Source organism: Argopecten irradians, chromosome 8 (genome assembly GCF_041381155.1).
Source record: "Argopecten irradians isolate NY chromosome 8, Ai_NY, whole genome shotgun sequence".
In the NCBI taxonomy this organism is placed as follows: Eukaryota; Metazoa; Mollusca; class Bivalvia; order Pectinida; family Pectinidae; genus Argopecten; species Argopecten irradians.
The window spans coordinates 16,221,095-16,293,183 of NC_091141.1; the positions used below are offsets into that span (position 1 = coordinate 16,221,095).

The 72,089-nt window shown below is 33.7% G+C and overlaps 2 protein-coding genes across 4 annotated transcripts in view; both read left to right on the forward strand.

Annotated features, from left to right (window-relative positions):
- Window positions 1-16,768: 16,768 nt before the first annotated feature.
- Window positions 16,769-50,994, forward strand: LOC138329496 (uncharacterized). 3 transcript variants are annotated; one of them, XM_069276519.1, is made up of 4 exons: window positions 16,769-16,927; window positions 45,363-45,615; window positions 46,785-46,823; window positions 50,157-50,994. In XM_069276519.1, exons 2-4 carry the CDS (start codon window positions 45,381-45,383, stop codon window positions 50,294-50,296), a joined length of 414 nt encoding a protein of 137 aa, XP_069132620.1. In that variant the 5' UTR covers window positions 16,769-16,927; window positions 45,363-45,380; the 3' UTR covers window positions 50,297-50,994. The 3 variants fall into 3 exon arrangements, with proteins under 3 accessions (XP_069132620.1, XP_069132621.1, XP_069132622.1); XM_069276520.1 differs by lacking the exon at window positions 16,769-16,927 and adding an exon at window positions 34,111-34,347; XM_069276521.1 differs by lacking the exon at window positions 16,769-16,927 and adding an exon at window positions 40,170-40,304.
- Window positions 50,995-70,604: 19,610 nt separating this feature from the next.
- The window catches only part of LOC138328801 (regucalcin-like), a 3,873-nt gene continuing 2,388 nt past the window's right edge, over window positions 70,605-72,089 (forward strand). The window contains exons 1-3 of the mRNA XM_069275537.1: window positions 70,605-70,741; window positions 71,082-71,256; window positions 71,633-71,821. Of these exons, the coding sequence (XP_069131638.1) occupies window positions 71,088-71,256; window positions 71,633-71,821 (358 nt within the window). The 5' untranslated portion in view covers window positions 70,605-70,741; window positions 71,082-71,087. The remainder of the gene's footprint in view (window positions 70,742-71,081; window positions 71,257-71,632; window positions 71,822-72,089) is intronic.

The following is a 72,089-nucleotide window of genomic DNA, read 5'->3' on the forward strand; positions in this document are numbered from 1 at the left end:
TCTACAATAATAACACTTAGTAGTCATTCTACAATAATAACACTTAGTAGTCATTCTACAATAATAACACTTAGTAGTCATTCTACAATAATAACACTTAGTAGTCATTATACAATAATAACACTTAGTAGTCATTCTATAATAAATAACACTTAGTAGTCATTCTACAATAATAACACTTAGTAGTCATTCTACAATAATAACACTTAGTAGTCATTCTACAATAATAACACTTAGTAGTCATTCTACAATAATAACACTTAGTAGTCATTCTACAATAATAACACTTAGTAGTCATTCTACAATAATAACACTTAGTAGTCATTCTACAATAATAACACTTAGTAGTCATTCTACAATAATAACACTTAGTAGTCATTCTACAATAATAACACTTAGTAGTCATTCTACAATAATAACACTTAGTAGTCATTCTACAATAATAACACTTAGTAGTCATTCTACAATAATAACACTTAGTAGTCATTCTACAATAATAACACTTAGTAGTCATTCTACAATAATAACACTTAGTAGTCATTCTACAATAATAACACTTAGTAGTCATTCTACAATAATAACACTTAGTAGTCATTCTACAATAATAACACTTAGTAGTCATTCTACAATAATAACACTTAGTAGTCATTCTACAATAATAACACTTAGTAGTCATTCTACAATAATAACACTTAGTAGTCATTCTACAATAATAACACTTAGTAGTCATTCTACAATAATAACACTTAGTAGTCATTCTACAATAATAACACTTAGTAGTCATTCTACAATAATAACACTTAGTAGTCATTCTACAATAATAACACTTAGTAGTCATTCTACAATAATAACACTTAGTAGTCATTCTACAATAATAACACTTAGTAGTCATTCTACAATAATAACACTTAGTAGTCATTCTACAATAATAACACTTAGTAGTCATTCTACAATAAAAAAACACTTAGTAGTCATTCTACAATAATAACACTTAGTAGTCATTCTACAATAATAACACTTAGTAGTCATTCTACAATAATAAAACTTAGTAGTCATTCTACAATAATAACACTTAGTAGTCATTCTACAATAATAACACTTAGTAGTCATTCTACAATAATAACACTTAGTAGTCATTCTACAATAATAACACTTAGTAGTCATTCTACAATAATAACACTTAGTAGTCATTCTACAATAATAACACTTAGTAGTCATTCTACAATAATAACACTTAGTAGTCATTCTACAACAATAACACTTAGTAGTCATTCTACAATAAAAAAACTTAGTAGTCATTCTACAATAATAACACTTAGTAGTCATTCTACAATAATAACACTTAGTAGTCATTCTACAATAATAACACTTAGTAGTCATTCTACAATAATAACACTTAGTAGTCATTCTACAATAATAACACTTAGTAGTCATTCTACAATAATAACACTTAGTAGTCATTCTACAATAATAACACTTAGTAGTCATTCTACAATAATAACACTTAGTAGTCATTCTACAATAATAACACTTAGTAGTCATTCTACAATAATAACACTTAGTAGTCATTCTACAATAATAACACTTAGTAGTCATTCTACAATAATAACACTTAGTAGTCATTCTACAATAATAATAACACTTAGTAGTCATTCTACAATAAAAAAAACTTAGTAGTCATTCTACAATAATAACACTTAGTAGTCATTCTACAATAATAACACTTAGTAGTCATTCTACAATAATAACACTTAGTAGTCATTCTACAATAATAACACTTAGTAGTCATTCTACAATAATAACACTTAGTAGTCATTCTACAATAATAACACTTAGTAGTAGTCATTCTACAATAATAACACTTAGTAGTCATTCTACAATAATAACACTTAGTAGTCATTCTACAATAATAACACTTAGTAGTCATTCTACAATAATAACACTTAGTAGTCATTCTACAATAATAACACTTAGTAGTCATTCTACAATAATAACACTTAGTAGTCATTCTACAATAATAACACTTAGTAGTCATTCTACAATAATAACACTTAGTAGTCATTCTACAATAATAACACTTAGTAGTCATTCTACAATAATAACACTTAGTAGTCATTCTACAATAATAACACTTAGTAGTCATTCTACAATAATAACACTTAGTAGTCATTCTACAATAATAACACTTAGTAGTCATTCTACAATAATAACACTTAGTAGTCATTCTACAATAATAACACTTAGTAGTCATTCTACAATAATAACACTTAGTAGTCATTCTACAATAAAAAAACACTTAGTAGTCATTCTACAATAATAACACTTAGTAGTCATTCTACAATAATAACACTTAGTAGTCATTCTACAATAATAACACTTAGTAGTCATTCTACAATAATAACACTTAGTAGTCATTCTACAATAATAACACTTAGTAGTCATTCTACAATAATAACACTTAGTAGTCATTCTACAATAATAACACTTAGTAGTCATTCTACAATAATAACACTTAGTAGTCATTCTACAATAATAACACTTAGTAGTCATTCTACAATAATAACACTTAGTAGTCATTCTACAATAATAACACTTAGTAGTCATTCTACAATAATAACACTTAGTAGTCATTCTACAATAATAACACTTAGTAGTCATTCTACAATAATAACACTTAGTAGTCATTCTACAATAATAACACTTAGTAGTCATTCTACAATAATAACACTTAGTAGTCATTCTACAATAATAACACTTAGTAGTCATTCTACAATAATAACACTTAGTAGTCATTCTACAATAATAACACTTAGTAGTCATTCTACAATAATAACACTTAGTAGTCATTCTACAATAATAACACTTAGTAGTCATTCTACAATAATAACACTTAGTAGTCATTCTACAATAATAACACTTAGTAGTCATTCTACAATAATAACACTTAGTAGTCATTCTACAATAATAACACTTAGTAGTCATTCTACAATAATAACACTTAGTAGTCATTCTACAATAATAACACTTAGTAGTCATTCTACAATAATAACACTTAGTAGTCATTCTACAATAATAACACTTAGTAGTCATTCTACAATAAAAAAAACTTAGTAGTCATTCTACAATAATAACACTTAGTAGTCATTCTACAATAATAACACTTAGTAGTCATTCTACAATAATAACACTTAGTAGTCATTCTACAATAATAACACTTAGTAGTCATTCTACAATAAAAAACACTTAGTAGTCATTCTACAATAATAACACTTAGTAGTCATTCTACAATAATAACACTTAGTAGTCATTCTACAATAATAACACTTAGTAGTCATTCTACAATAATAACACTTAGTAGTCATTCTACAATAATAACACTTAGTAGTCATTCTACAATAATAACACTTAGTAGTCATTCTACAATAATAACACTTAGTAGTCATTCTACAATAATAACACTTAGTAGTCATTCTACAATAATAACACTTAGTAGTCATTCTACAATAATAACACTTAGTAGTCATTCTACAATAATAACACTTAGTAGTCATTCTACAATAAAAAAACACTTAGTAGTCATTCTACAATAATAACACTTAGTAGTCATTCTACAATAATAACACTTAGTAGTCATTCTACAATAATAATAACACTTAGTAGTCATTCTACAATAATAACACTTAGTAGTCATTCTACAATAATAACACTTAGTAGTCATTCTACAATAATAACACTTAGTAGTCATTCTACAATAATAACACTTAGTAGTCATTCTACAATAATAACACTTAGTAGTCATTCTACAATAATAACACTTAGTAGTCATTCTACAATAATAACACTTAGTAGTCATTCTACAATAATAACACTTAGTAGTCATTCTACAATAATAACACTTAGTAGTCATTCTACAATAATAACACTTAGTAGTCATTCTACAATAATAACACTTAGTAGTCATTCTACAATAATAACACTTAGTAGTCATTCTACAATAATAACACTTAGTAGTCATTCTACAATAATAACACTTAGTAGTCATTCTACAATAATAACACTTAGTAGTCATTCTACAATAATAACACTTAGTAGTCATTCTACAATAATAACACTTAGTAGTCATTCTACAATAATAACACTTAGTAGTCATTCTACAATAATAACACTTAGTAGTCATTCTACAATAATAACACTTAGTAGTCATTCTACAATAATAACACTTAGTAGTCATTCTACAATAATAACACTTAGTAGTCATTCTACAATAATAACACTTAGTAGTCATTCTACAATAATAACACTTAGTAGTCATTCTACAATAATAACACTTAGTAGTCATTCTACAATAATAACACTTAGTAGTCATTCTACAATAATAACACTTAGTAGTCATTCTACAATAATAACACTTAGTAGTCATTCTACAATAATAACACTTAGTAGTCATTCTACAATAATAACACTTAGTAGTCATTCTACAATAATAACACTTAGTAGTCATTCTACAATAATAACACTTAGTAGTCATTCTACAATAATAACACTTAGTAGTCATTCTACAATAATAACACTTAGTAGTCATTCTACAATAATAACACTTAGTAGTCATTCTACAATAATAACACTTAGTAGTCATTCTACAATAATAACACTTAGTAGTCATTCTACAATAATAATACTTAGTAGTCATTCTACAATAATAACACTTAGTAGTCATTCTATAATAAATAACACTTAGTAGTCATTCTACAATAATAACACTTAGTAGTCATTCTACAATAATAACACTTAGTAGTCATTCTACAATAAATAACACTTAGTAGTCATTCTACAATAATAACACTTAGTAGTCATTCTACAATAATAACACTTAGTAGTCATTCTACAATAATAACACTTAGTAGTCATTCTACAACAATAACACTTAGTAGTCATTCTACAATAATAACACTTAGTAGTCATTCTACAATAATAACACTTAGTAGTCATTCTACAATAATAACACTTAGTAGTCATTCTACAATAATAACACTTAGTAGTCATTCTACAATAATAACACTTAGTAGTCATTCTACAATAATAACACTTAGTAGTCATTTCTACAATAATAACACTTAGTAGTCATTCTACAATAATAACACTTAGTAGTCATTCTACAATAATAACACTTAGTAGTCATTCTACAATAATAACACTTAGTAGTCATTCTACAATAATAAACACTTAGTAGTCATATTACAATAATAACACTTAGTAGTCTTTCTACAATAATAACATGGTCGTATGATGTTACCCCTATGTCTTACCTAGAGACCCAGAGATAAATAGCAATACATTAATCATGTTAGATTGGTAACCTCGGCGTTAATACGTAGTTGGCATTATGTCAAAAATCTAATAAAATCTATTATGCTGGTAAGTTTTACCAAATTCTACACTATAATAGTAGAGTTATAAAAAAAATAATCAACTGAACACTGGTGATTATGTAATAAAACAAATATTCCATGGTTGCTGTGCTCTAGTTCATAATATTTAACCCGAGGTGATGGTAATCAACAAATGTTATATTGCACGAGGCCAAAAATAGCTAATATCATATGATTCATTAGACTAACTTGATTTTTCGATATACCTACGTGAAATATAGAGCTTCCATTTCATAATCATGATGTTTTATTTTAACGAACCTTCACGAGCATAATTTAATTTCATAAAACCCTTGAACACATATTTGAAATACTTTCTTTACAAATCTACATGATTCTAAATTGCTGTTGTGAAAGCAATCAACAGCTGCAAGTTCGTCCTGACGTCACAATAGATTTTCTGCCCTACAAATCCAATCAAAAGCACTCATCACACTTGTGACATATGTAAAATTACAGAATGCAAGCTGGATGAGCATCTTATGTGATTACTGAAAGTAGGGATATGTATATGAAATCAGATATGAGATTTTAATTTTTATTTTGTATTTTCGGTTTAGTTTCGTATTGCTTAAAATATCATCACTAGTTAAGGTATGTTATTCTATATTGAGGATGGCCTGGCCTTTAAGAGTATTACATAATATTACGATTGTTTCAAAGACTTCGGAAGAAAGGTGCATCATTTTGACCTTGTGGTAAGTTTAATCTGTTTGATTTCGTCTTCATACATTGCAGAGTCATCTGCTCTTCCTGATAGTTGTCGATTGTGACATCATTGTTCTGGGTGCACATATTTAAATATATGACGTTACGCTGACAAATACATAACATCACAATCAACACCTACCCGCCAGAGCAGATTACCATTATGGAATTTAGACTTAGCTTTGATGCATTTCATGTATTGAATATTAATGAATAACAGTATTATACTCCCATCTTTGTTTCTTAATGGTCTTTGCAATATTAGAGAGTGCTTGTGAAAGCAAGGATTTTCCTTATGTCAGTGTTAACATGTTTCAACTTTGCACTGCCTCCTCACACACACGCTATGACCACATGCACCCATTATGTCCAAGGCCAAAGTCACGCACACACACAAAGGATGTACTCTCTTTTGTTACAGGCTGGTAGTCATGTGTAATGTATAAAGACCCCTCACCTCTTCATATACTGATAATCATGGATTAAACTATGACAAGACAAAGTACACAGCAATATAATATGTATATTAGATTGATAATATCATTTCCTTATTATTGATACAACTAAAATTGTATGGTATGGCTGTTGGCCGTTCTAGCAGTGCCCACATACTGCTATGTTCATTGTCTTGATGAGAGACAGCAGTATTAGTTATTGCTGCCTAAGCGAAAACCAATGTATCATATCACGCTTTCACACAACGCCATTTATAAACATTTTTATTACATTTTTCGCGGTGAAATATAAGGTTTTACGGCGAACATAAAAGCCATATACTTCCCTCCAGTGAAAATATCAATCTTGATATTTTTATCTTGATATTTTCACACGTATTTGACCAATCGGAATGCAGCATTGACAGTGAGAAATATCATTTTGATTGTTATGTCATTAGTTTGTGCGCGAAAATGAAGTCATATTGATGTGAAGAAATATGACGTTATGATCACAAAAATACGATAATATAATCGCAAGGGCAAATATGTCTGCAAAATACAATACAGGAATAACCTTTGGCGGAACTAGTAGGGATGGTCTTCTGTAAATGGAAACGAGAAAAGAAATGTAATAATTAGATTATTCCTTATTTCTTAATGATACCAGTAATATTACATCTCGTGAAGTGGAAGCTTTGATATTTTTCACTTGTGCTTCGCACTCGTGAAAATATCAAAGTTTCCACCTCACTCGATGACATAATACTAGAATTCATCAAGAAAAAAGGAATATTCTCTAAGAAATTCGCAATGGCATTTTGATGTATTATAAAATATCATAGACAGAACGCATTACAGCTGCCTAAAATAAGCGTGAAAACAGCCTAAAAAGCATAAACTCTGCCAATAGTACTTATGACAACTGCCCATAGAACGTATGATAAATGCCGATATTACGTATGAGTTGACAACTGTCAATAAAATGCATGACAAATGCCCGAAAACGCACAACTGTCCGTAGAATGCATTATAACTTCCATATTTTGCATGGCAAATGCCATAGAAGGTATAACAACTGCCCAAAGACATAATAATAACTGCCCATAAAACGTATGATAACTGCCCATAGAACGCATGATAACTTCTCAATCATACATGTACATATGTAAATCATATCTCACCTTTTTCATATTGTTTACTGAAACCACAGTATGACATTAGAAAAACACAACTAAACATGGAAACTTCGAAGTGTGTACCGACAGTTAAGAAATATGTAGCATTATATCATACTCAAGGCCACTTCATCATTGAAATAAGAAAACATTGTTTATGAAATAAAAATGGATGCCCTTTAACGTACGAAAATAACTAGTAAAACTCTTTGTTGTCTTAAGTGAATGAGCTATTCAGGTAACCTCCAAATATGGAACGGTGAAAATAGTATATATAGTATGGACAGTATCTAATTTCATAAGAAGCTTACATGTCGGGGGTAGCAAAACCTTCGGAGAGGTTTATTGCCTCAAGCACGATCTAGGTTTATATAAAGGTATAGCAGAGTAATAAAAAAACTACAAAGAAATGATACATAGGTATCTAGCCATAAATCACGAACCAGCACATTTTAGACTAACAGCCACTTTTATCAATAAATACGATTTTCGTGTTTTTGCATTTCCTAGGGAAATTATCCGAGCCATAAGTCGTTATAATAATAAACATTGTCACATCCTTATCCTTGATCATTTTAAAGTATGTTCAATGTGTCCACATAAACATACAAACATTCATAAAACCATTCGTGGGGAAAGTAGGATTTTATACTATTTATTAATGACTATTATTTAACTTGTGCTCAGTTTCCCTTAAAATTACCAAAATTGATTCTTTTGGCGAAATTTTGACAAAATATCTATCTAAAAGTATAGCAAAGCATTCCGTATCAAATAACAATGATTATATAAAAATTCACGGACGAATTAAAAACGACTGAACCACTTGGCCAAGATTAGATGAACTCCATGTCCCACACTACTATAAAACTCCAGTATAATAAATCAAAACCTTTGAGTGGTGCTGGCACGTGTTGATAACGTGTATTCTGAGGAAAAAATATATTGCAGTTCTGCATTTGCATAGACTAGACATTTTTTGTGACATGTTGTCCTTCTTGCTATTTTTGGCCTCTTTAGAATCAATTGCTACTAAATATGGACTTGATAAAGACAATTAGATTTGATTCAGCTGTCACTCATCGTCGCTGGTCCCGGAAGGGTTGCTGAATTACTACTATCTGAACCGAGTCCGGCAGCGATGCCTTTATCGCCCCCATGCTATCATTGAACACAGCACTTGTTAGATTTCTAGATGTTTATTAATACTCTAGTTTAACTAAATCAGAAAAGCACCTGTCGGCCTTGACTATAAAGATGTTTGTTTTAGTAACTCCCTTAATACTGAAAATTTTGACAAATATGTAATTGATGTTGTAATGGCAATCAAATATGCTATTAAACGAAAGATAGATGTCATGGTCATAGACCGATCGTCAATGCCTTCAGGACGCATTTCTAAAGTATAGCCAACTTTTCCCTTTGTTGTCGATACACAACTGATTGAGTTTTGACTGCATAAATCTAATTAGTTTAAACATTAACTATAAACGTTTTCAGATCTGTTTCCAAGCGGAGGTGTCTAAACGGAAGTACAATGGATACGGATCACGATCCGATCATGTACTACCAACTTAGTTATTCGATACAATATGTTACATGATAGTGCTATGTGGATTGTGATGGTGAATGTATAAAGAACTTTTCTGTACACCAATTTAAATATTGTTCTATATTAATATTAGGCAGCTGTGAAATATAGGTTTCCGTTTTCTCGTATCGTGTTTATACATCAGAGTCGATCAACTAATACAATAAAATCATACGATCAAGACTTTCTTCCATGGTCACAATACCGAAATATCCCTACCGGAATTGCATCATGTTAGTCGGAAGTTTGAAATTCGTCATGACTCTGGAATACAAACGGAGATTGGTACACAGTAGTACCGTGACAACCATTTGAAAGACCTTCTTTGTGATGTGCTTCTCAAACTACCTAACGCACCAAGTCATTTTAACTGTTTAGAGGTTGACGACACGATATGCTGAATTAATCGGATATAAGCCTTTTACTTACAACAAACGTTTACATTCAGGTGACGTGAACACCAGTACAAAATGATAAATTAGCTAACGGTAGAGTACATATATAACTGTTGCTCAAATAATGCTCAGCTTAAATTGGTTTCCATAAACCCAGGACCTAAGGTAATGAAATACGTCTAAATTTACCATATTTGTCAGCACTGCAGAATATCTCTTACAGTCTATGTACTTTAAAACAATCAGTTACTTAGTAATGCTTTAAAGATCGTACTGAATGACCTCTTCATTCAGTAATGGCTCCTCGTAGGATGTTGAGCATTTTAAATAAGAGTTGCTAAGACTTTCAAAGCACTTTCCACTGCAAAATTATATTAGTGATAGGGTCAATATTTAAAATTGACATGACATAAGGAACTTCAAAGCTATGAAGGTAAAATGAAAGGTTTAAAATTCAATTGCTCTTCAAATTCATATATTATTTCAAGGAATTACATCTTTATAGTTTTGATCAAGTAGATGTGCATGAGCTTTTAAGAACAAAAAAAGCGGTGTCAATGTCTTCTCTAACTTCACCAGTTAATTGGATATCTAATTAAATATTCTAATGATTAATAGCTTGTACACCACAGGAGAGGGTATGCGTGTACCAAAACGACTCTGGCTACCATTGAAGGATACAAGGATGATATATTCAAGGACAGCCTTGAGACGCTGACAGGATATTGAATTAAGCTTTGCATGGTAACATTCATTATAAGTTCCGTGTCGATATAAACCTGATTGAATTTCCCGGACACTGTTGGCAAATTTTATTTTAGGAGGTTAACACGCTGATGGTCTGGTCGGTGTATGGATCCTGCTTTCACCTGCAACATTCATTTGTACCAAACTTACTTCAGACTACTTCTAGAATGAAACCATTTTCACAGGTTCGTTTAAAATTTTCATGAATTTACATAATACAAACAGTGACAAGGATTTAACAGATTAACCCGAGTATGATCTTAGACATTACTAATCAGGCTAAATTAGATATCTCTGGGAATGAAGAAAGCAATTTTAAATATTGTAAAAAACAGATGATATATACAAAAAACCATTATATCATATATACTATAGCTAATGTGGCAAAAGATGGAATACCTATTCATTTACAATGATGGTTTAACCAGTCAATGAGACATATCATAGAGCCACCTCTACGATATGTTGTACTGACATTCTATGACTGTTGCACGCTTCAGTATTGGTAGTTCTACTTTATCCAATCTTTATAGGAACGGTGATCATGGTTTGATTCCTCAAACCTGGATGCCGCTTTTTCGAGGGATACTTCTGGGTTTACTTCCAGACCTACGCATACTTGCGACTAAGACATTTTAATTTCTACTCTCGCTTAGCATTTCTATGAAAGCCATTACTCTTTCCTCTCGTATTGAGTACACTATAAAAGTTAAAAAAAATGACTGTTGAGTTAGTTGTCTTTAGTAGTACGGCTCATCTTGATGTAAACTACAAATTACTTGTATTTTATAACGGACTTCCATGTTGCTTTTCGGGGAAATCATGCTTCGATATGTTAGACTGTGAATGGTTCGCCAAGCTTTCAAACTAATTGAAACAAAGTAAATGGTTATAAAACATCCGATACTGGCAATCATGTGATCTGTTCACGGTTGGTCCAGGTAACGAACCATTGTACGCCATGACACCTGGTTCCTGGTACTAAATAAAGTCTTTATATCTTGTTAGTACACATTTAACGGGATGGCCTCGTCAGTCCGACCTTATGATTCCTATAGGGGAAATACGAGAGGAGTTACGTAAGTCATTCCAATCTAACTACAGATATTTCATTAATTGACCTTTAGGCCGAAACTAATGACATTTGACTTTCAATTGATTTTTATGATCTGACACATGTTATTCGGCTATACCCATGAGTTCACTAAAACTACTGTTGTGATGTCTAGCAGCTAACTGGAAGACATTTACTGTTAGTTTGAGAAGGTTAATTACGTTCGTTACCCCTCAGCATACACCTGTACCTGTTCACTCGTTATTTGTCATTCGGGATATTTTTGCTCCTACCGTACACAAAACATTAAAAAAATTGGCCTTTAGTTCAACACCAGTAGTCATAGAATTATACGATACAACATCCTGATAATTAAACAAACTAAACGATTTTCCATAGCCCATGGTGTTAATGGAATGTGCTATCAAATAGATTTAGTTATGTTGTTCTATAACTAAAGTCTAGAGTCTCACATAACATTATATGTGCCCTTTATCAAACAACTACCAGGGTAGCCATTTTGAAATTCCACTCTTCACTGAAATGTATACTGAAATACATTTAGCTATTCATTATCAAAATTGATATTTCAAACAAAAAAATCAAACTAGATTTTCAAATTCATATCATTATTATATATAGTTCTGCCAAAACATATTTTTCCTTTTAGAATCAATAAACATCCAACCAGTGGCCCGGACAAATTCTATCCAGGGCGTAATCCTCTATACAGAAGGACTATTGTTACGAAAGCCTATTTCCATTTAAGTTGTTGTACCCTTATGGTATTGAACTCCTGTGTTATAACTAGGAGAAACATTTGACCTGTTGTCTTTTCTTCAATTATCGATTGAAAATAACCCGTTTTGATTAATCAGCTTAAAAAATATCTAAAAGCATGGATAAATACGTATGATGCTTTTTACGTACATTAGTAACTGCTACGCTTCAATGGTTTCGGGGACTAATATTTGATAATGATAAGAGCAATTAATACTTAACTTAATAATACATTAGTCAAATATATGGGAAGCATCAAACAGATAAGGTCGTGCGATAACTTTTACTACAAATGGATTCGAAACTTAGTTCGTGTCTTCTCAAAGGTAAACAACTCAGTGCATTACCTATATTTTATATATATCTCATTTATGTCATATATAACAGTATATAGATAACCTTTATTATATTGAGAAAAAAACATTTTGTTCTTATTTCCTTTAATAATAATACAAAAAAGACGTTAAAGATAATATCTGTACTTAAAACGCCAATTTACCGAGGAAGCTGAAAACACGTCTAGTGCTAAACAATAGACATCCCTCATGCATACAACGCGTATTCAAAATCTTTTTTTTTCTTTTATGATATGATCCGCATTTAAAATCACATACTCATATTTACCTATAGCTTTGAACTTTGCGTTTAATCATTACCAGCGATGATTCCAAGGAGAACTGTCAAGTTTTTATCAGCTGCTTACACTGCCGAAAAGTGTTGACAATAACATTTACTTACATGTACTGTGTTATTTATTGCTCACGGAGGCTCGGTTATATCATTAGAAATACTTTCAACGTATAGCGACAATATAGTTAGTTTACGGATTATAAACGTTTTCTACCTATGTATTCATCTGTGTTTAACTCAGCGGTATAACCTTCATAAGGGCCAATATGATATAAAGGTCACTGTAGCTTTGACATTAGAAATGAACAAATTACATTACTTTTGCACGGAAGGTTTTAGATGATTTATTCTGCATGACCGTTTCAAAGGAAGCAAAGACTGTTAGATGTATTTTTTTCTGATTTACGACTAGACCAGATTAAGGCTTGTTCCATAACATAGTCATGTTCATTATCATGGTACTACAACTATAATTATCCATTTGTCCTATATTTACACTTGCTAGGCTTGGTCACTATACGCTAATACTAGCCGATTTTGTTTACCGTAACTGCGTGCTAACATTGAACTTTGAACTTGCGTATGAAAATGTTCTATGCAACGTAAAAGTTTTTTTTTAAAGAAACACATGGCTTTGTTTACATTTTGACGCAACATTACGTGTATATTGTTGTTTTTCATAGAATTTTGGAAAAATGTAAACAATATATACATGTTTTATATTCATATATGATTCAAACAATTTCTAAATTAACAATTGTATAAAGAAACGGAAAAATATCCCGACCGGGGCGTGGTGCCTTCATTTTTGTTAAAAATGATGGGTGTCAAATGTAAACATTACCTCTTGGCCTATGTTCGTCCTACGATCGAGCCTTTGGGGTGGACGGGTGTGAGACCCTCTGATAGAGGTCAGTTATAAACATATTCTTTTGTCATTGTTCTTTGAGAATTTAATCATGTGTATTATATGCACCGCTAGTAATCCTAGTGTTGACAGTTACGCGTCACCACAAATACATTGTATCCATCGAACACAAGTTAATTTGTTTCATCTATCGATGGCGATGGATCTAAGCGTAGATTATCTAATCACATGGCTCCCAAGGATGTAATATCGTCAAGTCAGACGACATCTCAAACACATTGAGCTACTTGAAAATCTGTGTTTTGACAACTTCGGCAAACTCAAGTGTGTAAGCGTGCGTCAGCTTCGCCTCGCTGCACAATAACGGTCACCGAGTTCACACATGTGGCCGTGTACAAATTCTTTAAATGTTATTACGCTATATATCAACTTTTAGCAAAATTTAATATACATATATATTTAAAGTTCTGATCTGATAAAATAAAAGAATCTCTGAAATTAACTTTGTTTGTCATGTTTATTTTACAATAAAATATTGAACTTTTTGTCGTCGCGGATGAATAATTCTACCTTATGTGAAGAGTCATCATTCGCTGTTCAATTGAGTAAGATCGTCCCACTTTTGACTGACTTTTATTGAATAATTACGTCACATTTAAATGACGATTTTATTGCATAAATTATAAAAAAAAAAGTCATATGAGTGTTAATATAGGGATTGGATTTCGCTTTTATGTTAACCATGCTTGTATGGAGCAATTCCTCTAAGAATATATTAAATATGGGGCGCTAACGCGCCCCATAGAATATATTCTTAGAGGAATTGCTCCATACAAGCATGTTTAACATAAAAGCGAAATCCAATCTCTATAACAAATTTGATTGACGTTGTGACATTTCTTTTATAAGGAAATAATTCCCGATCACATAAGCGATCTCAAAAATGTAAAGTCATGTTAAAGTGATGATTAGGGCTCATTCGAATGATCTGTCTAATTCCGCATACCCTTCCTTCGCTATGTATGTGCTAAACGGTTCATGGCTGTGATTTAGACAATAACAAGGCCAGACAGGTGAAGGTCAGACAGGTGAAGGTCAGACAGTTGAAGGTCAGACAGGTGAAAGTCAGACAGGTGAACGTCAGACAGGTGAACGTCAGACAGTTGAAGGTCAGACAGGTGAAAGTCAGACAGGTGAACGTCAGACAGGTGAACGTCAGACAGGTGAACGTCAGACAGGTAAAGCCACGTTCGGTCATTTTGTCCATTCCCAACTTCTTACCTTGAGATAAATACCTCTATCTATTTCAATACGCCAGTTGTAAAATACTAATGCGACATGGGTAAACTACGATTTACCGATAAGTCCCATCTTTCGGCAATTGTGACGTCAGAAAAATCACATAAAAATATGACGTCACAATCAGCAAAATGTGGGTAATTTCTACGCCACTATGTCCTTTGGTATTTTTTGCAATTATTGTGAAACATTATATCGTCAATAATAGATAAAAAACGAACTGGGGTAATAGAACCACAGTGTTAAATTTGGGAAAATGTGCGATAAAAATAGAAATGATTTAGATTTTACTTTAAATTTATTTTGGCCTTTTATTTCGGATTATTTATGTACCAGCTTTATACCGTTTTTACCTCATAATGGTGCGATAAAAAATATTGGTAAAAAAATAACATATAAATAAAATAATAATGTGTAGAATTGTTTATTTCCTGTATTATAGTACTAGTATACCTTTCTAAACTAAACACACAAATACTAAAAGTCCTTACTCACTTGATACATATAACATTTTAGTTAGCTTTCGGGTTATTTTAACTTTGTGAAAAGCTCGAATCTGGCCATAAATCCTGCAGAAAAAGCCATTAATTGCCTCCCGTCGAAAAGTACAGTGTCTTCCGTTGCTCTTTTCTCATAGTAAATATGCTCTAATTTAGCTTCATGAGCGAATTGTGTGGTCAAAGAAAGTCGTTATAATGCTTGAAAATTAAGACAAAAAAACTAAAAGGTTTAAGTTACATTTAAGTACAAGACTTTCAAGGGCATGGCTGTTAAAGTTTCTGCCTCTCTTCATTCAGAAGGACAGATACGTTCATGAATGTGACTAACATTACTTATATTAAAAAAATCATAAAATGAACATAAAATCCATTCTAGGTAAAGAATTCTCGATATTCCATGGGTTATTATCACTGTCATAATATATACCCCAAGAAATAGGTCATAACAATACTGAAGGCTCCGTGTGCGCCATCAGATGAGATCGTAATTGACCGTATGACATACATATAACAAAGACTAGGTATGACAGATTTTTTCTCCTGAAATGCCTTCACATTTGTAATGATATATTCCAGGAATGGATATAATGGCAGTAATAGTAACCACTGTAAAATCAAGGATGGGGTTAAAGCAGCCATTAATTTACACATAGTAACTATGATCAACATACATATTAACTAGTTGGCTTTCAGATTGATGACATTGAATTTTCCATATACCTCAGAGTCACACTCATTAAACGTAGAAAATGAAATTGGAATCTATACAGAATCAAATTAATTCCTATGAATATCACACAATTTCAACATAAATGTATATCAGATATGTTTATAACATTTTACGGAAATATTAATTTGATAATGCCAGCCACATGTATGTTGATTGTTGTTTATGTCTGTAATGATGATGTTATAGATAGAAATGTGTGGATACTACTTAGGAACAGGAGAGACATTCTACCAATCGTTCAAAGTAACGGCAGCTTGTGAATAATTTAATTGTTTTAGCACTTAAGCACGCCATACTTGTTCGTAGCCACGTAAACAGTAATCTGTTTATCTAAATTAGCGACAGAGATGGCTGGACACTGGATATCTCATTAGTAACAAGGGTAAACGGGGACGTGTGACGTCATCAGCACATTGTGATGCCAGTATATCTGTTGCGATGAAACAGTGAGGCAGCCTCTTTTACCCTGAAAGTGTTAAGTGTTCGCTAGGATGAGAGGAGAGCAGGATTAGAGATATACCTAGGTAGGAGTTAATTATCTGTAAAGAGAAACTAGCGGACAGACTCATAGCATTCCACGCAAGGTAAGATCTCTTGAAATAGAGGCATGATATTTCGCTTAAGTTTTGAAGGTACACTATCTGAATGTGGAGTCTACAAATGTCTGTTTTATGTATGATAATATGATGCGGTTTTGTGTGTATGGTAATTTTTATGGCAAATATATGTATTTTCTTTGAATTAAACTCAGCCTTTGATTAGAAAACACTGAGTATTCAATTAAAACCTTATTTTCTTAATTTAAATAGTATTCCCATTTTCTAATTTTGGAATATTTCTTTTCGCAAAACTAAATATCAAACAAGATTTCCTCTTAAAGTATCTCCTTAATAACGTAAACTATCAAGTTCGTACATTAGGACATTATCAAGTTGAATGTAAGTCTTTTAAAATACCAAAACAACTTTAACCATTGCTGTCTTAGATTTTTATGACTTCAGAAATATTGCATTCAGCTGTATAAATAGCGTTGTTGTTGTGTGAAGTACCTGGTGCGAGCTGATGATGTTGATAAAGATTTATAACCAGTATTCCGATCCCGATGAAACAATTACTAAACTAACTTGACAAAACCCAACGAGAACCATGGTCATTGTCACCACATCAGCAATGGGGAACTGATGTATGTATATGATGTCCATCAGTTGGTTAGAAGACATCGTAGGTCGGGTGGCGGTCAGGTTCTACTTTTACAGGTCAGAAGAAAGCTGCTAAAATTGTCAGCGTAAAAATACGAGATTGATATACTATGTTTTGGAGGTATTGCCTATGATGTCTCATTAAATAACTTTATATCATTTTAAACCCAATTAATATTTATCTATTATGGCCTGGTTGAGAGGGCACTATTGCCTCATAGTATTGTCGAGGGATGGAATAGTGCCCGAGCCGAAGGTTATCGTATATCGCATATAAATTATCGCCTTTTATGATTTGATACGTCACAACGGTATGATCAGTCTCATCCCTCTATTCCTCACTTAAGAACGACTAAGCTACTGCTTTGCTTTTGCCGGAAAGGGTCGTTTATACAGATTGATCTGAACATTCATTATATAAATTCCCACACTGTCCACCCACTGTTAGTGATACATAGGCTACCTATCCTACATGAAGGTCCAGTAACGTTACTAATATCCTTGATGAGCTGACCACGATGGTTATTGCTGTATAGATGAAAGGTTTGTACCGTCCCTCACTGAATTAACGCCGTTTCCATATGTGTCAGCGTTTAACCGGTCAATGCTTTCCCATAGCGAGGTGACGGTACCATACCATGGCCTGTCAAACATTGTTTAAATCTCGATATCTGTCGGATAATGTTCAGCAATTCAATTGTGTCAGCAAAAATGTTGCCCATAATCTATGTAAGAGGTTACAATGGGGCATATACAAGTCGTTAACTTCAAAATGCGCCGGCGGTCATATTGTAATATGATATTGGTACTTCATAAGAAAATACTAATTATGTTACAATTCTCTTAGCTTGCTTCAAAGCATAACACAACATATATAACACTTTCATAATATTTTATTTTCGATTTACAGATTTGTGGCATTGTGGTGTTTGAACTCAGGCAAATCATCGTATAAAACATTATTAGTCATACCGACGTCAGTATGAACACTTAAAATTTCCATAGAATGTTCAATGAATGAAACATTAACTAAAAAATCTATACTAAGCGGTGTTTTCGTGTTTTGTGTCCTTAAAATAGTCCTGCCCTTGTTATGATATTGTCTTTTTAAATAATAAATTACTTGCATACCAAGATTACTATAGAATAATAAATATGCGAAGTAATAATGTTGCAATCTTTTTTAATTCAGTTGTATTAAAATAAGTTTTGTATTTTGAAAACAAAATTATTTAATGCAATATCTATTCAGCCGATCAAATGTTTAAGATATGTTATCATAAGTTCTGTACATCGGCATGATACGGACATGCGATTCCATGTGAAACATCCGGTCATGCGCTTGTTATCGACCCTTTAAAAACACATGTAACGTCTGTTCTCATTGATCATGCGCAACTATCGTCACCAAGGTCAATCGCAGGCTTTGTTCTGTGTTGTTTTGACGTTTTAGTTGAACGCCATTTTAATAGTCGTCAGTGATCGATGGATTTGTGATCACCCGATTTGTCCGGAAACTCGTCCATGAAGACAATAGATCATTAGTAGATATGGGCCTGCCGGACGTTGTCTACATGTCTGAGTAGTCCGTGTTTGTTACCCAGGCAATAAGTGTCTATATACAGGCGATATACTCGTGTTTGTAACGCTTATTCTCCGAGAGCAGCGCGGATTACTCTCAATGTACATTTAAGTAGCTGGACATAGTGCAGTGACGTGGCTTCATCTATCGATAATTCATATCGCGGTTCATCAGACATGCAGTTAATATCCCTGTATTAGCTGTTCTCTCTACCGTGATTTAGCTGAACGACGTTCAGATTTCAGATTTTATCTGTTTACACAATAATGAATGAAAACTATATATATATATGGTAGACAGCGATACAAGGAAAACTTTTAAACCGTTTGCGAGATTTTCTTTTCTCAAACATCGCATGCTTAAGACCCATACATTAATGAATCTCATTAATTCGCCTTGATTCAAGCGGTCTTGGAGAAAGTATCGTATTAACAGCATTTTTTTCTTCATTTTTTTTATATTCTAAACGAAAATTAGTTATGTGCTACCAGTGGATGACTGCATGATATCTAATACAAATGTTGATTCATTCATATTCGTTATATACATATGCACGTTTGTGAATATGGAATAGCATATAAACGGAGTATTTGAAATGATAAGTGCTATTACTGCTCAAAAGGGATCTTGTCATGAACGTTTCATCAATCATATTGATAGGGATATCGACAGAACTGTTTAAATGGCCTATTGACACTCAATACCAAAACGAAAATGAAATTAGTCACAAAAGACATGATAATTATAAAATTATAAAGCATGAATAGCATTGTGATTATTGTTGTTTTACTCGATATCATTAATCTTCGAGCAATTAGACCCCAACTGGGCATTAATTGTTATCACAGGTATATTCTATTTGATATGTATTGAATTTTTGTGTGATGCAACATTAATAAGGTAATATCCAAAACAACATACATTTTAACAAAGCTAACAATTTCTCTTATTGTTAATGATCCCGCCATTCCTAATAATATATGTGTCTGACTGAGTAGTAACCATGGATACCTATCCAAACCAAGCGACCTTTGCTCAAGTCTTAGATATTTCGAAAGTATTGATTGATGATAGTGTAGATATAAATATCTATTTTAGGAAATCAGCCCTGATAGCTATGCAGACTGTGTTAAACACATTTGTTGAAGGTCAATGTTAAATTGAGGAGAGTAGATGACAAAAGTCACACCTCGTACTTCGGTTCTGTCAAGATAGCTACTGTATTCATTAGTACCTTAGACGCATATATGGTGTAAATGCAACAACAATCAGAATAGTTAGAATATTTGATATTTTTCCTATGCGAAATCATTGAAAACACTTTAACCCATACCGCCATGTTCATTTTTTCTTCGGAACTCTTCTCGATTATATATATAATGAATGCATAAAGGGTTCCGAACAAAATGGACATGGCGGTGTTGGTCAATATAAAGTTAGTGAGCTATGTCTACCTAGCCTTTTTGATATATTTCCCTTATCATCAGGCCCTAGCTTGATAAATACTTGGCCAATTGTGTTCCTCATTGGAAAGATACCTCCTTAAGGTCAGGTATTCGTCACTGATATATATTGCAAAGAGACTTTAAAAAATCATGGATTAAGAATATATGTCGATTTTTCTCTACCGTTGAGTCATACCCTTGAGTCATACATTTTAACAAAGCTTACAATTTCCCTTATTGTTAATGATCCCGCCATTCCTAATAATATATGTGTCTGACTGAGTTGTAGCCATGGACACCTATCCAAACCAAGTGACCTTTGCTCAAGTCTTAGAGTGTAGATATAAATATCTATTTTAGGAAATCAGCCCTGATAGCTATGCAGACTGTGTTAAACACATTTGTTGAAGGTCAATGTTAAATTGAGGAGAGTAGATGAAAAAAGTCACACCTCGTACTTCGGTTCTGTCAAGATAGCTACTGTATTCATTAGTACCTTAGACGCATATATGGTGTAAATGCAACAACAATCAGAATAGTTAGAATATTTGATAGTTTTCCTATGCGAAATCATTGAAAACACTTCAACCCATACCGCCATGTTCATTTTTTCTTCGGAACTCTTCTCGATTATATATATAATGAATGCATAAAGGGTTCCGAACAAAATGGACATGGCGGTGTTGGTTAATATAAAGTTAGTGAGCTATGTCTACCTAGCCTTTTTGATATATTTCCCTTATCATCAAGCCCTAGCTTGATAAATACTTGGCCAATTGTGTTCCTCATTGGAAAGATACCTCCTTAAGGTCAGATATTCGTCACTGATATATATTGCAAAGAGACTTTAAAAAATCATGGATTAAGAATATATGTCGATTTTTCTCTACCGTTGAGTCATACCCTTGATACAATAATACATTGTAAGTATAAATGTTGTGTGTTAGAAATTCGTGCCATGTCCCTGTGATTGCAAATGACTGCTAAGTTTGGGATTTGATGTTTTTTACTCTTTCTTACTCTTTTTCCTCACGCTATCACCTCAGGTTTGGCCTTAGATAGAGCTTTCGCCCTTGTAATAAAGACTCTAGGTCATGTTTCCTTGCCGACACGCCATAATCTATTAAAGTGGTACCTTATGCGCATGTTTCGTGCTCAGCAATACCGGGAGTAGGACGACTGGTTTGCCCGTTGATCGTGTGACCGTGTGCAATAGCACTATCGAAAGGGAATAGGTCAACTATTATCAGGAAACACATCACGAACATACCACAGCCTTCCAAACATACAGACAGGAACACGCCAAACACATTATATACATGGGGAGGCTATTACCCCAGCTGCGTTAAGGTTTTAAGGTTTGAGACCCCGTTTAAACTAGTGATTTTTTGTATGCCTATACTATATAATAGGAAGGCATTTCACTCATCTGAAATACGTCTATTATAATTTTAAGAACGCTGAACATGGCTTTTTGGGACAAAACATACAGATTTTTTAAATGCACTCAAACTCTTAAAATTAACCTTTTTTATTAAAACATTATTCCTACTTTGTTCAGATGACTTTATAACATGAAATATCTACATTGGTAGCAATTGCATGTAATAATCTACAACCGCCACTTCTATGACAAGGTCATAAAAACTCTATGTGGATGCCTTTGTGAAGTCGAATCCAGTCAAATTTATTAGTAAAAGTAATGAGACGCTGTGGACTTGCAGAACTGATATGTACATTTTTTGCATATATTGCTAAAATTGACAACAAAACAATCCAAGTGTCAACAATAAAGGCTAAGGTCGGGACGGATGCATAAACATTTTATATCAACTAAGTCATGTTCAAGTATACCAAAGACGTGATATTTAGGCAAACAAAATATCACTAGTTTAAGCGGTGTCTTAAAACCTTAAACATAATTAAACAGGCAAACAAACATATACATACATCTATTATTTCTGATGATTTGAAGTAAGTTTTCATCAATGAAACTTTATCCGTGTGACAAAAATTACAAATGTGCAGCATTCTCTTTTGAACACCTACATATAACTGAAACGATACACTGTATTACTGATAACATGTATCGGATGATTATTTTGTGGGAGAATATTTCGAATTGGGCAGTGAAAAAGTATATTACTTCAATATCCACTGATGCATATAAGTTAAACTGGATTTCGATGCAGACAACGCCTTCGATAGTTCGCTATATTAATATATTTTTATTTCCATTGATACTGTGATTCTTTCAATTTGTTCGAAACTTTATATCCGTTGTTTTGAAAGAGTTTTCTTACTTTGGAAATGGTTTTGAATTTAAATGCTTCATTCTATTCTTCCATATGTACTCTGTAATTAATAGGTTTCCATTTCTGTTAGCTATGGAATATTTCTTCATACTTTTACATGCATCAATAAATAACTCAAATGGATTTTGACGACGCAACAATCTCAAATTTTCTCTAGTTTTGATGTGTTATAATCTAATGTTTCTTTCGTCTTTAAACAACTGTTACACATCAACTGTTTAGATATTACAATGAATAAAACCACGATTAATACATTTTGTAAGTTATTTAAAAGTCAATCGCTATTGTGTTGCTTTGTTGTTTTTGTTTGTTTCTTCTCTCTCTCTCTCTTTTTTTTTTTTTTTTTTTTTTTAATTTTTATTTTTTATTTTTTTTTTAGATATTTTTGTCGGTGTATTGCTTTATTGGTTATAAGTCATTTGTCAATGAACTGTACGGCCTTGACTGTTATTTTGTTTTGACAGGGAAAAACATTCGCTTCATAGAATCGCAATCAGTTCTGAAAAAAATTGAGAACATGCAATAACGCAAGTCCACCTGCCCGATATGTCTCTGCTATGAGTTATGTACGGGTCTATGACTCCATAGAGAGTAATAACGGAACAAAGAACAGGTGTAAAACGTAATGACCGAACATACTAGGTCAGTAAATTACATGGAATCTGATGGATGAACAGTTTAATATTCATGTGTACTACTGTCCATAACAGATCCTTTCGACAAATAAAACATTTTAATGGTCAGAAATGGGTGATATGAACGTCCTTTGGTCCTGACAACACTGGTGACAGAGTCCATTGACAAGTCCATTTGTGAGTTACAGCCATTAAAATGGTCCATACTGAAGCTATTTCTAGTATTCCTAACTTAGACGTGCAACGGCACGCATAATATCACCGAGCATGGTTTGTTTAATGGATTGACGAGTCATTGAGTTCATATTTATCAATAAAGACAGCCATATTGCCATTGTTTCAATATAATTTACTTGTAGACGGTATTCAGTTTCGTTTTTATAAGTGACAATTATGTTTTGATTATATACTAAAGAGACTAAAGATTTTTTCATTAGTCATAAACAATCAAAATACATTCACAGTTTAGATCAAATGCAAAATATGATCTGAACACATATATAATTACTTAGGATGCTTTATATTATACCAAGTTTAGCAATGGACGTACATTACTTAAAGGGGTTTATAAACTGTTCATTTATATGATGAAAAACAGTAAGAAAAAAAGATAAATATTCTCTTTGTAATTAAGATGTAATGGCAAACACAGTGTAAATATTTCATACATCCCATTGGTCATTCTTGTCTGGTCCGTACCCCATATATAATGATTTACACAAAAATACGGAACACAAGTGTATTACATAAACACAACGAGGCATTTATAGATACTTAAAACATAGTTGTGATGTCACCTACAGTTGTTACGTCTCTGTACTTTAACTCCCAAACTATGGAACATTACCTGTAACTGTCACATATGTTACCTTAAATTGTCTTATATGTGACGGGCCTTGATACAGTTCTCTCTCCCACATATTGAACAGTTTACGGCTTATCTCCATAACATACATACATAAACCGGGGAAAAAAGTTTGATGTAGATGTAAAGCGAGTCTAAAAATTTTCCAGAGTTTGCAATATTACATACCACCCTTATCAAAAACTTACTATTTCACTGAATAAAGGTTAAATGTTAATTTTCATAACGCGGTGCTATCACAACGTCAAGTGCAAAAACAGTGAGATGAACCTTAATTTTTTATCATAAACAGGGAATCTTGTATTTGTTAGATGTTGTAACTTCCTTTTAGGGCAAGAATATAAATATTCTGAAGTTATAAGTCTTATTGGTTCGAAAACATAGTGGGCCTTTAAAGTATGGAACCTTGTCATTAATTTAAATAATTGCATTAACAATATACTGTACCTTTTTATTAATGTGTATCTGTATCTTTCTTATTGTACAAAATTAGTAAATCCCGTTTTCAACAAACACACTTTCAATGCATTCAAAGTTATAACGTAAAGATTCATACATACAAACTATTTGTATTTATGTATAACGAATTATGCTTACAGTCATGTGTAATTTACATTGATAAACGTTGGACTAGTACGTTCAATCCCTACGTCGTTGAAGCAAGGATTCTGAAAATTGCTAAACCAATATATTCCTCAAGCTTCTACATTGACCTTAATCTTGACCTGACAATAATAAACTCCAACTAGCCCCAAACTATTTGTAGCTACAAGCTGTACGGTGAAAATTGATTGAGAATGGAGGCCACGTGATTACAGACAATGATTTTCTAAAATTAGATATGGTTGCCTTAACCTGGCAATCATGAATTTCAAAAACATAGATGTTTTCTTTTAAAATGTATCCAATATGGCCGAAGTCGAAGACATGATGCCACCAGAATTACGACAATGAGTTTTATAAATAGAAACATTGACCTTGACCTTGAACTTAACCCTCAAATCAACTAAAAGGCAGCTAAATAGTTAGCTTAATTCATGCATCGGAAACACCAATACAAGTTTCATTTTATTATATTTTTGTAAGAATTTGTTTGTGTTTATAATGTCCTTTTCTTTAGCATATAGACTAATTAGAGTAGTTTACATATGTTACAGTACAAGTAATGCCCCTTGGTGATAGAGGAGGGGCATTTGATTGGTCAATGTGTCCGAAGGGGGTCCAAAAACCCCAAATATTTTATCAGAACCCTAAGCGTCAGTCAGCCATAATGTATTTTTGCTGCATCAACAGTTTTAACCTGTTTTGAATTATGTGGGAAAGACATTTTTCAATGTCTTTTTGGCGGTTTCTACTTTGTAAACCCAACATTGGCTATTTTTGTTTAGTAATTCTTGAAGCAAATATTGTTTTATATGTATTTCACATAAGTTTTGTCATGTAATATATTGGATTATCATTTGCTGTTGATTTAATAAATATCCTGTCACCCTATGTGAAGACGGCCTTATTAATTCAATATTGTTGTTAAGTTGTTACTTTTAAGTGTGTAGATGCATAAATGCATTTATGTTTTGTTCGCCATGAGAAAGAGGATGAATTAAAATCAATCAATATTTCACTAACAAATTGTTAAGAAAACAACAATTGTCAGAAAAAGATGTTTAAGGACAGTAATCTTTCCAGTTCACCATTTCAATGTCAGCCTGAATTACTTCATAATTATTACAACTATAAGAAGTTTCAACAAAATCCATCAATTATGTCTGAAGGTAGCCTATGGAACCATAGCATGGCAATGACACACTTTAATAGAAATTACCTTTTTAGTTGACATTTGATCTGAAATTATATCATAATGTAACCACATATGAAGTATGGACACAATCAATTAGCCCATCATTAAGTTATCGTCTACAAAGTAAAAGACACACAGACAGACATACAGACGGAGTCTTACGATAGAGTTTTACCTGACTTATAAACACACTGTATCAGTCTAATATATCACTGTTGATAAAAGCAGATTTATCATGTCAGAAGTGACTCCAGAATCATTTCCGAAATAACATAATCATATAATTAATATTTCAATTTGGATAATTTGTTATATAATATCTTCTCATCAGTATCTCATCAGTCCAACATCATTGAAAAGCCATATTTGGCTTATATAGATATATGGTAATATTTACATAAATGGCTAAAAGTTATCTTATAGATTATTAACTCTAAATTACCTTTACTGACGTTATATTTATTCAACGGTTTTGACTTCCGATCTGATATAACGTTAATGCGTCAGACATAACTCATTATGTAATTAATGATGACGTTAATTATGCATTGTCATTTATCTCACGTGCTATAGCACGATGTTTTATAAAAGCAATATTAAAGAAAAACATAGTAATGAAATTATCATTTAAATCGTCAAATAAAGAACAGGGATAGTGGACAATGTTACGCTTATACCTACGGTTTGACACTGGTTTATCCCACGCAATAAACCGGAGCCGTATTACATGGCTACTCATGCAATACGATAGATAAATATTATTTGTATACTTTTTTAAGTTTTTCAGGGTGGTGTCATGAAACCATCGTTATTCCTGTTATTATTATATGTATAGATACTTTTTAATAACAGATATGCCTTGATTTCCACCTATTCTCCTTGGTTAATACGTGGTAACATGACTACGCCCTTGGTTACTATTTAATTCTACCTAGGCATTATAACACCATATGGACCTCAACATAGGTCATTATTGATAAATATTAGTTATGCTCTGATTTTTCCTCTTTTCCAATTTGTTAATACATTGTCATGTGATGTTCGATATACAGCATATCGACTCGGTTTTTCCAATTTTAGAAACATCGAATCAATGTATCTTCTGTGACGTCATTACCCAAACGTTGAGTCTTTCGGGATGGTGTCCTGTAGCAATTGTTCTTCCTGTTATTGTTATAAAAATCGGATAATGCTTTTGATATTTTCAAAGGTTCTACATATCTATGATAGAAATTAAGGATCTCTGAATCGGTCCATATGGTGTTATAACGCCTTAGTAGAATCTACAACGATGACCGAGAGCGTTGACAAAGCCACATAATCGATAAAAAGTATGCAACATCAAAATTCAAGGGTCGGTCAAAATATGTAATGTAAACTGTCAGCTGCCAATATCCTCTACTGACCAGAATGTTATGATATTTTTAGTGTTTTTACAGTGTTAAAGTGTTAATCTTTCTGATGTTATTCATAGTTTTAAAAACATTGTGTTTAACTTCCAGGTGACCTCAATGAGTATTTAGCTATCAAATGGCCACTTCTTGAAATACAGATCGACAGACACTTAATGTCCATTTGATCATTTGTTTACGTTTTCCAATGCGAAGGTTCTATCCATTTTTTTCTGCGTTATTACGATGCAAAAATAGGAGATAAGATATAAAGATGTGTAAAGTAATATATTGTGGATATTTTACGTGTTCGACCCTAACCAATCACAATTCGTCCTTGCCGTATACGACACTGTATTAAAGATTCATAAGAGACAGAAATAGTACTAAGGACTCGAGAATGTATAATCACACATACAGTCGTCCAAAATACACTCCTAAGGACGAAATAAAAAGACAAAATAAATTCTAACAAGCCATAGAATACAGTTTTCCGACATTTTCATAAGTATGCATGACACTTGATTTTAAAAATTGAAATGAACAAATAAGAAGTTTTATTGACATAAAGCTATACAAAACCGTTGTTTTGATAAAATAAAAACAAAACGTAATGTTTCTGACTTCAAACTGATGTCGCATTAGATAGGAACACCCACAGGAAACTAATACTAATGACACATACGAAACGTTATGTAAATGGATACCTTTACTAACAAAACTCAAAACGCTAGTGTCACAAATCTCGCTCTTGACATATAAAAAGATGTAGAATTCCACTCATCTCGACGTTAACATACCATTGTGGAAGTTTAACTGCATTAGATTCAACAGTAGCCTTTAAAATAACCTCTTTTTTATAATATATTTAGTTCTTTGATTGATGTGGCGACGAACTCTTGGCAAAATGAATGAACTTGATAACCCTTGGACCACTTTGTGGTTGATGCTATCAACTTTAACATAGATCGCCTACAACACAATCAGATCCTGTTGCTGGAAAGGCTACTATCCGATTACTAGTAAATACGTGCTAAAGGCTTAGTACTGGGCACTGGATAACCCGTAACTATAGTGTATGTACTTTAAAGTATCTCATAGTGACTTTCGTTATACTGGATCACTGAACCCTATTTTAGACTATTCATTTTAATCATCTTTGGTATTATCTAATTTCAAGAATAAATGGAATCGTAGATAATTAACACTGATGTGGTGAAGCTATTGACTTTCATAAGAGTAATCCATATCTTCCTAAAATAAACACACTTCGCATATCTTTGGGAGTCAATAGAAATGGACCTTTTTATTTTAGTTTACGATTGTCCCCTTTCGATCAGTTGCTTGATGTTTGATCCCACGACTGTCTCACTTTTCACCTGTTACTTGATGTTTTATTTTACGACTGTCCCATTTTTTCACCTGTTGCTTGATGTTATGTTTTACGACGGTCCCACGTTTTCACATGTTGCTCGATATTCTTTTATTCGACTGTATCCAATTTTAATTTGTTAGATATTTTCTTACACAACTGTCCCTCTTTGTGATCATGTCAACAACATAAAGAGATAATTGGACATATAATTAGGTATACAATATAGACGCGTGCACACAGATCACGTGTCTCTTCACGTTGGCCAGGTTACTATTACTTTTAATCATGTTGCTATTATACATTGCTTACATTTAGATAATACGGTTATTTTGGATGATTTACGTTATTGGAAATTGTCAAGACAACGTGATTTTACAGTTGCTGAAGTAGAATTCTTAACGTTGGTCATGTTACTAGTGCTGTCATGTTGCTATAATATTGTTATCAATTATACAGATAAGTTTACATTTAAAATACACGATTGTTTTTGATGATTTACGTTATTGGAAATTATCAGGACAGCGTGAGAAGTAGAATCATTATTTACGTTGGTGACAGGTCAGGAGTACTTCTATGTTGTCATATTTGTAAACAAGCATGTTTCTGATTTATTCTACATTTTTTACCGCGATTTACTATAAATGTAATGATTTGATATTTGTCTACCCGTTTATTTGTTTGTAACTACACACGGTGTTAGACAATGTATTGTAAATAAGATATCAATCCACTTTAGATATCGATTCTGGACATTATTCTAGACTTATTTTTTAACTTAACAAATCATATTAGAATGTCGAGGACATATCAAGACACCCATTGGTTAGATCAGTAGTATTTTTATTATCATATTAAAATTAATTACCCTTTAAATAAAGTTATATGTGGCATTCTTGTTAAATTGAACACCCACGATCTTTATGTTTAAATCTACATTGCAATGAATTTGGGTACACGCGGTCATACCAAGAGGACAAATTGTGGTCGACCATTTCATTTCTCCTTGTACATTGATATAAGTAATTAAAACTGACTTCTTCATATGTGTTTTTCATCTAAGCTTATATAAAGCATAAAAGTAATAACTATTACAACGCTTAAATGATGTGTTGTTGCAAATGCTTATAAAGAGTTTTCTCGCCTTTGAATAATTTCCATACCTTAATTCGGCAAAACTTGGGGTTCATAGATTACCGACGATAAATCGCATATCAAAATGTTTGGCCATTTATAGCGAATATAACTTGAATGTTTAAAACTCAAATATAGGTGTGTAAATGTCAATTTGATGCATATAGTTCAAATTTTGTTTGACAAAACTACGTAATAAGAATTTGAAATGATAAAACACGAATATACGCCTGCTCCAGATATCGAGCAAAAATAGAAATGAATCCAATTTTGAAACCGGTTAAAAGTGAATCGTCCATCAGTCTGGACATTATGTGGAACATGTGGGAGTATGTATCTTTGACATACAATGTGGAAAACTGTAAACAAACTTATTTTAACGTACGATTAAATTTCGCGTGCTTGCTTCCATGATTAGAATTCGCGAAAATAAATCTCCGCGAAAAAGTTTCAATTACAATTACAACTACAATTGTCCATTTTAACTATGAATCGCGAAAGTAAGCTCCAGAAAAGTAATCGCCACGAAAAGTAGTGCGGCTGAAAACGGGAAAAATAATCTCCACGAAAAGGTAGTACGACTGAAAACGCGGAATTTGACCGCCACAAAAAAGTTGGTTTAATGTATCCACCTACTTTACTAAATATAAGTTAATCTGTCATCTACGTTCGATTTTACGATACTTAAAACTAAAATGTGTGAGTTAATCAAACTAACTCTGGTGATTGTATCCACGAATTTCGATGGCCACCAGTCCTCCTACGGGTATGATGTAGTTACATGTAGATCTATCACACATAAAATGGCTATGATCAGGAGCAGACGACAGCGATAGAGGGGATGGTTTTATGACTGACATGCTCTTCACCCAGAATCAGGACTTCCTCGTTTTAACCATTAAACAGTAATAGCATGTACTTCCCCCTCCAAACAAAAACGTCAAAAGCAAAGGATAGCAGACGTAACGCTCCGGACATTATTTACAATGTAATTTGAAAGCCTAGACAGGTATGCGAAGTACGGACACTGTTTGAAGTGACACGGAACTATGTTGAATGCCCTGCTGTTTCCACCAGGCCAGACCCTGATCAATAGAGTGATTAAGGATTATGATAGACCAGACAATTTGTAGGGAAACCCTCATGGTACTGATTGACGTAACAACTACTAATGTTAACGTAATCCTACCACAAAACCGATTTTAACAAAGTGTAGGTAGGTAATCATCATAGAGCGCAAAATGGACAGAATACGTAAGTATGGTTATATCATTTATTCAATGAAATATAGGTACGCCATTTTTACAAACATTGTTGTGTGATTACACCTTCAGGTTGCTTTGTCACATGAAGAGGGACTACTAAAAACAAATCGCGATAAGTATGAATGATTGAAAATGGAGATGTAGCGAAAATGACGTTTAAGACAAACAAGAAAACAGCGCCGTTTCCGTTACAAAGATTTCAATAGGTATCAATGAAAAATCTTTACCTTTATCCTCTATATAAAACTTTTCATTCATCAAGTTATGCACGTAGGCATCCTCGATACTCCATGGCTTCCGATCACTTACAATCTCTAGTCCAGGGGTGTAGAGATCGTAAATGATCGGAAGCCCTGGAGTATCGATGATAACATGTAGGCTATTGTATTTATTTAAAGCATCAGCTTGGCTTATTGTATCAATTGTAGTGATTCTTTTGCTCATACATGCTTGCTTAACTCTATTCCTCGTCTACATGCAGGCACACTTGCCACTATACACTGCGTCATAATATCGTTCCGCCATAAGACATTGTGGCTAAATTGGCTTAATCAAATAACCCATATTCCGTAGTTTAATACTCTGTATTATAAACTAACTGTTATACAATGCTATTTCAAAGACAATACGCCGTGAAAATAGTCTGAAATTGTAAGCCTATCAGAACCAAGAAATGTAGGAGTTGACCAACTGTTATGGAGTTTATCACATGATTGTTTTCCATTGTGACACATGCGTAGCTATGGCATAAATATATAGGTATATATCGCTTTTATTCGTCACCCATAAAGTACGCGGTAATTAGAATGTTGTATATCTGTGAAGGTAAGTCAATAATAGACGTCTAACGACAGTTTAGAGAAAGAAATGAAGCCACGTTTTCCTTCTGTACAAAACCATATAAACCTTTATTATCTCACTAGAAAAAGGTGATAATGACATCGTTGTATTGGAATGACGTCCAAACACTTATCGAGGCGATCTTTGCATCTTATTTTGTATGTATATGTAGGTTACTAATATTCCTGCCATTGCCAAATATAATACTCTAACTGCTGTTGACGACGTCAACGTATGACGTTAGTAGGTAACTTCAGTTTACGTTGTATTTTCTCTTTTGTGCTGTTTAGAAAATCAGCAACACTTTAGAGACCTACCAATTAAATGATTTCCATAGACCGCAGTGTTAATGGAATGTACTGTTACAACTGTTGTATTAATTCAAGTAAGTATAGGTTCTCATAAACACTGGATAGAAAATAGAGGTCCTTAACCTCCCAACAAGGTAGCCATTGAAAAAAAAGTGCAGGTATGCACTAAAAAGCATGAAAGTCTAATGAATTTACCTATTCATTATCAAATTTGATAAATTGAACTTAAGTTTTTCAATTTGGAAATTCATATCATTATTGCATAGGGATGGATACGTACATGTTAATATATTTTACCACTTTGGAAATTCATAATTAACCATCCAACCAGTGACAAAAGTATATCCGGAGCTCAATCTTTCATACACAGTGACTATTATATCTATAATATATGGAAGGTCTACTTTTCATTTAGTTGTCTGTTGCCTTTAATGTGTACTAAGTTATCATTGTCCTGAACGTTCATTCACAAACTAATACGGGGTCTCTCATCTACACGCGACTAAAATGACCAATATATATATATATATATATACGTGTTTTGAAGAGCATATCAATCAATAAAAAATATATAAAAGACAATGTGGTAATCACATTAGTGTCAGTATTGCTAACTAATCATATAAAAAGGATCTACCTAGACATCGCCACCAGGTCATAAGCTCAGGTACAGCATCGACTAACTGCCAATGGACATTAAAACATGAGCTAAAAGACAGACGATTGTACAAAATATACAACGCGATTTCAATCAAAGTGGTGGATTTGAGAAAGAAAATCAAATTTTACCAAATCAAACCGTACATGTTGGTATCACATTATATCTATAACAGTATCAATATACAACCGAGTTTCCAGCTGTCTAAATATTGGAATCAGGAACAAAATATCACAAAAAATCTCATAATTATTTTTCAAAACGTGTGTTTTAGAATATTATAGAAGATTTAAATCATAGAAATGGAAGGATATAGAGGCATTACTTATGACAGACGACCGAACAGTGATCAAATTAATGCGAAGTATCGATAGGAAAATAAAACAACAAAGAAATCCCTTTTATTATTACGAATGCTGACGATCAATGCATATGGAAAATATTCACTGGACCATCGCGGTACGAACGGGGACACACAATCGAATACACACGGACACTTAAAGTTTTCACGTGCATTGATTAATCGTGAATGACAAGAAAATTGCATGTGTTTTGATTGGTAAAATGTAGTGTAAGTTTAATGTAAATTAATTGTTATGTTTACAAAAAATATATACGAACAAGTAACACTCGTACAATATATGTAATTCTAATTAATCTGCCGTTAAATCGTCATTTATATAAGGATTGGGCCAATAAACGTCTGAACTCCATCCCTTTATCAACAAATACGCGATTACTAGAACGGCGGGATTATTCGTACTATAACATATGTAGTTGTGTAGTATATTAAATATAAGTACCATATAAGTATGCCTAACGTGCACCCATCAGAGCACGCACCAGAGCCCACCCAGGTTACCGTATATCAAGAAGTGTTTTGATTGGTGGTTTGTGAGGTTCCCGCGGACGTTACCTAGGTGTTGATTATAAGAACGCCCACGCGGAGTCAGAAGGACCATTTCACGACTCGACGGTGATGATGATGCAACGCGGAGCGCCTTCCAGCTGCTGAATCCGTGATGAGATAGGCCCGCTACCGTGTGATACATGTGTTAAGGGACTGTGATCCCCCTCCTTCTTAAATAGACTTCACGTGCGCTCGTGACGGACTTTGGACTGCTTTACAGGCACAGAAAAGTTATGCTGAACTCGATCAACTAAAATATTGGATATTATTTCACCTTTATTTCGGTAAGCTTCGAAAAAATTATTTAAAAAAAACCGTTAAGTGGTCCGAAGTAGTAATTATTAAATAGCAGCGATTTTAAGTTTAAAGTTTATAACATAAACGTTATTTTGTATCCATTCCTAAGGTTTGACACGCAAACATAATTTACGGAATGAATCGTTTGATGTTTTTCTTTGTTTCTATTTACAAAGGGTTAGGTTAGTTAATACAACATACATGTAACAAGTTCCTGGTTCATGTTTAACATTATGCCGCTTGATGTAACACAAAGGTTATAAGTCATTACTGTTTCCAGGTTAGTTTTAATAATACACATGGAACGACAAATGTGTATAACTACATAAACGTTGGTACTCGTCGTGTAGTAGTAGACACATACGTTAATTATCGTCAGTGTATTCGATATATTTCATCCAATATTTGCTATAGCCGATTGTCTAAATAGGCTCTTGTTTATTTTAGCAAGATAACTTTTAAATGTCCACTTCTCCCCAAAACATAGTCGTAAAATATTACATAACCTTGTTTAGTAAAAAAAAATATTTTATATTAGAAGCACGTTGACCGCCACATGTACGTCCTCATAATTATACTTTTAACGCATATTGCATCATCTACTAAAGTGTGCGTTCTTAACGGTCGTCAGATCCTTGGATCCAAAATTGTTTCTTGCGTGCACATAAAATTGAATTTGATATCCAATTTAACCATATCTACAATAAATTGCGAAAGGAAACGAGCTGTCGGGTAGAAAATTACTTAAAAGCAAATAGCTATGATGATTGGAGAATTAATTGCCTGATGGATGTTTGGCCGGAATTGATGATGATTAGTCAGAGTTCCTGACATAATCCAGCGGATGACATGCAACGCCAACATCATAAGGTATACCTAGTCCATATCTCGTAAAGGTGTTACACCGATAACAAATGGTAATTGTTTTCTATTTAAAACAGGAAAAGACAAATTAGTATTTTCCAGTAACATAGTTACTTGCCTAACACTATGATCATCATTGAATAGTTCTTATTTTACTTCAGAATAAGGGTATTTAATACAATATTGATTGAATTTCGATAAAAATACATCCATGGCGCTCTGCTTTATAAGGAATGAGGTACTGATTGGTACCAATAGCAACACATATTATTTTATAACTATTTTTTGTGCAAATTAGACATTTATATACACAATTTATCATTATTTTGTCCAAATGATATAAATATTGTTTATGTCGGCGGTGGAAAATAATTCTTCATGATTATTAATATTCATTGATCGATTTGAATCAATACTGCATCAAGTTTATTGGTAAATAGATATATTTTGATATTATTTGGATGGTAATTACGTTATATTGGATGGAAACATTTTTGATCTTGGTACAAGTATAGCAGGCAGATGTATGCCCACCTGCTACACAAAGTCAGTTACACCTATATTCACTGTTAATGTAATATACATAGAGAGTATCGTGATAGGGTGTCGCACGTCGTATTGACAGCGAACAAAAAAGATAGGAAACTAACATAACTTGTAGTGAAAAATGTCATCAGTCGTATTCAGACCTAAGAATTTAAACTCCTTAATTCTAATTAATTATAAATTCAAAAACTTTTTAAATGAGACGTTTATAACCTGTTGATATTTTATTGAACCAAGTATGATTAATTACAGCTGTTTATTTATGTCTGATAATATTATCTGTCAATACGTCATATTTCCAGGGAGGTTCATGGTACATCACAGCGTTAATTCACCATAGTTTATCTAAATTTCAAAATAGCAAGAAATACAATAATTGTTTTTTTTTGTCATACCAAAAAATTGCGTTTAATGCTTTATATTCACTACAGATATGGAAATTTGTGGTTACATTATTTTATATTTATATCATGCTTGGAAATATTATGAATGGCAATAGTTCTTTTCAATATAATTCATATTGTTAAAGCATCAATGATGTCGTATATATTGTATGCAACTATTATTCACGGATTTAACAGCATATTTCTTTGAAAAAATAAGATTCTGAACGTTTGGTTTTTCTATAACACCGTCATTCATGTCAACTTTGTGGTATTCTTTATTGTCGCATGATTTATTTTCTAGAAGTAAAAACAAAATAGTCCGCCTTCGACTGAATGTGTTCGCTAAATGTTGTTAATTTTGTCGCGCTGCTCATTAGACACTTAAACGTCTACTCTGCTTTGTGTGAACTAACATATCCTCCACTAATAGTTCGGAATCCCACATAGCTGTCTCTTTCTTCTACCAGCATATTAAATTTATTGAATATCCGTTTATTCATTTATTCAGTTTTACGACCTTCGTGGAAAACTTTATTTTGTTTTAACATGTACAAAAATTACAATCGACATGGCATTCTTTAAAGTGCCTTGCGATTTTGATTATTCAAACTCTTTTCTTTTAAAACTATTTTGCTACCAATCAGGCAATCAAAAGCTATGTAACAACGGAATGTTGTGGCAGCCCTGGGTTTTACACCAATGAAAATGGTCGTAACAAGCTTCCAACTTTGCAGCTACACTTGCTCAGAATACCAATTCAAAGATTTTTTTTTCCAAATAAATGAAAAGCTTCGTCGGAACTCCCGTTCCTACATATAAATCTCCATTTAAATTTTTGTTTTAGGGCGTGTGCTTTTATTTGTTTGTTTCTTTTGTTGGATTTTTTTAGTCTTTTTATTATCATTACTTGCGTTCATTTTAATTGTGCAGTCATTTTACACCAGCTTATTCTCAATCAAAGATATGTACATATGCACACGTGTACAAACTTCTAGAACGTATAAAAGTTGTAATGTAGGATAATACACGATGTTAATAAAATCTTATACTATTTTCATTACACTTGTTTCAATTTGCATTTTAATTCCTTGTAGATTTATACATGGCCCCTCAAACCCAACCCATCTTATATGTATGGCACTCCTACCCACCTACTTCCATAAAGGACAGGTTGAACACATTCTTCGGTTCTCAAGTATCTCAGACGTTTTATGGTATAACGTCATTATCAGCTAAAATATTGCCTGAGCTTAAATTTAATTACAAACATATATTCAGGGTAATCGTACTTGTTCTTTGTATACCTTGAATTTACAATAGATTCATAAGTTAATCGATAGTTATGTTTTAAATCCAAGAGACTATTGCTAAAGAAGTTAAATCTAGCAATATTGGGATCTGCTTCTTCAATCTAATAAGTAAATTCCCTAGTCAATAAGAGGGTTTTTTAAATAAGGATAAATGGAAAGTTTTTTTGTTAAATCAAATATACATTTATGTTAGCATTTGTGATAGGAGATAATTGGATAACATGTTAAACCGCCATTAAAGTCTACAGACATCTTGAAAGCCATGGGTTAGTATTACACACTGTGTGTGTTACAACTTTTCTCTTCTTAACCTTGATCCGTCGAGTTGATGTATAGGAGGTATTTGCTTAATCCTGAGCGTTTCAGAACCTGTATTCTAAATATGTAAAAACAACGAAATATCATAGCCAGTTTGTAGAAAGAGATGATGAATGCGATTCTTACCTGGTAGTCTATTTATGTGACTTTATGTTTAAACATTATGTACATCCATTGTTGATAATTATTCGGGAGCTATGTATGTATGTAATAATATCCCTACTGCTACATGAGAAATGCGTCTACATGGCATGACCTACGATAGTAGATTATCTAACACCGAGTCAGTAAAAGCTACAAAATAAATTTAAAAAAATATTGCATATGTTATACACCTACCCGTTCTCTCACCATTCTATCTGATATATGATCATCACCTGACAGTCAACTCGGGTCTAATCATTTTATCATGTGTACGTTATGAGGCTATTCAGTTAGATTTCAGCCTACATATTTCTTAATAAATGCTATTAATGACCTTTCAATACACATAAACAAACAGATAATTCGTTTGGGAATTATCAAACTTCTTTTCGATTTTTTTCAATTAAATTAATAAACTTAAACATTTGATATATCCCATCTGAATTATGATAGTTGTTGCATGCCAGCGTTAATTCCGTCATCACTCACTTAGACCGCTGAAGTGTTCTGGATGCTGGAAAGAAAAAGTTTTAGATGTTTCACTTTGATCCAAATCCAATCATCATAACTGACAGAAAATGTTTTAATTTAGCTATTTTATTCCTCGAACTGACAGAAACATAAATATGTGTTAGGCCTTTGCGAAAACTATATTACGTCACGAGTTTTAGTGCTAATTTAAAATTAAAAAAATAACAATCCTTGATCAGTATTCTTGGCCTAAAATTAGTCGATCATAAAAACATTTGTATATTCCAATCTTTCTTAAGGACCCCAAGTGCGTCTCCTTTAAAGCTGATATTTAGTGAAATTGCACTATTACGAACGCATCAACTACACAATTGCAAGTTTAAAAACACGATGGTAGTCGAGTTGGCGAACTCAGTGATATCTCTCGTACCAGAAAGTCGGTACTTAACTCAGTGCTAGCCATCGTACCAAGGAGTCGGTACTAAAATTGTAGGTTTTATTGATAAGACGTTTTGCAAAATAAAAACTAATACGCAGCTAATTCTACAGTATTCTCTCCAGTCTCGGTAATTGATTTAGCGAATCTGATTAGCTGTAGGCGGAAATATCAATGGCTGATTAACCATCAATTTGCTGTATCGATACATACATATACAATAGTTTTAACCCTCATTAGGGTTTCATACCCTTTATATACGCAAACTGTCTGTGACATCCCTAATTTAGCGTGCAATATGTCGTCTCTGGATATAGGCTAGTGTAAATCCCTTGGTGCCAGCGGTCCGGTTAATGTCTGCTCATTTCCATGGCGGGAAATCTGCAACAGAGATAGATCTGTGTTTTATTTATATTAAACAGTGATAGAGAACAGACTGTGTATCAAACGTTCACCTGTACTCTTCGGGTTTAGAGTTTTTGTTGAATATCGTGCTAATGTGCAGATTAGTCTATACAACTGTATACACAAAAGCAAAATCAGTGTCATCCTTTACCTTACATATTTGTTGAATAAGCAGAGTATGCAACGTTTCTTATTATACAGTAATGTGAATGTACTCTCACGCCTTAAAATGTTTGCTATATAATCATTGTTACGATTTATTTCTCTGTGTGATTGATAAACAACGTATTGTGAGTTCGAAAAGTCACAATTATAAGAATCGCTTAAAATTTACCTTGTACGTCCTACAGTAGTTTAATATATTACTGAGTAATTTCATTTCAGTCAAAACAGTCATTCATGACGGGCAAATACACGCATCTTTGATAAAAAACTAAAAATGTACTGTTCAAATATAGGCAATGTTTAACTGCATTGTGTTATTTGTTTTTGCAATCCCGTACAAATAAGAATTCATACAAATAGGAAATCATTTACGATAGCTAATATCAACTAGCACCGTTATTCATCTGTTAATGCCGTTGATTACCAACCAACTACTACAATGTAGCACAGTTAGGCACCAACAAGCACTATTAAATCAGTTGTTATAAAATGTGCGCTATTCATTGGCAGTGTAAAGGTACATAGTCCACTTACGTACGGTTTTTTGTAATTGCAGAAATCTTCACGCACAATTAAGCATGTCTCACTTTATCTCTATACCTGTACTTTAATCGGAAACTACATATGTTGATATTTTTGCACGCTCCATTCATGTTTTTGTTTCAATGTTGTTATTGCCATATCTAAGTCAGTGTGTTTTCCCTGTCTATATATACGACTTATCTGCCCTCGGTGAGTGCACGGCACCCTATTTAGCCACGTAACGACCTTCACCTTCTATGTAATCATGAGTGTTGAATAATTTGTAGTCATACGAGAACGACATCTGTACGTGAATGGACAGGGGAGGTGGGCATGGATATTATCTAAACAGAATAAATATAGACTTTCATTATCAGGTAAGGTTTTTATTTTTAACTTTTTACCTACGTTTTTCTGAATAAGTTTGTACTGTAGATGTCTATCTTACCGGTTTCCACATGGAGATCGTAAAGAAAATAAATACGGATTTGACCAAAAATGTCCAACGAATATCTTAATACATTAATTGGTATGTACAACAAACCATAAAAACAATAAGAAAATTTGAGTAGTAAACAAATATATCTAACAAATCAAAATTACAAATAAATCATATTGACAATACCTGTAATGAAATTGTCTAAAAGATAAGCTTTGTTCCCGCATTTCTTAAAATAGACCCCCCAATATAGACTGATATAACATATTGTACTTTATTAAGATTTTTTTTTAATCTAATATTTTGATCACTTCCAATGACAACTACGGAATGTCATGTTCGCGCATATCACATTTAAATTCCTTTTCTGGTGGAAAACACAAAAAGAGGACACCCAAATGTTCATCATACCCCGGAATGTTCCATGGTCTGATTTTTGTTGTAAAACATGCAGACAAATAGCGCGTGGAATATTCCCACCAACACCAGATTTGGCCCAGTTATTATAACTAGGTCGCGCAGCATGTGTTTTGTGTTCTACTCATGAGACGCTCTTTTAAATCAAGAAATACCACAAAAGTGTATAGGAAGTATACGTTTGCATGTGGTACTCGACAACCCTTTTCACGCATGTTTGTTATGGTGGCTGTACCTCTATTCACATGTATGGTTATTATAAATCTCCCTTGTAAAGTGACAACCTGGCTAATAAGACCACTTTTTGCTCATTTTCAATACAATGTTATCCTGTGTATAAAGAAATTTAGTTTTTAATGAAGCATGATCTTTTATGTTGGAACAGTGGAATGAAAATTTCATTGATTCTATGAAATTATGAAATAAGATAATGAAAAGCACACAGTAAATGTATGTTATGTATGTACTCAGACGTAAACAGCATTGTCATTGTGTTTTTGTTTCTTTACTTTGTATTATGAAATTATGAATATCATAATCACATTTTTTCCGTCCATACCGGATAGTTGGCATACCCATATACTAGTGCTAAGATCTTTTCGCGTCGATTTTTATGCAGAAAACAAAAATAGTCATCCTTCTGGAACATCGGATACCTACATAATTGTCGCGAAATATATGTCTTAAATATGTTAAATAACATTTATATATTTCAACGTTTACCTTTGTATCGTTCTTTTGAAAACCATGGCAATACGTAGTTAGATTCCGCCATTGTATTATTATAATATTTATTTCCTTTGTCTTCATGTATTTTCAATTGTTAATTCTATTTTTGATCAAGGGGTAGACCGCCTTGAATATTCGAAAATCTATTTTGACTATTTGGTTAGCATTACTTTCTTCTTCCAGATATGTCTTATTTGTGTTATATGAACGTTTGATTTTGAAGTGGGTAAGTTATATTTTAATTTTAGCATTATAAAACTTTTGTTCAAACACGTCATCAGTATAACCTCGTACCAGTTGTCTAAATATGTTGGATCTACTTACTTTTTATGTATAACGATATGTAAACACTTACGCTGATGATCGAAAGAGATAAAAGTGGATTAGTACATCACCTCATTGTTATCGCACTTAATATCACACCAGGCAAATATTACCTCAAATACAGTGATATCTGAGGTCGGTAGTCTACAAGGCATATTCACGAGGATAACACTAGAGTCAGCATATCTGTCCTAGTTATCATAACCTGTTAAACACACATAGAACGACCGACGTAATGGATCTGATTAGGTCCTACGCTAGCAATAATCTCGATTTTAGCATTGCGATCACTGTTAATTCAGCTTCTGAAATACCTGTTAGATACTGGGATAGTGAGAAGTCGACGTAAACCCGTGTTGTCACCTACAATGTCTTACCTTACAATGCCTTGCCTCATGTGATATTTTTGTCAATAAGCGTGGGATACTGTTAATATATCCTTGTCATCGTTAAATAGTTAATTTACATGGAAATTACGTTCGCTCTATTTCTTTATATTGTATGTCGTGATACGTATTCATATTTATCAAATTTAAATTTCGAATCAGGATTGAATCGTTTTAACTTCCGTGCATCAAGTCTATCACATCACTCTGTTAGATAAAGTAGTTTGTAAGAATTACGACATCCGGACACCACACGTTTCTAATTAGTTCAAATGCATAGATAAACGCAGTTATACCAAATTACGCCATGTTATTCTCCACTCCGGCAATAGTAGTTTTCCTCGATTGATATTTTAACTTTTCTTAATTTTGTGTTATAAATATAACGTCGTCATTAACACAATGACGTCATACTGCGATATTCCGAAAGCTGATTGAGGTACCAATTACTTTTGACAGATGCATATGTCAGTGTTGCAATCATTCACGTCTTTCCATTCGTAGGATTAAATATTGAATCATAAATATGAATATTAACTAGTATTTTAAACCACGTCACCTTATTTGCATACTTAGACAAAAGCATTCTTCTTTACCTGCTCTGCTTATAGGTAATGAGGTTTTCGGATATGAAAATTATTTCACAAATATTATTTTTAAAACCTACATAAAATCACAATCTTTGATTGTTACAAACTAACTCATTCGTGTAAAATAAATATCATATTTAACGATCTCTCGATAGTGTCCACTTAATTCTAATACTGACGTTTCAATTAGTATTCCGTCTTTGCATATCACGGAGTATTCTCCCACGCGGAAGGTATCGAATGTGACGTCATTGTATGAGCGAAATTCGCGTTGTTTCTCTGAAAGTTTTGGCGTTTCCTCGCAAACAAATGACGTCACAATCAATACCTTCCCGCAGTGTGCAAAGACGGAATATATCTTATTGAAGACACCAATCTATCAACTTCACTATCAAACATTGGGAAACGACATAATGTAGCATATAAAGGAATGTAAGGGAGTGTTTTTACAACCGGTTCTCTCTCGATAATGGTTAAGTGAATTTAATGGCCTTGGAAAAGTGCAAAAATGGTGTTTCTGGCAAAAATCCAGTTTGCAAAATGTCTATGTAATGGAAGCACACTCAATGGTCTGTGCTTTCAAACTCCCTGCGATAAGAACCTATTACATTTGTATTGTTTTTAATTCTAAAACATTGACGATCTAAGTTGGACGTTTCTGACCTCAAACAATTCATTGCTGCAGGTGGAATATTTAATCAAAGACAGCGCCCTCTGGCGGTGAGACGAGCGCCTTCGTATTACCAATGCAATACTTATAATTAAAGGAAATGCTTTCAGGATTGGTAGACAAACGTTTTCTTCACATACTTAATATTGTTTTCGGTGATGTCTTCGTATTGTGCACGTGTTTCTTTGGGGAGAATGCGTGTTTCAACACTGCCTACACCACGTCCGCTTACCAACAAAAGATTGAATACACAAACAAGAAAACTTAACATAGATAGCGATGTTCTAGGGTGTTCCGGAACCATTATTATCTGCTGCAGGGGTATACTGTGTAACTGTAACTGAGACTCCTTTATCAATGGGTTCGGATATGTCATAATATATCCGAAATATATCAACAGCACTTCCGGACAACATTGCCATAGACTGTGTTCATGAATAACATACAGAATAACGTCTTTACAATCGAACACATTCTTAAGTTTTTGGTTTTCGTTGGAAAAGAGGAACTTTTTATATGCCTCCATTATAGATATGACCATGGAAATTATCCTTCTATGTTATAGCCCTCGTCATCAATTATATAAGCTAAGATCAGTCTAGTTCGTTCTTTACATGATCTTTTATTTAGGAGTTAGAGCAAAAACTTCTCTGTGTTTTTTAGTTGTGTTGTAGAATCAGAGGGACTAACATTTGGATTAGCAATAAGGTATACACTTTTTATCAAGTAGATATTTTATCCCCGGTCATAAGATGATGTATTCAATATGTTATGCATTGGATGAACATTATATCTGTATTTTAGGGGCGATCAAGGCTAACTAGATTGCATTGTTTAATTACTATCAAAGCATTATTTGAAAAATAATTCATATTTAGTGAGAAAAAAAATCAGTTAGCGTTCATTTCACAGTTTAATGAATGTTGTTTCTCTTCATTTTTTCCCTTCTCTTTTCCGTTTTATGTGTATTTTTATATCTGTTCAATTTAACGAGATAATAACGACTGGCGCCAACGCAACCCTGCAGTTTCCGATACTCCATCTTAACTAGATGACATCCCAAGGTTTAATTACCTTATCTAAAATTATGTGCTGGAATATCAGGCTATTAACCTTCACAGATTGTTCTAAATGAGTGGCACATGGATTTGCTGGAAGCCAAGGAAGACTTCTTTTAAACTATCTTGCGGTCAAGGCTTTGTAAATGACGCATGGAATACATACGAAAATAGAACAGATAATTTATTCAGGGGTGTTTATTTACATACATTAAGAAAAACTGTTATGTAAATTTTGTTAGTTTTGTATTACATAGTCTTATTTGACGTCTTTTTATATTTTTTCGTTATTACATACGTCAAAGGCTCTTGTTGTGAGGTCAAATATGTTGAACTCTTTTGGTATGATATATTGTGAAATCGTCATCGACAGCATATTGGCCAAAAATTGTCCGATCTGACTTCAGAGGGTTTTTTTTTGTTGAGTATCTCTGATTCAGCATAATCTTCCGAAACATCTTACGTGGACTACATATTTGTTCAAAGTTAGCATTCGCTTCTATTTTGACATTTTGTATCTGAAAGCAAATTGTTTCATCTGTGAAAAGCTTACTTAAACCTATGGTCTGCGTCATGTCAGTATCGGTTGGTTTAAGCTAGGTGTTTGCTACGTTAAAAATTTATTTCCTTTGGCCAACACTTATATTTCCATGGTTTTTTTCCATCGGTGAACAATTCGGTTGTTACCTACATAAGTGACGTTTTCGAATTAGGCCTTTATATCTTTTACTTTTGGACAACTCACCAAATCCTATGATATTTTGTCGGTGGGTGTTATTTTACCTGTGTTATATTTCATACCTGTATTTTTCTGTTAACCAGCTCATCTAATCCTATGGTATGTTGCCACTGCCGAACCTGAACACTCTAGTGTGCGTCTGCTTAGCCAGCCTCTTTCTCGTGGTGCTGGACGCCAGTCCTGTCAAGAGGACCTTCACCAAACAAGATGTGGAGGCACGGATACTGGATGCAATCACAAAAGATTTACAAAGGAAGTTAGCAAGCTACGATACAGACTACAACCTTGATACACAATCCAATAGCAAGCCATTACGTCATATATGGAAGGACAGTGGTAAGTACATAAAGCCTTCTCAACTTTCCCACTCGGAAGCGCCAAACTGTTTAATTCTCTACTCCGTCTTACTATATTACAGAGTTACCCCTATGCGTGTAGGTATCAATTGTGACGTCATTATTTTTTAACAAAATTCACGTCGTTTTCTTTGAGAGGCTTGACGTTTCGCTCGAAAAGACATGACGTCACAATCAACACCTACGCATAAAGGCAGACAACTATGTTATGTACAAATACATATTACAATAGTCCAATCAATATTCATGTTTTCGCCGAAATTGAAAATAAAGCATAGACCTGACTCACACGTATTGGAAACGGTGTATCATTTATTGTTGACTATTCCAGTCGTAGTTGATAATTATATTTAAATCATATTGATATAAATTATTTACTGTTAGGATTATATTGATACATATTATTTACTGTGATATATTGATACATATTATCTAATGTGAGGATTACATTGATACAGATTATTTAATGTGAGGATTATATTGATACAGATTATTTAATGTGAGGATTATATTGATACAGATTATCTAATGTGAGGATTATATTGATACAGATTATTTAATGTGAGGATTATATTGATACAGATTATCTAATGTGAGGATTATATTGATACAGATTATCTAATGTGAGGATTATATTGATACAGATTATCTAATGTGAGGATTACATTGATACAGATTATTTAATGTAAGGATTATATTGATACATATTATCTTATGTGAAGATTATATTGATACACATCATGTAGTGTGATGATTATGTTGATAAAGATTATTTGATGTGAAGGTTATGTATTAAAATAGATATGTACATGATATGATACAGATTATTAAAGATGAATATCTTAGGAATACATATTATTTAATAAAAAGATTATATTGATACAATTAAAAAAATGAAATAATTTAAGGACCTTATTATCAGAGCCCAGTTTCATTTTGACTTTAAGGAATTTCTTAACTTAAAATTATCCATAGGAAAGCATTACAGATGTTAAGGAAAAAATTTAAGTTAAGGAACCTTCCTTTAAATCCGTAATGCTTTCCTATTGGAGAATTTAAGCTAAGGGAATGTTCATGAAATTGCGTCCAGATATCAAGATGAAGTGAATGTAGTTTGTGAAATAATTATTATTTGTATTAATTTTGTAGATAATGATGACATGTCTAATCATCGCGTGAAGAGAATAGGTAAGTTATATTTCCTTTTATATTTGTATATTACCATACATCAAAACAATTCGGTCACACACTAATAGTCGTATAACAACCACAATTATATAACAAACAACAAAATATTTACATAGCAATGAAACAGCTGCAACCAATACACATACAGTTACAATTTCCCTTTTGTGTTATGATAATATTTATAAAACATCTTCATACAACAGGTTTACCATACTATTAGTGGACTACCAAGCTAATGTGTAAACGCCGATGTGCATACGATAGATAAAAATAAATCTAACTGTGATTCAAACCCTCACTCCAGTAGAATGAGACGGTGAAGTTGCTATAGCGAATAACGTTATATCTTTCTCTTCAATAAGAGAGAGAGGCGTGAGTTGAGAAATTGCTGCTAGGTGTATTTTTTCGAAGAACTCCGGCCGTTTCTACCATAGTTATAAAATTATGAAAACAAAAACACATTAGGAGACAAGTATTCCGTCTTTGCATATTACAGAGGTAGCTACCTTGCGGGTAGGTATCGATTGTTACGTCATTTTTTTTGTGAGCGCAATTCACGTCGTTTTCTCCGAAATGTATGACGTTACGCTCGCAAACACGTGACGTCACAATCGATATCTACCCCGCAAGGGTAGATAACTCTGTAATATGCAAATACAGAATATCGAGTTTGAATTGTCAAACAAGAATTAATGTTTGGGGAAATGAGGCAGTTTATCAACGAGTGATTGATTCAGAACTGCTTTTGTAAACTCATTTCACATCTTCTACATAAATCAAATGATCCTTATAAATTCGCCACAATTAACAAGATAAATGAGCTCGTAATATTTAAGTTTGACCCACTTCAAAATCGCAATCTTAATCGTTATACGATCTCGTGCTTTAAACATGATTGAATATCGAAGTCTTCAACGAGGTCGACTACAATGTGCTTAAAATCCATTTCCCGTGTACCAACTCATCCATTTACATTTATAAGTTATGTGTTCACGTACACCTATCTATATGTTCAATTAAAGTTCAGATTGTGAGATATAAAAAAATATCAAATTTTACGTCAAAGTAATAACTCACATTTTAACATACATCTCCTAGTATATCCGTAGTTCATTTTTCATATGACAATGACTGCTCAAGGGATTAAATGTCAGCGAATATCTCTGCCATGATAAATTGATTTTAGGTGAATTGAATTTCATTACTGAGTTTCTAAGTTTATTAGGCTTTCCTCGTGGTATCTAACCTATCCAAAGTTTGGAGGGATTTTCAGACACAGGAATGTCTTTATTTAAAAATCAATAGAAAAAAATCCTTTAATTTAATTATGGTTTCCAAATCTGTATTCAGAACGTTAGCCTTGCGTGTCACCATGGCAGCAGTGGTTTGGTGGACGTAAATACCTTATGTCTCTATTAAAACAAATCAGACTCAGAGAGGTTACTAGTTGATTAGTCCATAAAATTGAATTCAAACAAGGATTTTATACTGTAATAAGATAATATAGTATGTTTAAGTATAAATTACAAGTCGTGCAATAGGAAATGAGTCACAAGCGAAACGAAAGTCAGAAACAAAATACAAACTTTATCATTAAGTATTAGTTGGAAAATTTAACACAGTGAACACACAAAAAAGCAAAACATGTACTTGTTTACGATATCAGACGTCAAATACGCCAATAGTGTAGATTATAAAAGGCATTTTCAAAAATGTCCCTAAATAGCGTTTTGTTATAGTCTCTATATTAAAAGTTAATGATAAGTTTGAATCTCTATGATTACTTGTATCCCTGTCTAGGCCTAATAGTTCTTTGAGTATGTGACTGAAGACAGAATCTATGGATACGTTAAATAGTGATTCCTTAACCAGTAAGTAGATAAGAACGCACGTAACTTTATTATACAGTGTAGAACGAAGGTCTTTGGCGTCGTTATGGTCAAGACGAAAGCAGATGATTAGATCGTCTTTGCACGTGGGAGAAGTACGTGACATCATATGTACTGATTTACACCTGCATCACCCTCATTGTCGTATTTACAAGTACATATTCGGTCACGTGTCCTAAAACTCGTGATAGAAACCCTGATAGTGATACGTCTCGGTCAACAATGGTCGTTCTAATTAATGTTTACATGCACTTGTTTTACATAAGACAGTTCAAATCCACTTGTTCTTAGATTATTTTTCCTCATTAATCGATAATGATTAAATTTGCTGCTATAATAATTTGGTTTGCTTATATCCTTTCTTTTGAATTTTATGTATTCAATGTCAAAGTATACCTTATCCGCAAGTCGTCCTATCCGACACACGTTTTCGACGATTTAGCTCAGCACTAGCTCGATACTCATTCTGTGGTGTGACAGACAAGTTTGTCAAGTTTTTATTCCATGCAACTGTATAACAAGCATAAAGAAAACTTTAAAGTATGATAGTACATGTGTCAGTGCAGTTCAGTTACCTAGAAACAGACACGAATGAGCTAGTCTACCAAACCACACACACAGTAACGAGACACTCATGATTTTACTATTAGACCACTGTTTACCAATATGGTTACAGTGATGATAGAAAATAGTATTTGTTCTGTAAATAACTATGTGTTATAAAGCTTGCCGTCGTGGAGAAACATTCTTGATACATTTCTGGATGGTTTATGAATGTTTTCCTAGAAACAATAAACATGCTTTTTAATATATTGCGACTATTCGAATATACGTTACGGGTTCATTTAGACCTGATCTTTGAGACAATAGTGCATATATACCGAACCAATTATTCAAATAAATGTTAATAAAAGTAAATATGCGTGGATCAATTTTATATTGGATTCACGCCATGGTCATGCATTAAGTATCTTACTGTATCAATGATAGTAAAAGCCGGCTGATTTAGAGAACAAACATGTTACTTCATTAACGCACTACATTGAATATGTCTGTATCTAACGACTTGGGTTAATTTCGATTTACTGTCGATTAGTCCCACCGTCCGGTGATTATGAGTTCATTAAAATCATATCAAATGACGACGACATAATCACCAGATGGTGGGACAAATCGACGATAAATTGTACTTTACACACGTCTTTTTGTGATCTGGAAACCCCCGTATTGCGTTTATACGACCTTTAACGAATCAAAATACTATTCAATCTCTATTATAAACAAATGGTAAGATTTTGATTATGACATCATGTGTTTACGGGCGTAACGTCATTTTTACACATAACAATGACGTCACAATTGATATCCCCTCCAAAGTGAGATATCTTTGTTGTATGCAAATAAGGAATACTTAGTTTATAATATATGTTTATCATCATTGTAGGTATAGCTGGACACGAAAACATGGACCGGATGATGAACACTCTCGGCAATAGACCTTCCCTTTCTATATCTGGAAACATGGGCAACGTACAAAGCATGATGGAACGCATGATGGCAATGATGAGGCAAAACGGCGGCTAAAACTATCGCCAGGTGACGCCACCGTCGAACCGGAACAACTTTCATAATAACTTTTACATCTGATCAGTTCGGCAAATTCTGGATACTAACTGCTTCACCTGTAGGCGGTTCGTCGACACTAAAAAACTTTGAACGTGACAATTTTGTATTCAAATAAAACAGAATTATCTATCTATATTTATTAATCTATTTTCCATTTTCCATAAGTTGAACATAATTCTAACAGGGGAGTACATTCGTCTGTCTTGTAATGTATATTTAAAGGTTAAATTTTCCTGATAAAGAGAAATTAAATGTTTATTGTTGACAGAGTTTAGATTTGATACATATTGGTCGTTGTTTTGTTGTCCAGTATTCCCCGCCGTTAGGCCAATAACTGTGTATCGACATGTGTTTTATGTCTGGTGTACGTTCAAAGGAACATCTTTGTATTCCTCATGAAGAATTTCTCATATAAAATTACATTTCAGTAAGGGAGAGGTGAATTAGATGATGTCGATATTCCATACGTAATTCTGTGAATTCACTGACAACATGCCGTGTCACTTACAACATTTTACCTACCTTAACGTGATGACGTGCCCTAAACCCCTCCTCAGATATCCAATTTTCTGTCACATGAACACCCCGATATGTTCAGTTATAACTATCAATCATTCCTTGGTGTTTGTCACGGTGGAAATAAAGTACGAGACGAACATGGTGTTTCTAGTTGTATTTCAATAAAACACAAGATGTGGTGGTATCGGTCGGTGATTAGGAAAGTATCCCATACTTTAAACGTACTTATTTTAGCGGTAAAGTTTTTTTTTTATCTTAGCGGTAGTTTTATTTTAGCGGTAGTTTTATTTTAGCGGTAAAGTTTTTATTTTAGCGATATAAATTAAAGGTACGTTTACAGTACCTAACATGGTTGTGTCGTGTTTGCTCAGTAAAGGACAACGTTTTATTACCACCATTCATCACAGAGCTATCCCGCCGTAGGTAGAGAAAACCTAATAGAAAAGTTTCCTATCTTGAGGGTGTAGCGATGAAATTACAACCTGCAGTAGAGACTCACCCACAAGGAAAGGAATGCTTGTTTTCTTCTACATACAAACGAAAAGAATAATGATTTACTTACGGTATAGCAGTATAAAATTAAACACCAAGACGTGAGCATGTTCGCCGACTGCACGTCAATATTGATGACGTCATCAACAATGCATGTCTTGGTTGTGCTTTATGAGTTCATGACGTTACGTGATTTACGGGGTTTTGAGATCCCAAAACGACTTGAATAAAGTACCATTTACCGTCGATTAGTCCCACCTTCCGGTGATTATGACTTTGTCATTTGACGTGATTTTTGTGACGTCATAATCACCGGACAGTGGTACTAATCGAGGGTAAATAGTACTTTACCCACGTCGTTTTGGGATCTCAAAACCCCCGTATTGTTTTGCCGGAAATTTTGAATCAACACACTCGGCAAACCTTGTGTTGACTAGCCAACACCTTGGTCAACATATCCCTTCGCCGATTATTGACAGCAAACGTTTTACACTCGGGTTTGGATAGCCTTGTTCACGTGACATATCAATGTAAAATTTTATTTTTCTCCTTTACTCGTGTTATTATCATACGGTTGCTAGGGAAAACATAACTTTTTCTTTTACCGAGGTAGGGAAATGACAAGTCAAACGCGCTTGGCAATGGCGTTACGTCATCGATACATTTTGAGACTATCGTCGAGGACGTTATCAATTTTGACGCAATGAGACGTTTGTATGATATATAGTTTATTTCATATCTTTAAAGTTGTATGGTCTGTGACTTGCTGTATTTTTGGCATAGAAAAAGTATTTTAAGTGTTCTACATATTTTTGGCCGCCTCTCTTAAAAACTTTCCATATTTATCGCCTAAAATTCATATTCGCAAAGTTATGAAACAATTTAATCTAAATATTGATTTTTCGTGTGTACACGTTTAAAATATCTCGGAAGTCTCTGAACTGTTCTGATCTGTACAGATATTGCCTATGTTGGTCAAATGATACAATTCATGAGATTCCGACCCATACGGGTATCGCCAATGTCGGTCACGTGATGCAATTCAGTTTTCCGATATTACCCAAAAGTTTGAAACATAGCGTTGACTGTGGCGGTTCTTCAAAACGTGTGATATTTCGTGCGACATTTACCGCTATGTCAATAGTATATTGGTGCTGAACCATCATATATCGGCATTCATATTTACAAATCGTATGTTTTATGAAGTTTGTAATGGTGAAAATTACAAGAAATTTAAAGTATGGGAGAAAAATAATCAAACATGGGTTTGTCAAATGGAAAGGGATATCTCAACCCTTTCGCAAAAATTTGGACGCGAACCCTCTGCAAGCCTTGGGTTGACTAACCAAAGTTTTTCACTCGAGTTGAGATATATTCCTGTCCACAAGACAGACCCATGTAATATTATATTCATCAAAAATATTAATAGAGGGATGTAAGACAACTCAAATGGGCTTTACACTTGTGTGACGCTTGTCAACGTTGTACAACGACTGTCTTGTGATAGTTGAAAATGAAAAATGTTTTCTCAGGTATGGGAGGAAAATAACCAAACATGATTCTATAAAAGAAACCCGGATTCCCCAACCCTCGTGTAAAATTTAGACTGGTCAACTCGAAGTTGGCTTTCCAACGCTCGACACGCCTCGTGTTGACAACCCAAACTATCCCACGTGGGTAGAAATAGCGTGGAGGTCCATGTAATATCATATCATTTCAACCATGTTAAAATACTGGCGACAAAGGTGGTGGATTTTGGTCTCCGTCACGACTTCGGGAAGGCAGAGAGAGGAGTGCAGCAGGATCAAAGGTGACCAAGTACCTCAGTTGACTTGTGTTCTGAGTGACCAGTCTGGCCGCTATATTTTCTCCTTATGTTATAAACTGTTACAGTGATAGGAAATCTGGAATGAGGAAAGACATTGTTACTGATTTGAAGTCTGCTTTATATAAAGACGCTTGTTGTAAACATGTAATGATTTACACTCATACACTAGATGTACACAAGAAGACCCAACATGAGCATACCACAGTCTCCCAAAACACGCATACCGCACTTTACACACGCTATACACAACACACATGGGAGGCCGTCATTACATGACCCTGGCTGTTAATAGGACATAAGTATAATAATCCGAACATACCAAAGGTTACACGCGATATAACCTTTTCTGATGATATCCTGATATTGACATTTAACTTCCAGACCGTTTTCATCACTTTCTAGCTCTTTAAAGTCTTGTGTGTTCTATGCATTCAAGTGTAACAATATAAGGTGTACATCAAAACTGCTAATGCATTTGTCTGATAGACTGTATTTTCCTGCTAAAATAGGGTTTACTTTAATAATGTATCGAAGTGGTTACCGAGGCTTACGATAAAGAAAAAAAATCATTTAACACACAGAGCTGCAATCCTTAGATAACCTCGTTATCAGAGGGAGCTGACAGTGATGTAGGAATTTTTAACTCAATGTGGGATCAATTTATGCTTACACCAACCACATGCAACATGCTAATGATGTCCGCTCTCTATTATCCACTTGCGTGTTAAGGTGAATCAACATTTTCCTGACAAGGATGTTTATAAACAGCTTTATGAGGTATATTTTAGTGTAAACCACTTTTTTCGTGTATACAATATTTCTCGTCATCGTCATTGTTTCAATATAATCGCGAATAAATGAATTCGCAATTTTCCAGTTCTTTCCCAGATTAGGGGTCGCGATCCTGTTAAGATATTGGATGTTACGATGGTAGTATTTGTGCAAACGATCGACATAAACAAATAAACCACATTTTTCACAAATAGATATTCAGTCGTTACAAATGAAATGGCATACATTGCAACTTTTTGATAAAATTTCCTCTTAGATCGTCTTCAGTTCATCATTTGAGTTATTGATTACGTAATTATCATTCAACAGTCCCGGCTATAATTCAATCTACACAGTGATGCGTTTTGGAGATAAAGAATTTATTCGGAGAACTGTAAAAGATATTATCATTACAAATGGGCAGGTGGTGTTTTACAGTCCAATGGGATGTGATGAGATGCTAGCAATGAGTAGAATATGAAAAATAGCTTTATAAATCATAGAGACCTTTGTTGTAAATACTGTGCCACAATGTGCTAATGAAGAGTGAGCGTCATATGTTTCCACTGATTGTTGCTACCAGTTATACATTTTTCAGGCCAATTGCACGCACAACATCAACAAAAAATCGATAAGATAAAAAAAACGGAGACTTTCGGTTTTTTTTTAATTACTTTTCTGTCAATGGAATACAAGTTACACCAATGATAAGGTTTTTGATGTTAGTCCACATCAATTAAAGTAAAGTAAGGGTTTATTTTAGCCACGTCCTTTTAATAGCCAGGTGTCATATGCTATCAGAAACTGGAAACTACCCTACACAGATTTTGAACTCGTGGTCCAAATATGCAGTGAATGTGCGAATATATCGGGGCCTCTTATGCTTTTTTGGGTTATATTCGGTTTAACTTAAACCAGTGTCATTTAAGGAGCATGTGTAAATTGCGGTATGTGAATGCCTGAATGTTTTGGAAGACTGTGGTATATTCATGTTGTGTCTCCTTGTATCAGTGGAATGCTACCTCATTACAGTATACTTATAACGGGCAAACCAGTCGTCCCACTCATTCTATATTGAGTGAAAGGCAGGAACAGAAGAAAAAACTATAGACTATGGGGATAGAATCAAGAGTCTACCTCACAGGGACTGGCACCCAATTCAATGCCAAACGTGAGGCGGTATCAAAGGAGACATTAGGAAGAGGAATGTCAATTAGGAAGAAGAGAAGCGACAGGATCCTTCTTTTTGTTGTCTTTTACGATCATGCAATAGAGTCAACAGGTAAACATCTAAAGACCTACCTATATATGATCTTCCGAGACCCCTATAATCAGTGAGTTATTACTATAGATTACATGTATGCTGCTTCCTTGAAGATTATTAAAAAAAGTCTTCTCTGTTTATGAAGAGATATGATATAAATCTAACCTATTGTTAAGGAGAAAACCCCTAAACGTCCCAAACATCCATCAAATCAACGATGCCTCTCTACAAGTGGTTAAACTTTCAACGAAGCCGCTAATCAGCGAAGTAACAGCGAAGTAATCGTCGTATACAAATAGGTAATACATTGCGTCCTTTACTACGAAGTAATAAAAAAGTACAGGCTGCTTGTAACTTGTGCCGAAGCCTGTTATAACATGCAATTAGCATTTTCATCGTAAGACGCACATTTTGCTAAATAGATTTATAATTCAGCAAAACACTGCTAATAAATAAAACATCCAGTGATTAAATCCCGTTAGGAAAGTTCGTCTTCCTCTTTAAATCCGGCGAAACGGATTATTTTCTCAATTAGGAATGACAATGATAATATTTCAAACTGTCCGCTTGTTTCCAGAACAAACAGTTTTCAGTTTATTCCATTAGCTTGGGCATAATCAATTTATAACAGTACTAGTAGTGGGTGTGGTATGTCGGTGATGAACCTGTTGGACCGATGAATGTTTCCTTGTTATTTTATCATGAAATACAAAACTGTCACGTGTTTGTGGTTCTCAAATGACTATGAAATGATTAATGATTTAATAAAATCAACATCGGACACCGCTTGATGCTGCAAAAATCTAAGGACTTCAATTTATGTTTATCTGCCTATGTTGAATGATAGTAATAATTTTGTTTGCGGTTGAATTGGATCTGAGATACAGTGCTTTATAGTACTTGTCTATGTCAGACGTTTGAATCCAAAACCTCTCATTAGACACTAAAGATAAAATGTAAAACAGCATCATGCCAGACAATATGGATTTTGTTTATATGTCTCAAAAATAATTTCAAACTTCAAATGATGATAATGACGTAATTCCATTTGTTAATGTTCGCGCTGGGATAAAAGCGTCAATACGATTACAACCTTTATAACTGCACGAATGTATCATTTCGCTAACATTTAAAAATAATATCAAAATTATATAGGTGAATACTAACAATTTATATATTATTTCAATCCAAAAATTATTACCTTTAACTAAAGTTTCACTTTAAATATGACAATGGCATCCTACTGTAATTAGTGACGCCATTGTGGGAATAACCAATTATTTACACTACTTTTAATAATCCATACATTAATACTTGAAAACAAGTATAGTGAAATCACCTTTTTCATATGAATTTAAACAAATAGTTGCGAAAACATTTCAGAAAAACGTGGTTACGTTAAATGGCTGCAAGGTGATCAAAACTACAGGTATGTTTTTAACTGGATTACTTTCTATCGCACTAGGAAACACGTGGTATATTAATTATTTTCCTAGGAAACTGTTGTCAATACAAGGAGTCAGTCTAGGGGAAGAAATATAGACCTAAACCCATTTTGAGACATGGAGACACAGATGTTGTCGTTCGTAATCGGATTTGCAAGACCAATTCAATGCGATGGGGTTTTTTTTAAAAATATATCAAACTTTTCGCTTTTCTGCACCGAAACTTTTGTGTGAGAAATTTAGGTTTGTCAGTTGTCAGTTTGAACTATATTATTTCATGACGTAATTGACCGACAACTGACCAATACGTTCTGACCAGAATGAGTGACACAGGATGTGGGATGATGGCAGGACCGGAGATTAAATCGAGCCGTACTTATATAAGGGTGGTAACAACACTAAACAATGATGTTACGCCGCTACACATCATCGATCGCTGACGATTCATGGCTTCTCCTGGTTCTGCCGTAATTATCCAATCAAACTCGGTGTTATTGTTCTACTTGTAATTTATGTTAACAAATGGTGATTCTGTGATTGTTTTTCTATTGAACTTAACAGTGATTTATCATCTATCAGGTATTAAGACGTTCTGCTGTAAGGGAGACATTGTCAACTTAATCATTTATTACTATACGTATATGTTACTCCATATCAATAGTTAAAACATTTTCTCTTTTTCATTTCCGCGCTTTTTTGTTTCATATTTTTTCATTTTCTTTTTTTTTTCATTCATTTTCAATATTGCTACAATATTTGTTTTAGATGATACAATATTTCCGTTAACATTTACCGATAAAATAAATATTATCTGTATCACTAAAACATAACTTATAATTACTTTATTAACTCAACCTGTTGGAAGATACCAATACGTTTCATCACCCACTACCTTAACGCCATCATGTCCTCACAATCGAAGACTGCTGATACCACCGCCTTATCACCCAAGATATTATGTAACCATAATGGACCTGACAGCTGATGTGGTGTTATAAGATGGCTACAGATGAATCTTTACCTATTCCACCTGCTGTTCCACACAATTGTTATCAATTACAATGCAATCACCACACACGAGCATTCCGTATATGAGGAGACATAGAGGTTACACAATGAGTGGTTGTTGAATATTGATTTTATTACACACGAGTGAGTTATTTTTAAAAGTTACAAAAGACACGAGGTTTAGCGAGTGTCTTTTGTAACTTTTAAAAAATAACTTACGAGTGTGGAATAAATTCAATATTCAATAACCACGAGTAGTGTGACCTGTTTCTACCACAATAATATTCGGTTTTAGCCGATAGAAATACGGCAGGGATACGGAACGTTATTTACTGAAATATGCAAATAAGGTGTAGTAATATTTTCATCAGCAAAAAGACTCTAATTAGTATTCAAAAGTCATCGTTTGATAAATTATCCGTCGATATCAAATTCTTCTAATTGGGGACATCTTCAGGGTAAATAATACTCATTTAACGTCTTATTGAGTTCAAATCTTCAAAATTGCTTCCAGAAAATAAAACTCAATGTCGGACTACATGTATACATGTAAAAGCATTCGCACGACACGGCATCGTCTATTTCCCGCCAGATAATAATCAAGCCATTACCGTCAAGATCAAGTTTGTTTCATACACGTTAAAACTACGAAACTCATCAGTAAAATTCTTGTCCGGCAAGATGTATAATTAGTACTAAAGGTCAATTTAACATGTATGAACAATGATGGCGTGACACTGGGAAAGAAGTAGTTTGGTCAAAGTTCACCGTGTCAGCCAATCAGAATGCGTACAGAGTTTATACCACGTGTGGTATAAACAAATTGTTAATCAACAGCTGCAGTGTTTATTCAATGTCCTGAGAGTTAAATAACACCCCCTATTGTGGTAGAAAATTATTTAAACAACATAAATGTGCTTTTTAATCATACATTATGTTTTCGTAATATAATTAATTGAAAAAATACCAAATTTCGTCAAATGATTGAGTTGATATCCTTATGGCGATATTTGTTAATTAAAATGTCTTAGTTAATCAGGATTGTAGCAATGATGGGGGATTCCGTTGTAACGCACTGTTGGTTCCACAATTCGCACGTAGGTAAACATCACAATTGAGAATCGCTTTGTATAACCTTAGACACAAGTTATGTTTGTCAACTGATAGATATTGATAGACGACGCTAATTTATTAATGCATTGTCATCTTATTTTCTTCGTTTCTATAAATAAGTTTCTTTAAGCATTAATCTAAATCTTTAAATCCTTTAAAAAATATTGTCAGACATTGGCCATATGAAAACAGTTAGGGAGTTTACCATGGAAAGTCAATTACTTGGAAATAAGAAGTTATATGTGCCGTATTTTTCATACTCACGAATCAAGATGAGCTTTTGATATGTTATTTATTACCAAAAGTTACCAACATTTTTAGAATTACAGTAATTTCAATGCTTACGTTTTAATTTTACGAGTACATATAAGAGCTGAAAATGATTTTTGGCAGTACTGCCAAAAATCATTATATGTACATCTAAAGTGAAGTGAAATGAGTACATACGGTTGGACCATAAAGCCAAATCGTGGTCTACAGTTTCATGTAGCATTTTATAATGTTATTAGTCGTTTTAAAGTGATTTCTGCAGGTATGTTTCTATATAAACATAGTTAAGATAAGTTATAAAAACCAACAATTTTACAGTACTTAAATTCTGTGTTGCAACTAACGTTTGTCAGACATCTGGAACCATTTGAATGATTTTCACGGCTTAATTCATCAAACCTTACGGTTTGCAATAGATTAATGAAGAAAAAATAACATGTCAAAATTTTCGTCCAGTTACGGCACATATAACTTGAAGCGAACAAACAGTCTTGCGAGAGACCATACAATGCACAGGTAGAGCGAAGCGGGTACACGCGCTCGATTAAGAGGCAACTGAGGGGTATTCTCTACTTAGTAATACTTCGCTCTTTTGTAGTTTTGGCGTACAAGTGCGTGTTTAAAGTCGTCAGAATGGAGTATACAGTTTTACTGAAGTATTGTTTTTTTTATTGTGGAAACAAGAACCAGTTCTATAAGGACGAACATTGTAAAATATTGAATTAATATAAACATGTTCTAAATTTCCCCGTGGTGTCGCTTGGATTTATCTGGTGATCATCCTTGTACGTACAGGCACATAGGCTATTTTCAGACATACACATTTACGTGTTATATTTATATATTTTTAATATGTATTTTTGTCGAAACTGTACATATTTGAACAAATTTAAGTAAAGATAAATTCATAAGGATCATCGATGTTTAGTTATTGGAGCATGTATAAAAAATAATGGAACTAATAATACGTTCAAACATAAAACAGAATCATGTGATTCAACAATTTGATCTGATTCATACAAATGTGCTCTTAGGGCATACATACACACATAGATACATATAACGTTGACGTGCTTAAGACAGTGTTATTGGCCAATGTGAACGTCACTAGTGTCATATTAAATAACAAAATAAAAATAAACAAGTGACGGGGTTTGGAATTGTACACTGACCAGTGGATGTGAAATCCTCACATCGTCCATTACGTTTACTGTTTCCGGTCATGTTGGTCGAAAATGGAGTTAAATTTAAAATTGAATTACGTTTTCTCCCTAAAAGTGTATCTAATTACAGCGGTATTGTAAAGACTTTACATGCCACAACCGATATTGCGTGATCCGTGATGACGTCAGCGAGATGTAGATCGATGTTTTGCAGATCTGCCTGTCTGGGGTTGGGGATGAACACCTCCCCAGAAGCTTCAGTGAATTAAAGCTTCTCGTATGACGAAGACGGTGAAACATCTGAAGGCTTTAATAGCTGTCTGTAGAGTGATTCACCTTCATATCTTTGTCCAGTATGCTAGCTTCACTTCAGAACGTCCCTCACGCTTTTAGGGTTTTGACATTGAATGGAACACAAAGCGACATGTTTGTTAGGTATACGTCGCCCAGCCGTTAATCAAAATTGCATTGTGCACTCCTCGGGATGCATCGATAAACCGTCTTACGTCTAGAACATGTCATGGACATATCATGTTAAGGCAAAAAGCCGCTAGGCATGTTAAAAGATTACTGGACTAATACTTTCAATATCTTTGGACCGTCACAGTGATAACCCACCTAATAAAGAGGCCAACAAACTAAACGTTTCCGGAAATAAAAGAAAAAAACATGGCACTTAAAATGGTTGAGTTGACAGAAATCGTTCGTTCAATGGGTTGGATGGTTTCTTTCGTTCTATTGGTTGCTATGGTAACTACAACGTTGATTGTCACGTTTGTGGGCGATACAATGTCGGAGTACATTGAGAGAAGCCCTCGATATCTTACCAGTACCTGTCGGACAGTACTGACCGGATGTCGAAATATACTACAAAGGCTTCGAGCATCGGCGATCGCAAAACAATGGCCGATAATCTGTCAGTCAACATATCCTCTTAATCACGTCTCGTTTATGAGTTTTGTTGTGTAACGGTTTTAGTCAGGGAATAGTGTCCATTAATCAAGTAATCCATTAATACGTACATCGTACACGCATTGAAATGTTCGTAAACACGATACATGTTTTTAGCTACGTTTTCCATGTGATTTAAGGTATTGACAAGAATATACTCAGTCAGACATAATTTCTTATCCATATGGTCGATGGTCAATATGTAGCATCCATCTTCCTGTATTTTTCATTACATGAGACCAATCGAACACAGGTCAGACAAGTCAGCACTTCTGTCCAGTGAACACGTAATGTCAGATATGCATCTCTTAACCTTGACGGTGTCAATATCTTGAGCACGACATTGAGAAACGTCTTGCCAGCATATCTATTTGGCGATTGATCTGAAGCAATCTGTAAAATATTTCATCTGTCATGCAAAGTTCATCCACCTCTACCTGCATGTTTCACAGTCGGTATATATGTAATATCTATGGGCTGGAGATTCCAATAAATTGTTAATTATTCATTCAGTGTTCACTTGAAGATAGCACTAAACGTGCACATCGTCTATCCTCTGATTAATCGGTCACAGCTTAGACCCTTTGATTATCAAACCCTGGTCAGACGTAGTCGATATTCTGAACCATGTTCTATAAAAGTCATCACGAAGACCATAAGGTGGTTTAGTGAGCCTGCACTTGACCTTTTTGCACGACTTTGAACCGGATTAGTTCATGGATTGTATTTGCGATATTTTATGGCAAAAAAACCTTGTTGAAACACTGAACAGGTACATTGTAATTTGAGTAGATGTATTAGTCAATGGTGAAAAGGGGGGAGAACAACAACCGTAAGTCACTTAGGAAAATCCGTATCATTAGAGTCACCTGGCATATTCAAGGAACCATGGGATGATGATCAATGAGTATGTAATATGTGCAAAGAAATATTTAGAGATAGGAAAGCTTAACAGATGAACTGTAACCGATGTAAAGGACATTTCTGCATTGGATATCTCGGAATGGAAAATTGAAATTAAAAAAAAATCGGAGTTTTATTGAACAGAATTAGCCTGTTGTTATTTTCCCTTCAGTGTCATTAGCCTACCTTCCGATAGGGGCTCAGTATATGAGTGCATGGCGCATATCCTTGACGTGAGGTAGTGTGATTCAGTAGCACATCTGTAGTTACTTTGACAGTGCAAATAGTTTTTTATTTATCAAAAAGAATCAATTTTGAATTTATATTCGTTTGAACTTCTAGTTGTATATTATAAATATAATATGATTGGTGTTGTGTAGTGTTTCCTGTAGGAAGGGGTGGTATTGGAGGGAATGAAATTTTACCTCAATCATTAACAATGCGGTTTGTTGTCCATGCATGATAGTAGTTTAGAAGAATCTCCTAGTGGACATTCTGCAAATCCGAACTCGAAGATATGTTCAACTTACAGTGCGAGAGATCTCATAAGAAATATATTACCAAGGTGAGCACTACAGACCACGAACCAGGTGCTCGACTTTAATGGAACTGAGGACAATACAGATACAATCATTTGGGAGATGCAGCAGATAATAAAGAAGGAGTGTTCTTGGAAACCTAGGATAACGGCAATAGAATAGAAAAGATCGATTGAAATCGGACACAGAAGAAATACAGGAAACTCTTACTGTGTGTGGAGTTACAATATCGTTTAACGAAAATCTTTATAAGATGATACGATGAGATAAGAGATAGATCTGAAGAGAATAAAGATGATAAGGACCGGCCCATCCTTGTCATTCGAATTTGGATTCGAAAGAAATAAAGAAAATTTGTTCAGAAACATTAGGATTTTGAATAAAAAAAGGAGGATGAGGTGAGAGAAAAAGAAGATGAGATTTTATTAGTTCTTACCTATTGATCGATATACCTTATAATCCTGGATCACTAACAATAAACGACAAGCCTGTTGGAAGTAAACAAACCCAGTATATCTGCACCATAATTTAAGTCCTACGAGTCGTTTTGTTGTTACTATCAAAGCTATGTTTTAGGTCAAATAGTTGCACCCCATCACATATATACATTGGAGGCAACTTGGTTTGTAGGCTGACACTAACTCTCATGTGAAATAATACAGGCTGATTTATTTTAGTTTTTGTTTTTATGGGGTTGTTGGGGGATTGCTATTGTGGTTGTTGTTCGTTTTATCATTTTTTGTCTGTTTTGGGTTGTTTTTTCCATTAATGCTACAATGTAATCTAGGAGCTACCATATTGACGAAATACCAATATTCTAACTCTAACAGGAGCTACCAGATAGATACTTAACGGCTTTATTGCGAAATCCTTGCCAATATTTGTGATATTACGCTATTACACATCTCACCGTAGTGTCACTTACTTTGATTTGTCCATCTGTTGTTCGATTGACACTTGTTTTGGTGTTGTCAATATTGTCCACCTAAGGAAACCACATATGCTTGTGTAGTATTTCCTTGTAATGTGGCATGTTTAATTTGTAGCTAATTACAGAGTTATATGTGTGCCTTATAGATTCAAAATAGAGGAGACCACTGTCGACGAACTACAGTGCTACATTTAAAGTATTTACTTATCAACCCTTTGGTGAGAAAATCACGTGACATTGTATGTCAATTATTGAAACATTAAATGCTCAGTTTATGTGTTTAGAAAGGTCGTTCAAAATGAATATATACTAACGAATGACAATTTTTCATATAGCTAAAATGAACATAGAACAAAAATAAAATTCCAGACATATTCTTTGTGAAGAAAAGCCGTAAATCACGGACGGTAGGTTATCCAAAGGTAAGGATATAAAAGTATCATCCAAACACGAATTATAGCAGAATGTTTGTGTACAAAATATGGCAAAGTGATCAAATATAGACTTATTTGGACGAGTTTTAAATTAAACGGATTAGTGTTATACTGATATGACAGACATTTGATATGTGTAAAAGGTAAAAATAAAACAATAAATATATAAATATACATGAAAGGTACACTAACAGTAGTATATAGGGTAAAATAGACACATTAGTAGGATTACTGGAAAGCTGCAGTATAATACTTATAAAACATCAGATGTGAAATTAACAAACTAAAGCAAAATTTTTGTATTAAAGAGGATCAGTGAGAAATCGTTTTATTTAAAAAAAACATACAGCTTAAATCCATATAGATGAAATACAAGCAGGTTTAGTTGTTTATCTATACGGTTGATTCTACTTATAATATTAACAGTGATTACCGAAGTATGTAGTTGATAAACAAAACGTGTGACATGCACATCACTTGTAGACATGAACATCCCTTGTTGACATGCACATCCACTGTTGACATGAACATCCCTTGTTGACATGCACATCCACTGTTGACATGAACATCCCTTGTTGACATGAACATCCCTTGTTGACATGAACATCCCTTGTTGACATGCACATCCCTTGTTGACATGAACATCCCTTGTTGACATGCACATCCCTTGTTGACATGAACATTCCTTGTTGACATGCACATCCCTTGTTGACATGAACATCCCTTGTTGACATGAACATCCCTTGTTGACATGAACATCACTTGTTGACATGAACATCACTTGTTGACATGAACATCCCTTGTTGACATGAACATCACTTGTAGACATGAACATCCCTTGTTGACATGAACATCACTTGTTGACATGAACATCACTTGTTGACATGAACATCACTTGTTGACATGAACATACCTTGTTGACATGAACATCAATTGTTGACATGAACATTCCTTGTTGACATAAACATCCCTTGTTGACATGAACATCCATTGTAGACATGAACATCCCTTGTTGACATGAACATCCCTTGTTGACATGAACATCACTTGTTGACATGAACATCACTTGTAGACATGAACATCCCTTGTAGACATGAACATCCCTTGTTGACATGAACATCCCTTGTTGACATGAACATCCCTTGTTGACATGAACATCACTTGTTGACATGAACATCACTTGTAGACATGAACATCACTTGTAGACATGAACATCCCTTGTTGACATGAACATCCCGATGTCACTAACTATATAATAGCTTACTTTAATTAAATTCCAATAAATCATGAAACATGATTTTATTATCCTCATATCAATAATATCATTAAAGATGACAACCAATGCTGTCCAGTTGGTGTGACGTTATCATTGTACTTGTCTGTCCTTATTGAATGTTACTACCTACGGAGATGTCCATTACCTTCAGTAACTAGTTTATCGCCGACTTATATCCAGTACACAGAGGTTTGTAAATGTCTCCAGATATATTCAGCTTCATTTCAGGTGAACCTTTTTTATGTGAAAACCTGAATAGCGCAAAACAGGTCAATTCAGGATAAAAAAAAAAACTTGCCTTGAAATTGACTTTGAAGTTTTCTTCATGTGAAATATCTCATTTTCAGGTGAATTTCAGGTAAAGATTCGTTCATGTCAAATTGACCTAAGGAGATTTTAACTATGTAGGTTGATGATATTTTTTTATTGTTTTACAGTACATATTTAACATGAATTGATATTTTTTGGAATGGTTGTTTCTGTGTTGTCTGTGTATTATAATTGGGTGGGTTTTATGTGTGATAGTATGATTCAGATATAATACTATACAACTTACAACATATCCACTATCACAACGAACCAGAACATTAGAATACTGTCCTGTTGTTTTATACCACTTTAACTTGGACCTCCAAATTATCTTAGTTTTACACTTATTCTGATATTGTTTCAATAATATTTCAAAATTGGTTTTGAGAGATTGTAAATCACAAATCCTATCGACCTATTGTTGAAAGAAATTGCACGTGATACATGTACATATATGCATAATAATTTAAAACCCTGATTCAAGATGGTCGCTGGAGGTCGAATTTTTAAATCTTATTTCAATGAAGATTCTTTGGGACACTGACTGTTCAGAAGTTGTCTGGAATTCATTTCTGCATATGATCACTTTAGCAGGACCCCTTCCGAAAAAAACGCTTGAATTGGTCGAGTGTGATATGCTGTTTACTGCATTTCGTTACCACATCGAAAACATTGAAACAAGTGTCACTTTTTAGTAGGTCAATCAATTGGGATATTCTTTTCAGGCGTTTTAGCAATAAATCGCGAAAAACCATAATCTGTTATCGCTTGATATACATCTTAATATCTCTGCATCACTGTTGTAGACATGGTAAAAGTGGATTTGTAGATAGAAACTGTCCAACCTAAAGCAAGTTTTATGCATTTAGCACATGAATGCTATTTATTCTATGTCGCCATTGTCTTTATTGGATTTTTATGGTTAAATGCACATTGGTAGAGCGAGCTTCCTCAGCTCATAGACAAAAGCGAAAAACTGTTTTATACTAAAAATATGTTTTCTATATTAAAGAAAAGAAAGACATGGAAAAATCACATGGCGTTTTTTAATGTATTTGTGTACTTTTCTTTAAAACAACATATTGAGCCAAAATCTCAAAAATGCGTATCTTCCTGTCAGGCTTAGCATAAATTTGTTTTCTAGTATTTAATATTGAAAATACAACAATTTGTTATCCAAAGATTTCTTTGTATGAGATAGAAAATAGGAAATGTAACATCAAACCTATTATCGAAGCAACGAATATGGCTTCTCTCGAAATGAGAACACAAAATATAGCAAGGTAAATCAAAGTTTTACCTATATCAAATCATTATTGCTTGTCATTTCCTTGTTTCAGTGTTACCAAAACACGCTTGTACAATACAATCAGCTTGTGCTCAAGAGACTCGTCAGTTGAAGCTGTTTATTTCTGATATATTTGATCACAGTGACCTAGATAGAGGTATATTAATAAGTAAACAAACATAAACGTGTTTCATTCAGCCAGCATGTTACAGGCCCAATATCTGTGTTCTATATTGAGGATTCCTATTCGACCTCTCTGTGTAGGGAAGCCCTTCATTCCAGCATGCTTCTAGATGTCTCATTTATTGAAACGAAACCATTTAAAGATCTGAACAAAGATCCCGTGATCATAAATGAAGGTCAATGCCTTTCATTTGAACAAACTGTACCACCATGTCGCAATAAAATTTGTTGAAATGTAGTAGTCATTTATTCAAGCATGTCACAGATTGAACATCAGGCATATAGGTCTATCATATGTTATTTACAAGACGTAATTTAATTATTTAGCCTATTTGACTCAAGTGACTTTGCGAGAGGACCAAATTCATTCATCTTAACAGCTTGGTAGCACTTCATCCAATCATGTTACATATATCTTTGCTTTAGACCTACCAGCTATTCACAAGAAGTCGTTTAAGAGAATATTGCCTATTTGACGCATGTAACTTTGAATGAAGGTCAAGGCCATCAAATTGAACAAACTTTATAGGCTTTCATCCTAGCATGCTGCAAGCCCAATATCAGGTTTATAGGCCTCTTACAACGTAGGTATTGACAAGAAGTCGAATAAATAGCTCAAATAGCCCCTGTTCATTGAATGAAGATTAAAAAATAATTCATTTGATCAAACTTGGTTGCCCTAAATGCCAACATGCTAAAGGTCCAATACCATATTTAAAGGCATCTTGGTTATTGAGAAGAAGTCATTTGAATGGAATATTTACGAACGGCGGACGGCACTTTACTGACGACTAAGGACAAAGCACGATGACAAAACAGGTATCGATGTCATAGATACATACAAATGTAGTGGTTACAATACAGAAATAAACTACTAATAAAGAAAATGATTATCGATTAGTACACGAAGCCTGGTAATATAACGAAGAGAAATTGTGATTATCACGGTAAACAATGAGAAAACATACAGGGAGGTCACTATAAAAAGAAAGGCATATCAACAATAGAACGAAAACATAATATATAAATGTGTAAATACATACATATTATATAAATATAAAAGGTGGGGGAATGAGGTGATGGTATTACTGACACTTTCATGACAATATCTGCGTGATATTAAGAGTACACGACACGATGTAATAGTGTTAACGTTGAGGCCACCGCCCTCGTATCGCACTTATAACTTGCCGAACACAATGATCATAATTAATTGATTGTCAATCAATTAACAAGTACAGTTCATTGTCGGGTGTGTCTATATACATGTTATGTATAATTATATATATACGGGAGGCATTGTGAACGATGTTGCTGGGGGTGTCTAATAGGTTTATAACCGCCCACTGTCAGTACAACGTTTGCTTCGTCCTTATCATGTTATTATAAAAGGTCATTTAAACTCAATATTTGAACGGACGAAATGCTTATACTCATATCACAGTGATATATAATTATGTTATGGGGATAAGCCGAAAACTGTACAATATGTCGGAGAGAGAACTATATCGAGGCCTGTCAGAGCCGAGATCTGTTCTCTCTCTAACATATTGTACAGTTTGAGACTTCTCTCTAACTTAAAACATAGCAAGTCTTTGTGTTAATAAAGTATAATTCTATATCAAAAATAAGCCAGGTTTTTTTTTTTTTTTTTTTTTTTTTTTTTTTTTTGCCTTTGTATATGAGCTGAGGTAATCTATCAATATTCATTCAACCATGACAAATCCAATATAGACAATGGCAATATAGTACCTTTGCATGTGTTATATGTGATGGAGGGCATTTATGATCGGAATGCATGAAGCATGCTTTTGGGTTGGACAACCATCTATAAATTCCCTTTCACCATGTCCATCACAGTGATGGAGGGATAATACTGATAATACATATAACAGTGATTTCCAGGCCAGTTCAAAACACTCGGTGCCCCTAGAACTTTCATTGAATTCAAAGGATTTTAAAATTTTGACCTCTTTCTAGGAACGATTTTGGATTTATTGGGAAAATATTATCTAATTATTATGCACACATGTATCTTCATACCATGCTCGATTTCATTCAACATAGTCAATGGGATTTAGGTGAAATTCTGAAATATTGTTGAAACAAAAAATAAGTGTAAAACTACAGTGTAGATGATTTGAAAATTTAAAATCAAAAGTTGTGTACAAAAGCAACAAGGTTTCAGAAAGCGTGAATTGGAGTTAATGCTGTAGATAATATTAAATGGTGAATTAAAAATAAGGAAGAAAAGACTCGATCTGGGATATATACAGAAATTCTGTAAATGTGTTTAATTCCGCATCAATAGAGGATTAAATGCTCTTCATATTCATGGTGTGGGATTTTTTTCGTAATTTGGATTAAAAACAATGGAATATTCCGGCAGGTTGTGTGTTGTGTATTAATATAATTATAGGATTATGCCCGGAGACATACTCACCCGTATTGTGAAACTCCTCCATAAGTTACATTTTACTGTTTTACATGTATCAGTGACTGTCTTATATTACAGTCAAATATAAGACAGTAAAAGGTAACATATAGGATAGTTAATGGCTCCATAATCTGAGAGTTAAAGTACAGAAATAACAACAGATGACATGACAACTATGTTTTAAGATTCAAGAAAAATCTATTGGGCTACCATAGGGAAAATACATTGTGTTTTATTTTTACAAACAACTGTTAGTTTTTTGGGTTTTTTTAAATTAAGGCCATGTTTTTTCTTTCTTAATCTTTAATGTTTCCATTGCTTAAACTGTTTCCAAGTCTTAATCAACACGTGCCTCTTTGTATCGCTACTTTTTCAGCATTCGCCATTTTTACCAAAGCTATTTGGTCGTCGGTAGGAGATGCAGGGATGCTACTGTAAAGTAACAGAAAATTAACTCTTGTGAAGCTGAAATAATAACGCTGAGCTCGTCGTGTAATACGCAAGTTTCCATGTTTTCAGCTCATCACTAAAATGTCGTGCGAAGGGAAATAACTCAATTTAATGCATGTACATTTATTTTTATATTGGTTACATTGAACTATACATTGCTGCGTCTGCTATTGCATGCGTATCTCTGTTGCCCATTTAACTGAATACAAGAGTTGCTCAAGCTTGGTCCAAAGAATGACACGTTTTGAACTAAAATTTTAATGAGATGCGTTTTCAATAGAAAATTTTCCCCTATACATGTTTTTTTTAGTATGGAACTTTGAAATTGAGTATTTGTTGTAATTAAAAAGGAGGTTGACCTAATTACGAACGTGATTAACGTACCATCCAACCATTAACCGTCTCCCCGTATAGTTTAGGAACTGGGGCACGCCTATGTCTGTTTATTTTTTTAATAAAAGACTGGAATTAAAAGATACAGTGACTAGAGATAACTACCTCAATAACTACATGGGTCATCTAACGATTCTGTTTATGTATACATGTATACATCATTAAATTATGCGAAGAACAATGTTTAAAGCAACACAACACTCTGGAATTATACATCGGTGAAACAAGGTATATACATTTGGGATGTGTTTGCATAGTCAATAGCGTGTGTAAATATGCAATCTGTGGTATTGTCCTATATATTGAACTCTTAACCTCGGCGGAAATCTTCGGTTGTTAGATCTGTGTGTTTATCACATGATCACCGACTGTGGATCGAGATTTATCATCAACAATCACAACTTTTACTACACGACATCAAGACTCGGGTTACACAGTAAGTACAATGATAGGAGAATCGAATAGCATGATTTTGGCCCCTGTTTCAACTTAATCATCTGAATCCGCCCCTGTTGACATTAATAAGTAGCAATACAAATTAATAGTATCATTACACATGTAACAGGATTGGACTGGGCCAGTAGAACAACATTCAGCTAGTATTCGGAGGTCCTGGGTTCGAGTCCGGTTTGGCCACTACATGTACATACAAAAATAGTTATATATTTGGAGTAGAAATATATAAAAAAAATATTAAGATTTAACACGACAATGTTTTGGGTATGCTACCATTTATAACTACACACAACATGTTAAGTGGTTGTGTTTTGTTTTAGTTGAACATGTCGGTGACAGCTCTAGTGAAGCCTCCCCCGGACACGCCCCTGTTTCTGGAGGGACCCCACTGGGAGGTGTCCACTCAGTCCCTTCTATATGTGGAGATGCTCGGAAACACTGTCCACCGGTGGCATTCGGCCACTAACACGAGCGAGGTGGTCAAGTTAGAAATAGGTAAGACTAATGCCTAATACACTTAGACGTTAACGATAGATCAAGGATCCTCTGTTTGTATCGAACATTCATGACCCCATCCTCGATACTCCAAGGGTCCCGTGCTGCAGATATCTCCTTGTGGATTATTTTATTTAAACAGAATATCTCTTTTACAAGTTTTTGGTCTCTTTGCCATTTCCAGGTACATGAAAACAAAATCAAGCTATGTAAAATCCATCTTGAACTTCTTGATAAATCATTACTTTATAGACACTTGCCCTAGTTAAATTGTACCCAGAATTTGTCCATTATTTTACAGACACTCGCCCCAGTTTAATTGTACCAAAAACTTGTCCATTATTTTATAGACACTCGCCCCAGTTTGATTTTACAGATAGCCGCCCTAGTTTAATTGTACCCAGACAAAGTGGCGGTTATATCGTCACACACGGAACATCGGTTAGTCATCTAGATTGGCCGAGCGGTGTTCTGACAACCCTGGAGAGTATCGAAGGATTAGAGAGTGACGTCAAAGTCTGCTTCAATGACGGAAAATGTGACAGCACAGGCCGTCTATGGGCAGGTAAGTGTTAATTGAAAAAAGAAATGACGAAAAATATGACAGCATGCCTATGGGCAGGTAAAGTTAATTAAGTGTTAATTGTATCGTTATCGGTAGTAATCAAAAGGTGCAATGATCGATATGAACTTTCTGATATATGATATAATTCCATCTGTAAATATTTCAAAAAAGTTCTTTTGACCTTACGCCGATTTGACCTCAAATGACAAATACCAAAGTACCATATAAGAATAGCTGATTACATCCAGATCGCCAATAGACTTCCTAT

Excerpts from the sequence above, each read along its gene's own strand:
- LOC138329496 (XM_069276519.1), top strand. The coding sequence starts at position 45,381 with ATGTTGCCACTGCCGAACCTGAACACTCTAGTGTGCGTCTGCTTAGCC. Across the intron at positions 45,616-46,784 it reads TCATATATGGAAGGACAGTG|ATAATGATGACATGTCTAAT; the intron begins GTAAGTACATAA and ends TTAATTTTGTAG. Across the intron at positions 46,824-50,156 it reads TCATCGCGTGAAGAGAATAG|GTATAGCTGGACACGAAAAC; the intron begins GTAAGTTATATT and ends TCATCATTGTAG.